Genomic DNA, 71222 nt, shown 5'->3' with positions numbered 1-71222 from the left:
CAGGTCAATAGAGATGAGTGACGTTCAACGCCTGCACTTTGCTGATGTGCAATTCGGCGTAATGTAAATACATGTTTGTTTTCCTTCTGCTCATAACCTCAAAATTGATCGAGTCATCACGATGGTTGCGAAGGAGTCAAAAAATATATGGAAATATACTCATTTTTACCCAAACTTTGCTGAGTAGCTCCATCTAGGAGTGTTTGTTTTCCTTTTATCGCCACTCACACATTCGGACGTGAGAATCTCAATGTTTGAATTTAACTCATAACGGAGCTATAGCGCTAGTAGCAGTAACTTATACTAAATGATAAAAAAATTTCAATCATTTAGTATAAGTTACTGCTACTGGAGCCAGTGTTGTCCTACATTCAGTGCAAAAAATTCTGCTCTTTGATTTTACTCTATCTAAACGATTTTATAGTCTTAACAAAATAACTATTACAGGGATATTTGAATTTTCTAAATGCCATGTCAAACTATTGAAAAAATGCACACCAGAGCCACAGGAGCGCGCGCGCTGAAAATACACTAGAGTGGAGCTATAGCCATTTAGAAAAACTATCAACGATCAATAGAAAGGTACGTCGTTCGAAACAAAAAAATCCGCATGAATTCTGCTGAATGGCCTCAGAGTAGGAATCCATTCAGCCGTATCCTTGTGTGTAGGGATGACTGATGTTTTTATTCATACTTCACAACTTTTTACAAATGACTCAATGTCATCGTTTATACCGAACCTGTATAAACTTCTTCTAGCTTGCTGTTTCATTTTCACGATCCTGATATGATTTGCATGAAGTATTTGTAAAACATCTCGTTGGAAAGAGGTAGGCACAATTACCCTGTCTTGGAAAAGCAAACAACCATCAATTTCCTCTAATTCTTTATTGTAGGATCTCGACCCCCGGGATTTCAATGTAACGCAATAAAACGACCGTTCACGTCCGCTTCGTACAATGCTATATTTCAAAACTGACTCTTTGTTTCAATTTACAGTTTCATTACCAGTATTCCGCTAAACTCATAACTCTCACACTAACACACTCTCTCTCTCTATCTTTATTCACCACACTACATCCCTCTCCTACTCTTCAAAAAAAAAAAATTCACACCTTTTTTTAAAAATATATGTGAATAAAAAATCAAGTGAATCGTTTGGGAATTTTTCTTATTCTCATCGGCCGTTTCTGCTTCGGTGTCGAGTCGACATCTGCTGGTTTTTCTCGCTTCCTTGGATGGCCGGATGGATCGGATATGGCACCATCCTGTAAACCAGGCTGTGAACATTGTTCCTGAAGGGGTTCTTGGAGATCTGTGAAAGAATCAGAGGGATTTGAAGTTATTGCTGTAGAGAGCCTCTTTTTCAAGTGGGCCACGGGACGCCGATATTTCACTCCATCTTTGTTGACTATCGTGGTATCACTTCCAGATCGATCGAGAACGGTAAACTTTTCCATTTTAAAATTTGGTTCCAGCTTGCCTGATTCGCAGCTTCTCATCATTACAATATCGCCGATAGCTATCTCCAATTCTTTTGCATTTCGCCGACGATCTGCATACAGTTTCCCTTGCATCTTCTTTATTACATCGTTTTCCTTGGTGTGTTCATCACGACTGAAATAGGGATCTGTCCGTAGTAATGGTAGCAAATCTTTAACAGGGCGTCCAGTTTCCAAAGGTGCTTTATCGGTCACGGAATGCGGGGTGGTATTATATATGTAAACATACTCTTCGAGATTCTTTCTCCAATCTGACTTTAGAGCCTTAGAAATTCTTAGCGACTTCAGAATCCTCTGATTTTGTCAGCTCTACCAAGCCGTTCATTTAGAGGCCAATATGGTATGGATTTCACTAGATTTATGTTTTGCTAGCACAAAATAAGAAAACTCTTCACTTGTGAAAGGTGGCCCGTTATCTGAACAGAATAAATTCAGGATACGTATGATCTTTGAAAATCTTCTCTAGGGCTTCAACGGTCTTGGAAGCAGTGGTACTCTTCATTTCCACTACATGAAGATATCGACTGTAGTAGTCTACTACGACCAGGAAAGTAGCAAACTCTTTGGCTGATAAAAAATCAATAGCAATCTCCTGCCACGGCTTTTCTGGCATTGCCTTACGGCACATAGGTTCAGGTGGATCTTGATTACTCACAGCTGTACATCCAACACATTGCTTCACGGCACTGCAGACTTCTGTATCCATACATGGCCACCATACATATTGCCGAAGATTTCGACGCATTGCCACTATCCCAGGATGGCCACGGTGAGCGATTTCCAGCGCTCGTTGCCGCAATTTCAGTGGTAATACGATTCTGTCTTCTCTAACAAGGATACCGCGAATCAACCTTAATTCTTTATCGAATGCTTGGTATCGGAAGAAGAGCTCCGTCGGCCATCTCTGTGTCCTCAGGGCTTTCAATAACCTGCTCAGCGTCGAATCATGCAATGTCTCGTTACGTATCTCTTCCAGAGTAATGGCTGCTGGCGATTCACCGATTGCACAGAGGAAGTGCTGTGTATTTTCATCAAATGGCGCATCTTCCTTAGTGCACAAGCGTGACAATACATCTGATATGTTCTTAGTTCCTTCAATATGCTTTATTTGGAAGTCGTTAGGCTGGAGGCGTAAGGCCCAACCTTGCACTCGGGAACAAGCTTGCTTACCGTCTCTGTACTTTCCTTCGAAGATGTATTCGAGCGTTTTATGGTCGGTGAAGATCGTGAAATGAAGGCCGTATAAGTACGAATAACATTTCTCCACTGCCCAGATTACGGCCAGTGCCTCCTGTTGCGTCTGGAGGATACATTCGTTCCAGCATCTGTCAGGCCTTTTGATGCGAAGCTAATGATCCTAGGCCAACCCGCGTCATCGCGTTGGATGAGCACCGCTCCCAAGCCTACAGGAGAGGCATCTACGAAAAGTTCTGTTGAATCCTTAGGATCGAAGAATCCTAGCTTCCTTACTTTGGTTGTCAGCTCTTGTCGAAGGTCGTTGAAGGCAGCTTGCTGTGTTTTTCCGAAAGTCTCAACTTCCCCACGGATAAACTCCGAAGCGGCTCGGTGCGAGTAGAGATAGGTCTGGAATAAAGTGACCTACGAAGTTTACGAGCCCCAAAAAGCTCCGAACTTCCTCTTTTGTTTCCGGCATCCGGAAGTCACGTATAACTGCAATCTTTTCCTCCGATGGGCATATTCCAAGAGCGCTTAACTTTGAATCCCAGTATATTCAGCTCGGTCACTCCAAACACACATTTCTCTAGATTCAATTTCGCATTGTTGCTTTTCAAGACGGCAAGTACTTGCTGTAATCTGAGGTCATGTTCCTCCCTCGTGCTTCCTGCTACTACAACGTCATCTATGTAGACTACGACTTCCATTGATCCCCGAAAACATTTCCGTCATCACATCGTTGAAATATTTCTGGGGCGCAGTTGATCCTAAACATGAGTCGTTTGAACCGCATCAACCCCGATTTGTCATGAATGTTGTAACGTTACGTGAATCTGGATGAAGTTCCAGATGGTAGTAAGCCGAGGTCATGTCCAGTTTCGAAAAATAGGTTGCACCTCGAAGCTCATTCAGAAAACTATCAATCACAGGAATCGGAAATGTTCTCGTTGAATTGCCTCATTCGGGAGCTTCATATTTACGCAGAGCCGAATGTCTCCTCTACCCTTTGGAACGACCACCAATGGTGAAATCCAATCAGGCGCTCCCTAACCGGCTCTATGATATCCTGTCGAAGCATATCCTGAATCTTTTCGTCAACTTTATGTTTCAAGGCTCCGGAATCCTGAGATATGCTATTTTCTTGGGTGGAACAGAAAAGATCAACCGAGAGTTTCACCTGCACATTTGGGAATTTCGGAAAAGGGCTACTGATTCCTCTACCTGGTGAACATCTGCCAACTTTCAAGACATTCAGCTCTTTCAGCAGTTGTTTTGCTCAACAGAGATTTGTTGGCACCGTCTATAACGAAAAAACTCTGCAAAAGTTGTGGGTTTTGATGAGTTAACAGAAATTTTGGACTCGAAGCTGGCAAGAACGCGAAGAGGTTTCTGACTAGCATACGAAGAGAATTGGCGATTACATCGGACGTTCCGTTTAAACACTTCGACTTTGTTCCTCTGAAGATCCAGCCAAACCTCCTTGGAGATTGTGTTGATTGCTGCTCCAGAGTCGATGAGGAATTCGATGGGAAATGTGTTGATGAAACATGTTATGATTCCATTGTTGTAGGAGCATGAAGTAACCTGCTGAATATCCTCTGAAACTGGGCGGCGAGGTAAATCCTCATTCCAGTTTTCGTTCGGAGTGATTATATTTGCTTCTTCCTTTGTAGACTTCCAGTTTTCTCCCCGACCAAACCGCTTCATGGTACCAGTACGACACTTCCTGCCAAAGTGACCGATTTTCCCGCAGCTGTTGCATCGTGCCCGTCGTGCAGGACAACTTGGATCTTCGCTTGAATGACGGTATGATCCGCAACGATTGCACTCGTTTCTTGTTCGCCTAAGACCAAATTGGGACGGTCTTGCACTGAATCTACCACGAGTAGCCATGATCTCCACTCTTGCTTCACCGAAGCAACCACTGCAGATTCTCCAGCCAACGCTTTCGCCTTTTCTTTCTGTTTGAGGAGCATTTCTCTGTTCATAGCATAATTTGTTATTCCGTCAAGGTCCAACGTTCTCTCCAATCCTTTGTCACGCACTCGTTCATCAAACGCCCCATAGTCACTTGCTGCAGAATCTCGATTTCTTCACGCTCTTGAAAATCGCATCGGATAGCCTGTGTACGCAGTCATGTAGCAAAACTGGCTGAAGGGTTCAGATGATGCTTGTTTGAGCGTACGGAATAATTCAAGTTCGATTCGGACATTACGCTTGCCAATAAAAATTTGTTCAACCTTAGCACTGCGTTGTCGTATTCAGGGATTTCTTTTGGTTTGAATGGGACCCGAACTGGTTCCGGATATACCTCCTCTGAAACGGGGCGCAAATCATAAAAAATCCGTTGTAATCCACGCCCTCCGCGAGCAAGCAGTAAGATGAGCTTTTCGTGCTGCGATTCGATACGTTTCATCTTAAGAATGAGCTCGAATGAGCGATGCCATTCCTCCCATTCTCTACGAAGGTCTGAAGAATCGACTGCCTCGTTGAAAGGTTGTAGTGGCCAATCTTTTCATCCATGGTTCTACACAAAAATGAAAAATACATTGAAATGATTTATATTATCATTTCAACTAGATACCTTCAATTGACAATTGCGTATATTGAGTTGCTTGGTATTCTCCATATTTAAGGATAGCAATGATTATTGATATATTTATTTTGTAATCCCAATCATCGAAACAATAACATTTTGATCAGTCAAATCCTTTGTAGGTAATGATTTATCCAATATAAATAGTACTTCCTATTTATTTCTCTGCTAAATAGAGAATAAAATAGCTGTATGGAGTCGAACCACAACATTGAATACTCTTTCATTCGTAATATGGAATCATATTTCTTCTCAACTTCTCGTGCTGTGATGCTTATCAATGCAGACTCATACTTCTACTAAATCACTATATGTTTTGTCTGCTTCTGCAAAATGCTGAGCTCGAAATACTCTGTGCTGGGGAAATAAAGCGTATTCTAGAGTTGTGCACAGTACGTGCCTACACAAGCGGACTTAGAATTCCTCCTACCAAACTGGCAGTCAGGCTGGATTACATAACCATAAACTACTTTGAACATTCGGGCTCCCTCGCTCAGCATTGCTGCTAGACTCGATTTGCTACGCTATATAACGAACTCACACTTATGCCACCCCAATACATCAAATATTTCACACGGCTCTCTTTGCTTTGGTAAATGCCGGGCTCGTGAAACCTTCACGCTACGACATACCAGTCTCACCTATTTTTTTTTTACGTTACTTCATAGTACTCACACAAATTTGCTTACATTTCTCTCCACCAAAGCTGCGACACCAATTGGGCCGGACTCACATTGTCATAAACTACGTTAATCATTCGGTATGCTTCGCTCAGCATTGCTGCTGGACTCGATTTGCTTCGATATTACACAATCACACACTTCTGTAAACCCACTACAACAAAGATTTGGGTCTCTTTGCTATGGTAAATGCCGGACTCGTGAAAGTTCCACGCTGCGACATACCAGTCTCACCTCTTTGAACACGTTACACTTACACAAGTGAACTTTCATTTTCTCTCTACCAAGCTGCGGCACAAATAGAGCCGGACTCACATTATCATAAACTACGTTGAACATTCGGTCTCCCTCGCTCAGCATTGCTGCTGGACTCGATTTGCTACGATATTCAACAATCACACACTTCTGTAAACCCACTACAACAAAAGATTTGGCACAGGTCTCTTTGTAATGGTAAATGCTGGACCCGTGAAAATTCCACGCTGCGACATACCAGTCTCACCTCTTTGAATACGTTACTGCACAGTATGCACGTACACAAGTGAACTTAAATTTTCTCTACCAAGCTGCGGCACAAATAGAGCCGGACTCACATTATCATAAACTACGTTGAACATTCGGTCTCCCTCGCTCAGCATTGCTGCTGGACTCGATTTGCTACGTCGTTCAACGGACTTTTTTCTCTTTTTGCATTTCTCGTACATTTTATTTTTTTTGTAGATATACAAACTCGTGTGTGCTACACACAACGATTGATGCTTGTAAAAAAAAGTAACCCATACTCTCAAATTGTTTAACTACTTTTGTACTTTACGTTGCACAATATTGAATATACTAAAACATTACACGCAGTGGGGGTCAAAGTTCCAAATCATTTAAACGTATATGCTTCGTTTTGAACAAAATATGTATAAAGCTTACCTTGATTCCACAGGTCGCTTTAGTTGGCATGAATAAAACTATCGTTGGAGCTCCACGTTACGGTTTTGATTATTTTTTCCCCGCTCAATTCACTTAATCTGGGCTTATATTCGTTTGTAGATTCACTCACTTCCCCAGTATGTTTGCTAAAGCGGACGTAAAGCTTTCACTATTTAACAAATACACAATAAAACAAAGCCGCGCCTGCAAGCACGTCGTTTGTGTGCAACACCATCTCTCTCAAACTGTTTTCACATATAGGTAGTTCACTCCCCTCAAACAGCCAAACGAATCAATTTCATGAGGCGGCCATTTTACCAGAAAACATGTGGCTCACGCATCATCCAAGCACAAAAGAAAAGAAAATGACTCAATCAATACAATATTACGCAACTTATCAATTTGTTATCACTTGACCAGAATTCAACAATTTATCACAAATTTCACTTTATTTTTTTTTACTTACTGCTTTTAATCCTACCGGTTGCGCCAATTGTAGGATCTCGACCCCCGGGATTTCAATGTAACGCAATAAAACGACCGTTCACGTCCGCTTCGTACAATGCTATATTTCAAAACTGACTCTTTGTTTCAATTTACAGTTTCATTACCAGCTGACATTACCAGTATTCCGCTAAACTCATAACTCTCACACTAACACACTCTCTCTCTCTATCTTTATTCACCACACTACATTTATGATGTGAGTAAATATTTTTGAAACAATGGTCAATTCGTTCTGGCCAACCGTTTCTCATAAATGAAACGATTTGTTGTAAATACCGTCAACTGGGGGGAAGATGATCATTTTTAAGACAAAACGTGCAATAACAATGTGTGTTTACATTTTAAATCGAAACACATATTTTCAAAACATGTACTGCTATACGTTGCAATAATCAACAACTTTAGTTTTCTGAAATGCATTCGCATTTATTAAAATAAATTAAATTATCACACATTTTTTGAGTAATCTGGTTTGGGGTGAAGTTGATCAAGACAGCTCTACTAAAATCATTATGACCTAGTAGTTAAAATACAATAGGTTATTTGTATGAATGTTGAATTCACTACGCAAAGAAGTCTACGAAGTCAATATTTGAAACGAAAATAGCGTCATTTATGACTATCTCTCTCTTTCTTCCACAAAATACATTTTCATGATTATAATCGAAAAACTCGGATTTCTACCTAGCGGTAACATTACTTGAACGGAGAATATTGTTGACTACCGTTTCATAAAAAAAATTGGAACTTTTGACTGACACATCAAATGATCATCTTCACCTCAATGATCATCTTCCCCCCAGTTGACGGTACATATCATTTTTAGTCTCTTTAGCTATTGAAGTGGCATCTAATGGTAATTGCTGAGATAAGTTTAAATAGTTTATGTATTGTTTTTCTAAACATTTAGGTAGGGGGAATGACGGCTTTGGCAGGTTTTGTTCTATTATTGGCAGGGTTTTTTTTATGACTGACTAGGCTGAAATTTGGCCTAAATATTCTTTGCATATCAAAGAATATTGTGGCCAAATTTCATAAAATTTGGTCGACAAAAACCCCCCTGCCAATAATAGAACAAAACCTGCCAAAGCCGTCTTTCCCCCTACTTCAATTTCCAATGGAAAACGGGAACAAAAGTCCGCATTTGCCATCTTATTTGCTGGTCGGTATTCAATGTTGTAGTCGTATGTATTGCCAATTCTATTACATAACGCTGTATTCTGGTTACTGATATTGAATTTCGCCCTTCTTTGCCTAGTATACCTAACAAAGGTTTATGGTCAGTAAAAATGGTGAAGTTTTTATCAAATAAAAATTTATGGAACTTTTTTACTGTTGAAAGCACCGCTAATGCTTCCAAATGCAATATGGGGTAACTTTTCTGAGCTTGATTAAGCGAAACAGATGTGAACCATATGGAATGTTCCTCGCCATCTATGACATGTGAAATTACTCCACCAAGAAATATCAAATATTTGCACCGAAATATCATTTAAATATCAAGATATGCTATGGATAAAATCAAACTAATGTCACTTGTGTCGGGTTTCTCTTTTTATTTAAATAATTGAACACATAATTCAACATCAATTCGTCACTTTTTTATTTATTTTTTTTTCAAATTCATTTTTTTATTTTGTTACACACATCCGTCCACTAATGCGTTCGTCACAAAACTGACTACCCCAACGGACATGCTCGTTCATGTCTTCCGCGAGCGGCCTTCTACCTTTTACGCTCCATAACATAACTCTCTCTCTCTCATGTGGGTCGTCACAATTCAAAGTTTGGCTGGCACTCTAATCATTTGTCTAACAAATTCTACAAACAACGCGATGTTAGTTTTAATTATACAATTGAATAATAATCTATTTCTTTAAATATGATCCTACTTTTCAAATGTATTGATTTTATTATATTCTCAGCATTCTTATATTATTTCCTACAACTTGATATCGATCACTTATTACAAATAACACATCTTGATATCCTCATGATATTTTAGTGCAAAAATTTGATATTGTCGTCTGATCTTTTATCTCTTATATCAATCATGTCTATATCTCATTTTGCTATCTTACCAACATTTGATATTATTGAGCTATTTTCGTCTACTCGGGGAAGCGTCTGTACTAACTACGATGGACGTTAAAATATTTGCTTTTAGTAACTTTTTTTTACACTGCTCAAAAGCTTCGTCACAATTAGAACCCCAGTTAAACCTTGCTTCTTCTCTTAGCAAGTGGTACAAAGGACTTAATGTTGTCGATAAATTTGGTAAAAACTTCCCATAATAATTGACTAGTCCCAGGAATGCTTTTAATTCTGTTGTGTTCTTTGGCTTTTGTGCTGCAACAATGGTTGATACCTTATCAGGATTAGGAAGAAGTCCTTTGTCTGTTATTAAAAGGCCCAAATATGGCAAATTAGTTACGAAAAACTTGCACTTTTTTAGAATAATCTTCACATTCGCCTTCGATAGTTTATCCAGAACCAATATAAGTCTCTTGTAACAGTCCTCAAAGTTTTTTCCTGCAATAAGGACATCGTCAAGGTAAACATAAACGTATTCAATGTCTTGTAACATGGTTTCCATCACCTGTTGAAATATGGCTGCGCTTGATGATGCGCCTTGAGGGAGCCGATTATAGGTGAAGAGACCGTTAATTGTATTAATAACTACAATTTTCCTCGAATTTTTGGACAATTGTAATTGTGTGTATGCTGTTGCTAAATCTAGAGAACAAAACATTTTACATCCTGCCAATGACGCAAATAAGTCTTGGGCAAATGGTAGCGGATAGGTGTTGACCAGGGGTCTGCCAAGCGGCCATGTTTCTGATGCCAGCATAAAAATCATCGTTTAATTTAATACGAAGGCGTAATCATAATCGTTGAAACCTGCCATTGAAAATATATTTTAAATATCACAATATTTTGGCGAAGTAGAGCGCTTGGAGCCGATTGAAATATGAAAATTTATTAAAGACATAAAAAATTCTTGTTGAAATACACCTCGCATTCATACTTTCGCACGGCACGGCAAATGCTGGGTAAAGCGTACCATTGGTACTTCGCGTACCTGAAGGAATAAAATAGACCCCATCTCGCGGTCCTTAGCCTCTTACCCAGCAACTCCTATCCCTACCTCCCCGCGGTGCTGGCGGGATACGAGCAACCTTAGGGAAGATCGGGTAACCAACCCTGGTGGGAACTATGGTCGTATGCTGACAGGGAAGGGGGTTTGCTCCTCTCCGGAGGTGCAAATCTTATTGAGCGTCTGTTCTCCATGTCAGGATCGGCTCACAACAGCGTCTGTTCTCCATGTTAGGGGCGGCTGATCATCGTCCGAGTGCCAGCGAGGGACTCTAAGTGAAACTGTGCACCATGGTCCACCGGAAATAAGGAGGAAAGGTCCTCCGGAAATTTAGGGGGTTTGGTGTCAGGCCCTGCAAGCCAGCCTTTAAAAAATCTTAAGCAACGAACAATCAACAAGAGAGTACGGACCGGAACCATCGGCGAAGACCACTGCGACGAAAAAGGACTAGCGATTGGAAACTCGGTTCGTGGAACTGCAAATCTCTCAACTTCATCGGGAGCACACGCATACTCGCCGATGTGCTCAAGGACCGTGGATTCGGCATCGTAGCGCTGCAGGAGGTTTGTTGGAAGGGATCAATGGTGCGAACGTTTAGAGGTAATCATACCATCTTCCAAAGCTGCGGCAACACACACGAGCTGGGAACAGCTTTCATAGTGATGGGCGATATGCAAAGGCGCGTGATCGGGTGGTGGCCGATCAATGAAAGAATACGCAAGTTGAGGATCAAAGGCCGGTTCTTCAACTTCAGCATAATCAACGTCCATAGCCCACACTCCGGAAGCACTGATGATGATAAGGACGCATTCTACGCGCAGCTGGAACGTGAGTACGACAGCTGCCCAAGCCACGACGTCAAAATCATCATAGGAGATTTGAACGCTCAGGTTGGCCAAGAGGAGGAATTTAGACCGACTATTGGAAAGTTCAGCGCTCACCGGCTGACGAACGAAAACGGCCTACGACTAATTGATTTCGCCGCCTCCAAGAATATGGCCATTCGCAGCACCTACTTCCAACACAGCCTCGTATCGGTACACCTGGAGATCACCACTGCAGACAGAATCACAAATCGACCACGTTCTGATTGATGGACGGCACTTCTCCGACATTATCGACGTCAGGACATATCGTGGCGCTAACATCGACTCTGACCACTATCTGGTGATGGTTAAACTGCGCCCAAAACTATCCGTCATCAACAATGTTCGGTACCGACGACCGCCGCGGTACGACCTAGAGCGACTGAAGCAACCTGATGTCGCCACTGCATACGCGCAGCAGGTGAGCTCGATGGGGCCCTCTTGAGGACTGCTGGAATACAGTCAAAGCAGCCATTAACGACGCAGCGGAGAACAACGTCGGGTATATGGGTCGAAGTCGACGGAACGATTGGTTCGACGAAGAGTGCAGACAGATTCTGGAGGAGAAGGACGCAGCGCGGGCGGTCGCGCTGCAGCAAGGTACCCGGCAGAACGTGGAACGTTATAGACGGAAGCGGAGACAGCAGACCCGCCTTTTTCAGGAGAAGAAACGCCGCCTGGAAGAAGCGGAGTGCGAGGAGATGGAACAGCTGTGCCGTTCTCAAGATACACGCAAGTTCTATCAGAAGCTCAACGCATCCCGCAAAGGCTTCGTGCCGCGCGCCGAAATGTGCCGGGATAAGGATGGGAGCATCTTGACGGACGAACGTGTGGTGATCGAAAGGTGGAAGCAGCACTACGAGGAACATCTGAATGGCGCTGAGAGTACAGGCAGTGAAAGTCAAGGCAGCGGAGGAGATGACTACGTCAGTTCAGCGGACGATGGAAGCCAACCAGCCCCCACCTTGAGGGAAGTTAAGGATGCCTTAAATTTAATTTTATTGGCATATCGGTCTTGATGCTGCTCGTATAGAGGAAGGGAGCAGCGTGTGTGAGAAAGAAGATGGGAAAGAAACGGAGTCTGAATGTTATCGCTAGGCAGCGACAAGTGTGAAAATGGTTTGAAAGGTGTTGAAGTATGCGAGGGCCATTTGAGAATAATTAAATTATCGAAGCGTCCGTCTTTGCCGTACATCCTTTCTGGGGATGGCTCGGGCAGTGAATGAAAGTCACTGTTACCGAGACTAGTAACAGTGACTTTCATTCACTGCCCGAGCCATCCCCAGAAAGGATGTACGGCTGAACAGACCTTCGAACTGAGTATTCTCAAATTCAACAACAACATAAATAAATTAAACAATCACGGTCGTACAGCTTCTGTCTGTTAAGGATGCCATTCAACAGCTAAAGACCAATAAAGCAGCTGGTAAGGATGGTATCGGAGCTGAGCTCATCAAGATGGGCCCGGAAAAGCTGGCCACTTGCCTGCACAAACTGATAGTCAGAATCTGGGAAACCGAACAGCTACCGGAGGAGTGGAAGGAAGGGGTTACATGCCCCATCTACAAGAAAGGCGACAAACTGGAGTGTGAGAACTTTCGAGCGATCACCATCCTTAATGCCGCCTACAAAGTGATATCCCAGATCATCTTCCGTCGTCTGTCACCATTAGTGAACGAGTTCGTGGGAAGTTATCAAGCCGGCTTCGTTGACGGCCGCTCGACAACGGACCAGATCTTTACTGTACGGCAAATCCTTCAAAAATGCCGTGAATACCAGGTCCCAACGCACCATCTGTTCGTTGATTTCAAGGCGGCATACGACAGTATAGACCGCGTAGAGCTATGAAAATTATGGACGAGAACAGCTTCCCTGGGAAGCTTACCAGACTGATCAAAGCAACGGTGGATGGTGTGCAAAACTGTGTGAAGATTTCGGGCGAACACTCCAGTTCGTTCGAATCGCGCCGGGGACTAAGACAAGGTGACGGACTTTCGTGCCTGTTGTTCAACATTGCGCTAGAAGGTGTCATGCGGAGAGCCGGGTGTAACAGCCGGGGTACGATTTTCAACAGATCCAGTCAATTTATTTGCTTCGCGGATGACATGGACATTGTCGGCCGAACATTTGCAAAGGTGGCAGAACTGTACACCCGCCTGAAACGTGAAGCAACAAAAGTTGGACTGGTGGTGAATGCGTCAAAGACAAAGTACATGCTTGTGGGTGGAACCGAGCGCGACAGGGTCCGCCTGGGAAGCAGTGTTACGATAGACGGGGATACCTTCGAGGTGGTCGAACCTCGGATCCTTGCTAACGGCTGACAACAACGTTAGTCGTGAAATACGAAGGCGCATCATCTGTGGAAGTCGGGCCTACTACGGGCTCCAGAAGAAACTGCGGTCGAAAGATTCGCCACCGCACCAAATGTGTCATGTACAAGACGTTAATAAGACCGGTTGTCCTCTACGGACATGAAACATGGACAATGCTCGAGGAGGACTTGCAAGCACTCAGGTATTCGAGAGACGGGTGCTTAGGACCATCTTTGGCGGTGTGCAAGAAGACGGTGTGTGGCGGCGAAGAATGAACCATGAGCTCGACCAACTCTACGGCGAACCCAGTATCCAGAAGGTAGCTAAAGCCGGAAGGGTACGATGGGCAGGACATGTTGCAAGAATGCCGGACAGCAACCCTGCAAAGATGGTGTTCGCTTCCGATCCGGCAGGTACGAGACGGCGTGGAGCGCAGCGAGCGAGATGGGCAGACCAGGTGCAGAACGACTTGGCGAGCGTGGGGCGTATCCGAGGATGGAGAGATGCGGCCTCGAACCGTGTATTGTGGCGTCAAATTGTTGATTCAGTGTTATCTGTTTAGATGTTAACTAAATAAATGAATGAATCATACTTTCGCACAAGATCTTGAAAAATGATGAAAAATAATTTCGTCTATTTGGAAAAAAATCACTTCGGAATAGTGGTTTGTTTACAAAATAGAATTGTCAGTGGGAAACCCAATTACAATAGAACAATGGGAAACTCAAAGATGTTGGCTATTGTCAAACATAGGGGGTAGGATTGGGGTTGCCAGATACCTGGTGTTGACTATTAACTCTTTATTGATTGACGCTTTACAGTCGATAACCAGCCTGACGTCACCATCTTTCTTGATGATAACAACAACCGGAGATGCCCATAGACTGGTTTTAATGGGAGTAATTATTTTGTCCTTCTCAAGTTGATTCATATGGTCTTTATCCTTAAGCCGATAAGGTACGTCATAAGGTTTCCGGAAAATTAGGCGATTCTCCCTTAATACTAGATCAGCTTCGAACCCAACAATTGGAGATGAAAAATCTCTATTGAAAATATCACGATAACTTTGTTTTATGACATGCATTATCTGCTCATGATTGTTTTCTATTCTATTGACAGCCAAGTTTTCTGAATTAGATAATTGCAAAAAAATCGTCTCCATCCATTGTTGAATACATTCAACCAATCCCTTCCAATAAGAGAATTAAATTTTGGTCTCCATTTAAAACAATTAATTCTAATTTAGCCGAAATACCATTTAGACCCATTATTGTTACAAAAGATTTCCCACAAATTTCTAAATTTGATCCGTTGATCACAACCAATTTCCTGTTACTGTTCCTCAATCCAATGCCACTGAATTTTGTTTGGAACTCTGTTCTATTAATTACCGACACAGCCGAACCACTGTCCACCTCCATTACACAAGTTTTTCCTTCAATTTTTACCTCGACCAGACAAGGTTTGCTTATTTTTCTTTTTGCTGAAATCATAAGACACGGATAGTCACCTTCTTACTCGCTTTTGGAACTATGGTCTACTCGAAGCCGTTTGAAATAATCGTGGACTTCCTTTGCTCTTTTTTCCTCGCTTCTGGGTACCGAAAAATATCACCTCTTTCACTTCACACACCGCTTGTTGCAATTGCGTTAATCCCTTTTGCGTCGCTTTACGGCTGGCTTGTGCGAAATACCAACGAAAGTAAGCTCATAAAACTCGGGTGTTGCACCACCGCCGGTAGTTCATCTGTAGGACCGCCAATCCCTATGCTGAACCGCACCGATTCCACTGCAGTACATTCACTATTACCGGTACACCCACCCTATACGACTCTTCGCACGTCATTCGAGCAATCTCACGTCACTCCACTCGTAGAATAAGCCCAAATGTTTCACTTCTACCTTTACCGATTTGTTTTTTCAGAAACATTTTTTTTAATGAAGAATAAATATTATAAAATGAACAAGACTAATTCACAGCTAAACATTTTTTTATTTCAATTTTTGGTTAACAATAAGAAATAATTGTTTCGATTATTGGATATATCAGTTGCTGGATATCCTATTCTAAAGTAATACAGTTATATGAATTTAGAATTTAAAAATCAAATGAGTTTCCTTTTATAACTTATGTCAGTCATACAGACACATCCACAACAGTCCTATCCAGTTCCAGGTCGCTAACAACGAATCTCCACCAATATCGACGGATTGTATGACACTAAAATTCTCTACTTGACGCTTTGGTACCCATTAATAAATTAGACGACGCCTACACAATCCTCAACATGGTTTTGCAGGGTACACAAATCTTTGTAGGCTTTACTACACAAGGGACAATACAAGGCCGGTCTATTGAAGGTTTGCTCCTCCTGTGAAGTTACTCCTGCTGCTTCGTCCACACTCGTACCAGCCCTCGGTGGTGACGGTTCACGTTTATCCAACGATTCGTTGGCAGCACGCGTTGCTTTCTCCTCAGCGGCTCGTCTATATAAAGAATTATACATCATTAGACTCCAATTAAAAAAAACTAAAATCTACGCTTGGCCATTACCCTTTTTGAACTTCTTCGATCAACTGTTGGTTACGCTTTTGAAGCAGCTTCAGATCGCTCAGAATGCGATCCTTCTCGCTGGCCAATTCTGCTCGAGCTGTTCGTTCGGCTTCGAAGTCGGTTTTGTAGATGTCGAGCTGCGCCGTAAGGACATCAGCCTGTTCAGCGAGGGTCTTCAGTTCGCGAAGGTTCTCAGCTAGAGTGACGTCTTTTGTTTCCATTTCCCTTGCCTGGCGTTCCATTTGTACGTGATTTTTTTTGTGCACTTCCTCCGCAGCAGTCAGATTAACGCGCATGCAGTTCAGTTCATCAATGTAAACTTTTTTCTGTGCCGAAAATGTGGAAATGCAGTTAATGAAATTTATTAGTAAATTAGAATGGAATTAGCAAATTAGAATGGATGAGAAATTGTTTGATTTTCGCAGTACACTGGAGTCGGTTTTTACGCGGGGATACGTTCCATGTAAATCCCGAAATTCGCGTAAAACGACTTTTATTAAAAAATGGGTTTTCCGCTATTTTACGTGTAACCAAAGTTCTATCGGCCTGTTTCAAATATGGTGCATACTCCTTGTGGTACATAGAATATAATGTGTACAAAGCATACATTTTGGCCATCCAAAAAATCCAGGAGTAAGGCCTTTAGATCTACAAACGTAAGCAAAGGTCTGTCAATCTGTTTTAAATATATTGCGTGCTTTTTGTGGTACATTACATAGTACAAATTTCGAGATGCGCGTGGAAATAGTCATGTAAATAAGGGTCTTCCACGAAAGGCTGAATCACATAAGGCTGAAAACTCATAAGGCTGAACACGAAAGGCTGAAAAGTAAAAATCTCCCATAAGGCTGAAATAACAAAAGGCTGGAAACTTGTGAGAAAGAATTCACATTTGACGTTAAAAGGGGCACAAACTAAAATGATACGCCACCTTCTTGTGACTTCTTGTTGTCTTCAAATTTTATTCGGAATTATTATTTTTTAGTCTACACAGTTCATAAAATTTTGAGGTACCGTCGTCGGGGGGTGACAATGGTTCAAATGGGGGTGAGAATAAGTCACTGTTTCAACTACTTAGAATGCTTAGAATACATTGAATGTATCTGAGGGCAAGAAGACTAAAATATAAGAGACCTTTTTGAACGATTTTGCTCTACGACCTCCAGACTGCCGTTGAGAGCGATGACCCATTCTCACCCCCAGACCCATTGTCACTCCCGATGGCGGTAACATAGAAGCGAACAAGACTTAATTGTTCTTGGTTCTTGTATTTTCTTTTTTTTTTTAATTTTTTATTCTTTATTCTTCTCTCTTCTTCCTTCTTCTTTTTCATTTCTTATTCTTCCTCATTTTTCAGGCACTTTTCCTTGACCGATTTACTCGCAACAAGTTGCATTCGACGCAGAACACTCTACCATTGTTTTCTATTGAAAATTGGTCAGATCGGACTATGGGCTCAAGAGTAATGGCCAAAATACTATTTTTGTAATGCACGAGAAAGGCACCATCACCGCTAGGTGGATTATTCAGGGTTTATTTCTTTTTTACTTCTTGCTTTTTCAACCCTGCCTAGTTCCTTCTTCCTGTTTCTTTTCTTCCTTCTTCGTTTTACCTTCTTTCATTTTAGTTCTTCCTCCATAGTTCTTCCTTCTTAATGCCTCCTTCCTTGTTCCTATTCCCTTCTTCCTTCTTCTGCCTTCCTTGTTCCTTCTTTTTTCTTCCTACTTCTTTTTTTCTCTTTTCTTTTCTTCTTCCTTCTTCCTTTTCCTTGTTCTTCCTTCCTTCTTTCATATCTTTGTTTTTTCTTCCTTTCTGTCTTCTTTCCTCTATTTTCTTCCTTTTTCCTTATTCCTTTTTCTCTATTCTTTCTCCATTCTACATTCTTCCTTCTTTCAACCTTTTTTCCTTTTTTCAAATCCTTTCATCTTCTTTTTTTCTTCCTTTTGTCTTGTCCCTTGTTTCTTCATCTTTCTTTCTTCTTCCGGCCTGTTTTCTTCTTCCTTCATTTTTCTTCCTTTTCCCTTTATCCTTCTTCTTTCTTTTACCTTTTGTTTTTCTGTTTTTCTTCATTCCTGTCCCTTCTTCTTTCTTCCCTCTTCATTCTTCCATATTTATCCTTCCATCTTCCTTGTTTCTTTTTACTACATCAATATTCCTTCTTTCATCTTTATTTTACTTTTTCCTTCTATGTTCTTTCTTACATCTTTCATCTTTTTTCTTATTCTTTATTCTTTATTCTTTATTCTTTATTCTTCATTCTTTATTCTTTATTCTTTATTCTTTATTCTTTATTGTTTATTCTTTATTTTTTATTTTTTTTCTTCTCCCTTCTCCCGCATCGACGTCGGCGTACTTATCCAGTTTTCACCAACTTCTACTCTGTCCTTAACTTTCTTTGCGGGTTGACTTCCGCTTTGACCTACTGACCAGCTGCCAGGAATTATCGGTCCCTTGTGCCGATGGCATCGGCCGGCTGCTACCCTCTAGCGGCCCGGCGACTTGCGTCTGGTTGGTGCCTTTCGCTTTTTGGGCCGAGAAGTTGTCTTCTCGGGTCAACGCCCTTCTGGCCCCACTACACCCTGATCTACTCCGTCAAGAAGACTTTTAGCCTTTATGGTCGCCTACTGTTTGGTTTTGCTCTGAGCACCTTCGCCGGTTTGGTGCCTGAGCCGTTTTCGGTCTTTTCCTCGTTGGCCGTCAGGGCTACATCAATCGCCTCTTGGGACAAAGGCACTCTTCCAAGGAAGGAAGCGTTCTGTTCTTGTCTTACGACTCGAACATCATGGCGGTGCACCAGCAGGTTCTGTTTCAGTTGCTTACTGATATTCTGCCTTCCGCTTGCGAACTCGATAATGTTATCGAGTTGCTCGACGACCACCCGCATCCCGGGTTGTGGCCTAAATATTGTACCCAAATAGCAAAGTGTGTAGCCAAACGAGCATTACGTCACGATTGCAATCCAAGCAATGGAATGTGCGACGTCAAATTCGCGTGGTACACTTTTCCCTTCTCACTTCTCGCATCTTTATCTCATTTTTCACTTCGTCTAACTTCTCACTATTCACTTCGCGCTTCTCACTTTTCACTTCTCAACTCTTTGTTTCGCACTTCTCACATCACACACCCCACTTCTCCCATCTAACTTCTCTCTTTTTGCTTCTCACTTCTCACATCGCACATGTTGCATTTTATTTCTCATTCATCACTTCTCATATCTCACTTCTCACATCTTACATTGAATAACATCTTGTATTGAATTTCTCCTACAAGTCCCTAACTCACGCTTCCACGGGTCGTCCGATGACAAAAGACCGCCAGCTAAGGGTTGTGTACTTAGCTGGTAGTGTAGCCTAGGCACTGTTGTCCTTTTGATATTAGCTAGAGTGAGAAGGTACGCCTCGAGCGTCTGTTCACCAGGAGGTGCGGCTCAAACAGGGTCTGCCTGGTAGCCAGCAGCTGATTAACGAAATGCTGTATCGCGTCAGCTATACCTAAGGTGGCAGCCCCATCATCACGATGTAGGTAACGCGACCCCGGTAAGGTAGCTTACTGAAGCCTCCCAAATACCACGAAAAATGGAGATAGAAGAAAAAGAGAACGTTATTTTTGGCAACCGACCCGGCAACGAAATAAGGACTATGATTGGAAACTCGGTACCTGGAATGTCAGGACCCTAAATGAACCTGGATGAGTGAGCCTTCTGGCTCGCGAACTGCAGAAGATTGGAGTGAACGTGGCCGCTATTCAAGAAGTCCGATGGCCCAGATCCGGAGAACGTGAATTCCGAGCCGTGGACCCCACGACCAAAACTGCATTCAAGTATAACATCTATCACAGCGGCGGTGAAAAAGCAGAGCATGGAGTTGGTTTCGTAGTGATGGGTAAGCAGATGAAGCTGCTGCCAGAGGGATGGCCATCAGTAGCACCTACTGTGCACGAAAGAACATCCGAAAGCACACCTGGAGACACCCAAATGGTGAAACTTGCAACCTGATAGACCATGTTCTGGTGGATGGGCGCCATTTCTCGGATGTTATCGATGTGACATCGATCGGCAAATAAAACATACACCAAATAGCACAAATGATACAGACTCGATCGAATATTTACAACTATTCGAACAACATAAAACCAACCGTAACATCGTTTCTCACTTCTCAGTTCTCATTTCTCACTATTCACTTTTTACTCCTCCCTTCTCACTTTACACTACTTACTTCACACTTCTCATTTTTCACTTCGTACTTCTTACTTCTCTCTTCTCGCTTCTCACTCCTCACATCTTAAATCTCACTTATCGTATCAAATTTCTCATTTGTTACTTCTCACTTCTCAATCTCATTTCTCACTTATCGCTTCACACTTCTCACTTCCCGCATCTCGACTTACATCTCACATCTCTATTTCATTACTCATTTCTCCCTATTCGCTTCTAGCCTCTCACTTGTCACTTCTCATTTCTCCCTTCTCCCCGCTTCTCACTTCACACTCCTCATTTCTCTATTCTTGCTTCTCAAATCTTACATCTCACATATTACTTCTAATTTCGCACTCATCCCTTCTCACATCTCACATATTTTTTCTCACTTCTCACTTCACATTTCGTAGTTCTCCCTTCTTGCTTCTCACTTCTTACATCTCACATATTACTTCTCATTCGACCCAACGGATGTGGCCAAATGACTTTCGGAACTGAATACTCTAGGTGCTTTCCCTTGAAAAATACGAAATCCGCGTAAAAACCGACGTTTGCAAAAATCGATCCAAAATTTACTTTTTACGATTTTCACGTGATTTTAAGAGTTTTTTTTTAAATAAAAGGATTTTTTTCAAAATCCGCTTGAATCCTAAAAACCGCGTAAAAAAGTCGCTTAAACAGCGACCTGCGTAAAAAGCGACCCCAGTGTACAATAAATTTCATTTGTCAGATAAATTGTGGTTTACAGTTTGTGAATTTGTGTACATTAGTTTGTTATATGTAACATGAGCTACCTAACCGACCCCTAGTTTCACCGTGTTTTCGTGCAAAAAGAATCCTAACGTTGAATATCAGCTCAGAACTCTGTAGCTATGGTGATCTTATTCTAATTTCTCAATAACATTCGCATGGTTTAGTGAATTTGATTAAATTCTAGCGATACACAAAATTATAAGAAATGACATGAAAAATGATTGCAGTTTACTGGAGAAATGTGCACCCTAGGAAATATTTAAACAATATTGTACAAATCAAGATGCTTACCATGTCTTCAAATTCCATATTCTTGGCCACAACAACGGACATCTCACGCTGTAGTACCTTCATCTGTCTGTTGTGCTCCTCTGTGGCCATGAACTGCACCCCGTCTATCGGTTCCGGTTTGTTCGGCTTAACGACAACGAATTCCTGCTTTTCCAATTCAAGGCGTTCGATTTCCCGACTCATATTCTTCAAGATAGCCTCCTTTTCCGACACAACTTTTTGCAGTTCATCTATCTCGGCAAGGGCGGATGCCCGTTCAGCTTGAATCTGCTTCTGCGCTTCGTCCATCGCTTGTTTAAGAGCCATGTACTGTTTAGTGGCTTGCTTATCCTGCTCGGCTGCACGACTTTCAGCTGCGGCCACAACTTGCTTCAGCATTTCATTTTCCGTTTCCAATCTACCAATTGTGGCACACTGTTCATCGATCGTTCGAACCTGATCGGCATATTTTGCCTTGACTTCGTCCTGCCATTTTTGTATGTTGGTGAAGTTCTTTCTCATGGCTACGTTAGCCTTCTGGAGGCTCTCCTTCATTTGACCATGTTCGTCCATCATGTGCTGAAGCACTTGAATCTCATCGATTGGCATTGACGAATTCATCAGGCTAGGGAAGGTATGGAACAGGCTGGATTTGGTCTCACCCATAATAACACTCACCGCCAGGGGGTTCGTTCCGTTTAAACTAGCAACCGGTGTCGATTCTCCCTGCGACGATTTAATCGATACCGGCTGTTTGGCGTCTACACGTCCGAGCTTTGGAAAAAAATTAATTCATAAATAAGTATAGATTTCTTTAAGAATTAGGTCGTATGTGCAAAAAAGAGACTCTCTTTGTTCATACTCTTTTTTCGCGAATGGATATACTAGCTGTGAATATTATTGTAATTAGCCGTAGGTCGATCAAGCATAAGAATCAACTTGTTCGTTTGGGTGTTGAGAACAGAATGAAAAATTCTTTATTATGTCAAACTTTCCTTAATTATTATGGTTACTTAGTTCAACAAGCGCCTACTTTTCTACACTCCTCCTCGATTGCTGAACTCCTATTGCGTCTCGAAATTTTTCTAGCTTCTGCGTTGTTAATGGTTTCGTAAGCATGTCTGCTATCATTTCATTAGTTGGACAGTAGCAAACATCGATTGTTTCATCTTCATATAACTTACGGACAAAATGGTATTTTGTGTCCACATGTTTCGAACGATTGTTAATCTTCGCTGATTCCAACTGCTTAATGCATGATTGATTATCTTCATGTATCATAACTGGGGTTTGCACATCTACGGAAAAATCTTGAAGCAATCGTACGATCCATTTAAATTCTTGACAACATTCAGCTAGCGCTACGAATTCAGCTTCAGTACTACTTAGTGCAATGCAGGTTTGCTTACGTGATGCCCAACATATAGGCCCACCACCGAACAGGAAAACGTATCCAGAATTTGATTTTCGGTTAACTGCATCGCTTGCCCAATCTGCATCGACATAAACTTCTAAACAGGATTGTTCTGATTTCAATACCAGATTGAGATCCAAAGTTGACTTCAGGTAACGAAGAACACGTTTGGCTTCTGTCCAATCAGCTTGTGATGGTGCACTAACTGAGCGTCCCAAAATTGATACAGATACTGCTATGTCTGGTCGAGTATTTACAGCCACGTATAACAGACTTCCTATTAAACTGGCTTATCGATGATTGTTTAATAATGTTCCTTTCTCCTCCTTCTATTTTAGGCGGCCTAGATCTAGGGGATACTTCGATGTTTTGGCTTGTTGCATTCCAAACATTAGTAACAGCTTCTGAATATACGACTTTTGATTAAGCGAAAACGACTTACCATCGTACTGTACTTGAATGCCAAGAAAATGCTTGATGTTGCCCAAAGAAGTAACGGTGAAATGCATATTCAAGTCTTTCATGATGTTCTCGTACTCCTCTTCGTTGTAACACGCAATAACGATGTCATCCACATAAATCACGAGATATATGTTTCCTTTACTGCTGCTTCGCATATAAAGACATGGATCGTTAGTGGACTGTACGAAATTCATCTTCTTGAGAACACTATCAATCTTTTTGTTCCAAATACATCCGGCTTGTCTAAGTCCATACAGACCTTTATGGAGCAAACATACGGCATTAGAATGTGCTGATGTATATCCAGGCGGTTGTTTCATGTAAACTGCTTCTTCCATTTCTCCATGTAGATACGCAGTTTTCACATCAGCGTGTTTCACCAACATGTTCCTCCGGCCTGCAACTGTCAGCAAAGTTCTGAAAGTTACTTGGCGAACTACTGGAGCGAACACTTCGTCGAAATCTGTCCCGTACATTTGAGAAAAACCTTGAGCCACTAAACGGGCCTTGTACCGTACGATGTTCCCATCCTCGTCGAGTTTGCGCTTGAAAATCCATTTACAGCCTACGACTTTACGATTTTCGGGTAAGTTCGTCAGGGTCCAAGTTTGGTTTTCAGTCAGGGATTTCATTTCATCGTTCATTGCTGCCACCCACAGTTCTGCTTCTGGGCTTTCAATCGCTTCCTTGTACGTTCTTGGCTCTGGATCAATTTTCCGCACCATGCCCGTTGTCTCACGAAAACGCTGAGGCAATGTTCCTCTTGTGCTGCGGCTTGATCTTCGTGGCGTTACTATTTCAATTTCGTTTACATCATCTTCTATTTCACAGGTTGAATCATACAAACTTGAATCGGAAGACGTTGAAAATTCCTCCTCCTCAAAAGTATGATCGACATCCTCATTATCTGGATTCGGCTCATTTTCTTCTGGCGTGTCATGATAAATATTCGACTGATACTCTATGACTGTTGGGAATGGTTTACTTTTATGATTATCTGCTTCTGCATTTTCAACGAACCGCGCATCTCTACTAATCACTATGTCATTCGTAGCTTGGTCGATAAAACGGAAAGCCTTGTGATAATCAGAATATCCGACAAATGTTAGCTTGATAGCCTTTGGTTCAAGCTTAGTCCGCTTCACTTTGGGCACGTGGACAAACGCCGGACATCCGAACCTTTGTAGATTTCCATAGTCTGGTTTCTTGTTGAACCATAGCTCGTATGGAGTCTTGTTTACTGAACGTGATGGCAAGATGTTTTGCAAATGTACCGCTGTATTTACTGCTTCGGCCCAAAATCGAAAATCCATCTTCGCATCAAGGATCATACAGCGTGCCATTTCGACGACAGTACGGTTCTTTCGTTCGGCAACTCCATTTTGCTGTGGAGTGTAACTTGCGGTGTATTGTGGAACGATTCCATTTACTTTGTAGAACTGGCCCAAACGTTTCGCTTTATATTCTCCGCCTTGGTCTGAACGAATGATAACTGGGTTTTTCCCAAAACGATTGTGTACCATGCTCACATACTCTTCGATTTTGTCAATGGCTTCTGATTTACGCTTGAGAAAATATACAAAGGTGTATCGTCTGTAATCATCGATCATTGTTAGAAAGTATCTTGAACCTCCAGGTGACGGTGATGTATTCATTGGTCCTTAGATATCTGTATGAACGAGATCCAGTATCTTTGATGATATTCTTGTTGCTTATTTCGAAAACGGTAATCGTGGTAGTTTACGTCGAATACAACATTCGCAAGGTTGCTGAACGTCACATTTGCGAATGGCCATGCCCGTAGCTAAATCTTCACTTACTACTTGCCTAATTGCTTCGGGGTCACGATGCCCTAGCTTCCGGTGCCACATATGGATACAATCATGTGGATGTTCAACTGCTTGCATTCCTTGTTGCTTTGCTAATTCCAGGTAGAACAGTCCACCGGCTTTACGTGCGACGGCTGCAACGCTTCCCCTGCTCTTGATAAGACACCCACTGAACTTCGTAAAATAGACTTCTGCTCCTTTGTCAATTAATCTGCTTACTGATATCAGGTTTGACTCAATTCAGGAACGTAGTATACATCGGACAATTCAATTTCATTTTCTTTGCCTTGATCATTACAGCATAACAGTTTACCGGAACCGATACCCTTCACGTACGTCTCGTTACCGTCGGCCAAAGTGATGGATACTCCCGAACTGTTCTCCAGTTTATCAAAAAATGTACGGTCGGCACACATATGCGATGTCGCTCCTGAATCAACGATCCATGCCTTGGAAAAGTTTTTATCTCCGCCGGCCATAAAAGCGAACGACGTATCTTTGCCGATTCTTGCACTTTTGCCCTTGGATGTAGTTTTTGACTTCTTTCCATTTTGCGGATGATTGGGATAATTTCCGGACTTCAGTAAGGGACATTCGCGCTTCATATGCCCTGGTTTGTTGCAGTTATGACAAATAATGCTTCCTTTTCCTCTATCCCCACCTGCCCGTAAAATGGTTTCTCCATGATGAGATTTTTCAGCTCGCTTCTGAGCTTCATCAAGCAGCTTTCTTTTAACCAAATCCATAGTTAGTTCTTGATCGGATCGGCTTTCGAGTGCTGTAGTGAGAGTATCGAAAGAGTCCGGCATGCTCTTCAGCACCATCGCAACTTTGAGACTTGGTTCCAACTCTTGTCCAGCGTTTGACAGACTTGCGAACAACTCATCCATTCTAAATATGTGACCTTCCATATCGCCATCATCCCTATACTCCGCCTTGCATAGTTTCTTCAGTACAGAGACTCTGGTGCACATTGTGGTCTTCTGGTGGTGGGCTTCAAGTGCTTTCCACGTTTCGCTTGATGTCTTGCAATTTCTGATGAGAGGGTGTTGGCTATCGTCGACAAGTAGAGCAATCGTGGCACGAGTTCTTGCATCTCCTTCCTTCCATGGATCCGTCAGAGGTTCGGGGGCGGCCTCATTGACATACTTCCACAGATTCTCACGGATTAGTAGCATCTCGACCTTGAATCTCCAACTTTCGTAGCCTCCACTTCGTAGCTTCTCAACGCAAAATTTGCTTCCATCCATTTAGAAAGTTTTGAAAAAAGACAAAATGAATCTTGAATCTTCTATTAAAAATGGCCCATAACCTATTGTAATTAGCCGTAGGTCGATCAAGCATAAGAATCAACTTGTTCGTTTGGGTGTTGAGAACAGAATGAAAAATTCTTTATTATGTCAAACTTTCCTTAATTATTATGGTTACTTAGTTCAACAAGCGCCTACTTTTCTACAAATATTTGGTTACTTTTTTACTTCAGCACGCTAGTCTAAGCCTAGGATAGGATGCGTCAATTAGTCATTAAAAATCGTATCGATTTTCTGTCACAATCGTACCGGTTGCTGATTGGTTGGAAATGACAATCGATTACTTCGATTGGCGGCGACGCGTTTTTTGTAGGGCAGCATGTTGTTAGTTTGGCCGTGTTGCTGGTTTGTAAAATTGATATTAGGAATTTACGTGAATGTTTGAGTTCGAGTTTTTCGACACAAAACTAATTTATATTGAGCATATAAATTATTCTCAATGGTTGTATAGATTTAAAACTGTTGGTTGTATGCATTATAATCAACTTTTCTGTCATTTTAGATCTAAAACTCTTTTTTTAATTAGCGAAAACATCTCTCTGTTAGTCTTTCACTTCCCTTACATAAATAATGGATGGAACGGAAAGTAAAACGTCAAGTTTTTATACGTGATGTTTGCAAGATTTTGTACCAAATTGATTTGGCTGCACTGCATACCACCTCGTCAGAGCAACCGACTAAAAAACAACAAGGCAGTCTCAATTGAATTGTCACATCCTGTCCTAGGTCTAAGCTATGGGCGATTTGGCATTGCAAGAAAAAGAAGGAAATGACGAAAATTTTAAAGTACTTCTTAAAAAATCTAGACGTAATTTTATTAAAAACAATTATCAGTACGGGGTTGAAAATTTTTAATACTTTAATACTAATATAAAACGAAACATCCACAAAAAATTTAAACGTTTTTTAATTAAATTAGGGTAACCGTACCCTTAGTGGAGGTAGCACCAATAGTGGAGGTGGTGGAGTTTTAATGAGATTTATCATATTTATACACTTTACGATGGTTTCAGTTGATGCGTCGTGCTTTAAATATCCTGTTAAATGCAACTTATCCTGAGATTTCGCTTGAAAAACTATTGAAAACAATGATTTTCCTTAACAAAATTGACTCCCTTGCACGTATAGTGGTGCAACTGCACCAATAGTGACGAGTCTCTTAAGAAACCAATGGATAGCACCACTATGGGAACCAAAATTAATTTTTACCACCACTAAAGGAACAGTGGTGCGAGCAATATTTTTGGTAATTGTTGATATTAAATGACGTCTATCTCATTTTTGTTAGCAAATTTATTAGTTTATCTATTGACTAAGATATTAAAGCTTTCCCATGCATAATTATCAATTTTAAAAAAATAATTTCTTTTGTGGATCTACTAATACCTCCACTGTTGGTACTGTTTACTAGGTACTAGATTTTTTAAAGAATTGTTTTAATCCTTAAAAGAGCAACGTAAATAACCAGTAAAATCATTTACATTAAACGTATTCGAAGGATGATATTTGAAAAAAAAATGCACTGGAGAGCATACGGGAAGTTTTTTAAACTCTTCTCAAAAATTCTTGGAGCTATTTACCTAAAAACGGTTAGGAGTACGGGGTTGGACTTTCCTTCCTCTGCGTAATAAACGCAATTTTTCGATTTCAAATTTTATTTCGAGTCACACTGTATATCAAAGTCGATGTGCACATCGATACACAGTATAAGAAAAGTCCAACCCCGTACTGTTTTCCGTTTTCAATTAAATAGCTTCTAGAATTTTTGAGAAGAGTTTTTAAAAAATTCTTACCCGTTTATTTTGTTTAATATCATCCTTCGACTTCTTCTTCTTCATGCAACCTTTAATCGCCATGCCGAATATGTACGACTCTAAATAATTTATTTAATATTTAATATTATTGTTTAACATTAAGTAAAACTTACCGAGGAAGTTGCCACTTTTGCCGGCTGCAGTGACTCATCCGCGTGAATCAGACTGAAGGTGTTTGAAATGGGCTGACCTTTGATGGAGGTGACCATTATTTGGCCATCCAGTGACTTTTCGTTGGTGCCATCGCCAGCCAAATACTGTTCCATGGAAGGCGTCGGCGACGATCCCAGGATAGTGAACGATTCCTCGTCTAACATTCTGTATTTTTTTTTTCGGTCCAATTGCGATGTGAACAATATTAATGGTTCTATGCACAGGAGACGGTCACAGGAAGAAAATTGTCGACAGTAGTTAGGTATAGGTAGATCAATAAAAGCAGAGTCTATTATAATATATATAATATACACATATAAGGCTAAATTTAGACAGACTAGTTATTTTTGTTGCAACTTACTCTGGTCGTGGTAAAAAATTAATAAATTATGCCAATTATGCACTTTTATTTGCTATCCGACCTGATCCGAAAATCCCGAAAGTTCTAATGACGTCACGTAAAGTCAAAATAAAAAAAAATTGGGTGTAAACCTAAACATCACAGATGATAACCCTTTTTGCCGAGGTCTCAGCCGAGCGCAGCAAATACACGGGTAGATCAAACAACCCAAATTTTGAGTTGTTTTCAATCTGGCATCTCTTTCATCACTGAAAAAAATCCATGGATTTGCATGGTAAAAACTATACACGGTTAGATCAAACAACCCAAAATGAAGTTCAAACAACTCAAAATTAAGTTCATTTCACTTAGGGTCTGTCTCATTTGGAGAATTAAACTTAAAAGTGACAGTTCGAAAATTAAGAAATCACCCCGTTATAAGAATGGCTGGTGCTACCCAGCAATTCCAACAGGACATCGATGGAAAATGATTCGATATCTGTCAAAAGTAATCTTGCTCTGCGAGCAGGGTTATTTGATAATTATTGAAATGTCACTTTTAAGTTTAATTCCAGTTTAATTATCCAATTGAGACAGACCCTTAATTTGGACCGTTGGTGGGGGAAGCCAATTTTGAGTTGGATTGCCGAACTCGGATTTGAGTAGTTTCCGTTTGATCCCGTGTGAAAAAGTACCTAAATATTAAGTTGTTTCCACCTAATGTTAAGTTCAAATAGGTTTAAACAACCTAAATTTGAGTTCAACCCCTCTAACCTAGCGTTGGCTTCCCCCATCGAACTGCTATCGTTGGGTGGTTTTCTTTCTCTGTTTTTGACATCAAAGGATGGAAAAAAAGAGATGCCAGATCGAAAACAACTCAAAATTTGGGTTGTTTGATCTACCCGTGTAGATAGTGGAATATTCTACTATCTATAAATAGTAAAAACTATATTGTAGCGCGCCCACCAAATCGGAACGCGCGTGTGCGACACGCGACGTGAGACTGACACCCGATTCAATTGTCAAAGTCACAGTTGACATTTTTGTCATTGTTTCATTGTTGAGTCTTGAGAGTGAAATTACTGTTCAAAACATTAGCGGGCTCATCTATTTAAAAAATAGCTTATTTCACGTTAAATGCTGGGAAATTGGAATTTAAAGCATACTCTTCCATTTGTAAAGCAGAGAGTGAAATTGGAATTATTCATTCACGCAACATTTTTTTGAAATTTATCGAATGATTCTGGTGGGAATCGACCACATAAACAAATACACGACAAACTACACGTTATTTAACATGACAGAAAATTATCCCTGTGGTATCCGCGTGTGTTAAGCACGAAGGTGTATACAAGACTAAGTTCTCTTCAATTGCACTGTCCAGCATGCATATGCTGTTGCACTACCACTTAGATAGTGTGGCATACGCGGATGTACTTCATAGATACTACCTAGAGCAGATCAACATGATATGGCGCATATATCAACGAGATACCTGTCACCACATCCCCCTTTCTATAAATTATATATTAACAAATAGCACTAAAATATAATAAAGCATTCATAACACACTAAATGTTCAGCAACTTGTACGTCATTAGTTTGAGTCACGTAAACAATCCATAATAAGGATAAATACTCGAGAGTATCGATATAGTGTTTCCTTAGAACCTTCAAACTTTACATTTCAAGCGTAGCTTACTTATTGGTAAATTACAATCAAGTCAAATTCAAATACATGATAACACCTCCACCATTTCCAAACAGATTGATGTATCCAGAAATATGTGGTATATCGACTAAAAGGATTCGACGCAGGTGTTTCGATGATCAAACTGAAAATAATCAGTTTCGTTTAATATTTATATAGCAACTTAAATTGATTAATAAATTATTTTAATCATTCTACTCCGCTTTAATGCCAAATATCCTTTGAGGTATGGTCAACATACCTTTCTTTGATGTTTATCTTCAATTGGGAGCTACATTTGTCTGATAATGTATATCCAACGCATTACAATTAGTTTATTGTATATCCAAGCCATTCCTCAACATGGATATATTCCATGGTGGTTTTAGTCGCCTCAATTCAGCACGGTCCATGGCTATATACTGTATGTCGTCAGCCACGCAGTCTTCCGAGGGTTCGCAAACTTTTTGTGTCCATCAGATCGCTGTCGAGAACCATTTTTACCTGGTGACATTCCGACATTCTGGCTATGGCTACCGCAGTCCTCCAACCATCGCGGTGTGAACGATGGCTGGTTCTCCCAACTTTGATGCAACTCGTATTTTTTTTTAATATCTTTATTAAGAAGACTTTCAGCCCTAGGCTGGCTCGTCTCCGAACTCGTATTACATATTCGCCCTTCTCAAGCACTGTTCTTTCGAAAACTCCAAATTCTCCTCGATACTCTATGAGCATCGTCCAGGTTCCGTGTCCGTAGATAACCACCGGTCTAACCAGCGTTTTGGAACTAGTCATCTTAGTACGGTATTTATGTCTTTATGCTGTATTTGAATATATATTTATTTTTTTATAATATATATATTACAATTCTGACCGCAGATAATATGTGTGAGCAAGTATTCTAGAATATTAATTGTCTAATACACAGTAGCAAACTCACCCGAATAAAAAAGTCCAATAGAATTACAATAGAAATTATTGTAACAATACGATAAATGTAATTGTAATTACAATAAACTCTATTGCTGCTCACAATATAATAACAATTGAGAATATTGTTTTCCACCATAAATCCTATTGTAAATGGAAGTTTTACAATAGAAAATAGGGGTTGTTAGTAACCGTAACAATAAAAAAATCGTTTATTTCTCGAATAAAATTTTTGCCATTACAATAGAATTTATTGTAATTCTATTGTCAACATTTCTCTGTCAATAGATTTTATTGTACGTTTATTGGAACAACAATAAGGCAATTTAATTGGTACAATAGAAGAACAATAGAAATGAATGTTCATCAATAAAATGTATTGTAATTTTATGATATTTTAATGTAATACTATTGTATTTTCTATTCGGGCAATTCCTAAGTTTGTAGAAGCATATAGTGCCTAATACTCTATAACTTATATGCTGTTTATATTTATCTTATTCTAACTGTTTAAGTTTTGGTGAATATAAACTGATGATTGGTAACAATATCTTGAATATCCTAAGATAGCACATATGCTGTTCACATGAACATGGTAAAGGTAGATGTAACAATGTTTCTACGACTGAGAAATAGTTTATAAAAGATATTAATACCTACTAGACTAGCTAATATCAATAGTAAACCTACAGATGAATTCTCGCATTCCACTCGATAGTACTTGGTATGCTGTCGTAGTACCAGTACAATATTACTATGTTCTAAGCTTCATACAACAGGCTCAACAGATTAGATTCGTCGAAAGATTCAGCAATCTATGATAAATATTGTATGCGTTCGATGCCATAAGAACATGCTACCATTAATATACGCTAGTATTTTAAGTCAACCCGAACTTCTTCTTCAGACGTCACTCATCATTTCTGTGATTGACTGCAACAACAGCTGCAGTGCGGTGTTGCGATAATTAAGTTTTACCTTCACCCGTTCACCGTTGTCGTATATGATCCATGGGTTACCATTGTAAGCAGTGGGGCCCACCACAGTAGCATATATGTGCTACGGGAGTTGACCTATAAGCACACTTAGTTGACCGTGTTAGTATAAAAAGAACCTCAACAGATCCCAGTACCCCCCTAAAGACTAGTTGGAGTATTAGTGGACAAATCTTCAACGTATTCGAAGGTCTACTAAAGCTGTGGAATTCGTGATTTGAGTTTCTCGACCTTTAACATAAGGAGACATAATCAAACAAAATCGAAACATGTATTTCGCAATTAAAGATTTTGACTTGATCTAGGTGACGACATAACAACAATCATGTTCTGGTCACGCACTCTTTAGCACGGTGTATCATATAATCGTTCCATTCCCAAAGCTCTTCAAGAATTGAGGTAGCCACGATTATAAAATCTATTATATTTCAATCAGCCAAATAATAGATCACTTTAATATACTCAAAAACTGTACTCCCTACAAAGATTTGCTATTTCGCTAATGTCGAACTTAAGTACATGCATTACTAACTTTCTTAATGAACGCATATTGCCTCCATTTTTTATTACAAAGCCTCTACTGTGCACATTTTTCATTTTTAGCGTATACCTTTTTTTCATGGACTACAACTACATCATTCACATTTTATATACTGAATTTCAGCCCTCGGTTTAATGGCAATGACCTCTCAGTGACTTTATTCACAGCGCCTTTGCGTTCTTAGTGAACTTAATCACAGTGCGTCTTGCATTTTTTGGTGAATTTAATCAAAGCTCTTGCGCTCTCAGTGAATTTAATCACAGCGCTTTTTCGCTCTCAGTGAATTTAATCACAGTGCATCTTGCACTCTAAGTGAATTTAATCACAGCTCCTTTGCGTTCTCAGTGAATTTAATCACAGTGCATCTTGCACTCCCAGTGAATTTAATCACAGCGCCTTTGCGCTCTCAGTGAATTTAATCACAGCGCCTTTGCGCTTTCAGTGAATTTAATCACAGCGCCTTTGCGCTCTCAGTGAATTTAATCACAGTGCATCTTGCACTCCCAGTGAATTTAATCACAGCGCCTTTGCGCTCTCAGTGAATTTAATCACAGCACTCTCAGTTTCTTTCAGTAGATTTCACACAATAAATAAATTTATTATAATTTAAACCAACACGTGAAATCAATTGTACCACAATATTTTTTTTATAAGTACTTCCCTGAGTTATCTTCCACAGCAATCACAATCTAACAAACCAGTTTTGCATCTAACTTCACACTTATCATTGAATCAACTCACTTCACAATCTAATCACATTTATTAACTGATGAATAAATTAGCGTAACACTATCATTTGTTTTAAATTTTCAACGTTCCACATGTTGTAACACAGCTACATACGATGAAGATTACCATTTCCGACACAGTTATATTTATTCGATTATTGACCACGCCGTTAGTTAAAACGTAAATTAATTTCACTATTATCACAACGACTGATTTCTGAGAAATGACGATGGCTATAACAATAATTATTCTCATCACTAAAAATATTCGTTTTATTTTAGTTTCCAAATTTTTATTGAAACGTAGAAATAAATATCAACCGTGTATTTTAATTTCCTTGAATTCGAATGAATCATTTGAAATAAATGTTTAGAACCACCTTTCTATGCTGAAGAATATGAGAGTGTTTTCCGTGATTTGTACATAACGTTTTACTTTTTGAAACTTCAAATCGTTTAACCCAGAAGAAGTTTAACCATGCACGCAATGTTTAGTGATATAATTATTAGTGGCCTGTTTACAAAATACTTGATTTGTTTCTACAAAACGCCAAAACAAGCAACAATGGAAGTATATACATGTCGTTCATATCTATGCAGAGTAGAAATAACATTACGTTTCATTTATCTTCAACAAAAATGATGAAACCTTAGATATTATATAAACAAAAAAAAGGCGAATATTCAATTGGAATGGAAATTATGCCAACACATATGTTTCTGTCGACATACTTTCATCCAATCATTATTGGGAGATGCTCTCAAAAACGACCCGTTAATGTCACATCATGCATGGCTACAACCATCATCTTCCATGCTTATATAATTACTTGTTATGGTCCCAGCCTGACCCAACAGGCGCAAATGAGAGCAAACATCTATCATTAGAAAAGTGTAACTATTTTTACATTCGCCGACTACTTATGACGCTTTTCTATTCGAGATCAAAAGCAACGGTATCAAATATACTTCATAATGATGAGCTCTAGAAAATTGTGAATCAAATTCTACGTCTATAATCCGTGCATATTGCAGCGCAGAACTGCAAAATAAACACGTCAACTAAGCCACATCTAAACTACATAAAATAATTAATAATCATGAGCTCGACCTTTCTCGATATATATTAATGTTTTATCTGTGCTATAGTTTCGTCATACTCTATTCGTGACTTACTTGATTCCAGAACAAATGATACAACACTTACGGCAGCGGCTGCTAAATACATCATCCTGTAAACACTGAACAAGAAAAGACAATACAGTCACATGTAATTGCGCTTTCAAGTATTTGAGCATCAGACACTAAACACTTCATCACATCCCTATCCGTCTCAATGTCACCATCAATCGATATAGGTAACACTAAACACAAATTAATGCACTCTTCCGCACTTCTCTTCCACCTGTTGCTGCCCATTAGCCACGAACCACGGCCGGCAAAGGCTTTCTTTTCAATTCTATTTTTTTTTCTCACTTTCTTTTGTGCGGACATGATCAACGCCATAGCGAGCACTGCACATCTTGGATCACGCGTTTTCTAGCACTATGAACCACCAAACTAAACAATAGTTTAGGAAATTTCTTAAAATTGTTTCGATATTAAACAATATTATGACAATGATGCTTCTATCCAGCAAAAAAACGTGCGAACAGACGAAATTTTTGTGTTTTTTCTCCTCGTCGCCATTTGTGGTATCCGCGTGTGTTAAGCACGAAGGTGTATACAAGACTAAGTTCTCTTCAATTGCACTGTCCAGCATGCATATGCTGTTGCACTACCACTTAGATAGTGTGGCATACGCGGATGTACTTCATAGATACTACCTAGAGCAGATCAACATGATATGGCGCATATATCAACGAGATACCTGTCACCACAATCCCTTTTTGTTTTATAGAATAAAATTAATTAAACATGTACATGTTTCATGGAGGAAATAATTCTTTTTCTTAAATAAAGAGCTAATTTAATAAAAGAACTTATGTTAAAGAACAGATCAACGATTAATATGGTTTTCTTAAGAGCCCCGCACATAGCATACGTTTGCGTTGCGTTTGACAGTTTTCCCATGGGAAATGTGTCAAACGCAACGCAAACGTATCCTATGTGCGGGACTCTTTAGGATGTTGAAACAATATACATACTTTTCCGTTTTACATTAAATTGGTATATTTTTCTTCAACATGTAGTCGCGTATGAACTAAACCAAGATGACGTCACGCGTCGATTTTCAGCAAGAAGAAAACCTCATCTGAGGGCAAAGTTTACAAAAAATGAACATCAACGTGAACATCCGGTGAACTAAAAGCTCCGAATTCACTCAAATGTTCATCGGCCCGCAGCGGATGTCATTTTTTCGAGCGAAAAGAAGAAGAATCGTGAAAAAAGAAGACACTCGTGGTTAAGTCCATGAGAGAGTTGCTTTCTGAAACGCGCTCTATTTCTGGTTTTCAGTTGAATACCCAATATATACACGGTTAGAAAAAAGTACCTAATTTTAGGTACTTTTTTTTCTCTTGCATCTCCCTCCCTCTTCCTTTTGTTGTCATAAAATGAAGAGCAAAACCACTCAACAAGGACATTAAAGTGTGGGAACCCAACGTTGAGTAATCTCATGTTTACAAAAGTTGAGTGAAATTTACCTAACTTTTGATTAGTTTCTATTTAAAATTAAGTATATTTTACTTAATATTAAGTGAATTTTATTTAATTTCAAGGAAAAACTACTTAATTTTGGGTTCCCACACTGAACCCCCGATTTGAATGAAAAGTACCTAATATTAAGTACTTTTTTCTAACCGTGTAGTACACGGATAAACTCAGAAACTCATTAATGAGTAAAAAAGTACTCACTTTAAGATGTTATATGTAACTGTCAAAAAATGAGGGAAAATTGACAACTTTAAATGGGTGAAAAAACACCCATTTCAAGAATGGGATTCTAGTTCAAAAATGATTATAGTATACACACAAATGGGTGAAAAAACACTTGGGGAGAAATTGCCAGTCCGATTGCCTCGAGGTTTAACAGGGGGGTAATATGCGGTGCATCGCGCCTCCTCTGCATGTAGTATGAAGCAAATGTAAATAAACAATCCCACATTTTTTTCGTTAGTCAGCAGTAGTGTAGGTTAACCAATATCCTACAAGAATCCAGTTCGAAAAATGATACACTTGCCAAGCGGGGTGGCCCAGGGTGGCCCGCCTTTCCCAAGCGGCGAGGCCCGGATAATACATCTTAGGTAGGCTAGATTTGTTCGTGGATGACAGGCTTATCCCCCCCCCTGAGGTTTAAGGTGATTATACAATCAAGCCATGTGGTGAATTTTAAATTCACCACACGGTTTTCTACTTCTATTATCAAAAGTTCATATCTAGCGTAATAATTTTCGTACAATGCTGAAATTAAAGTCGATTGTTTAGCATAAGTATGCAAACGATCTACGGATGTTTCATACCCATGGACGTTGTGGTTCTCTCAATTCGTGCTCTTGAAAAATCACTAGGAAAAGCACGTGGTTTCCAAGATGGCCGATTTGCGGCTTTGTTGTATAACCACCTTAAGTTTTAAAAGTGATTCCTTTTTTCCATTAAATCTTGCTTAAAATAAGGATGACAAAAAGTGTTGTCTTAACATGTAAGTATTTTTAACGTATCAAACATTATTGTCGATTAATATTCGTTTTTTCAGCTACTACAAATGATAGCTTACACACTCAGGTAGATATTCTGAGTTCGGTAATTTTTTTCACCGATTCAGACGGTAATTTGGAAATTTACTATATTTTCGGTAATTTGTGTTTCAGTTATGCATATCTGTAATCAAAATTACCGAATAACTGTGAATTGGTTTCGATTTAACGAGTACGGTAAATATTTTTACCGATATTCTTGTGAAACAGCTTGAGCACCGAAGTCAGTAACATATATCACTGAAGTTCCAGTGATTGGAGCTGTTGAACATCGCATCAAAGCATGTAATGTCAATATCGCCATTTCGATTTTGTGCAGATATCTCGCCAGTTATAAATCACGTTATTTACGGTCGGTCGTGCCGGAATCAAAATTGAAGTATAAATAAGATCTGTTTAGAGCATCTGAGGAATAGAGGAATGAGAAGCTGGCGTTGGAAATCTATTAACCAGGCGCGGTGAACATTGCAGGTAAATTAGGGATTTTATTATACTCTATGTTGCCATTCTGAAGGCATGATTTTACATTCTGCAGCAGGAAAAAAATCCGACAAGCACTTGGAAGTGCCCGACCGTATAGTAGCTAATGGACTATCTGCGCACATTTGCATCTACAGTAATTTTCACCGGAAATGACTTTACGGCGGCATTCACAATCTTGTGCCAATGTTTCAAGTTCTGAACCCTGCGTGAATAGGAAAAAAATATTCCTTTTTAAGGGACCCAATTCCTATTTGCTAACAATAACCGAAGCCAAATTCATCGAAGTGTAACACTAATTAAATTAGATCGAATTTTAATATATCTGTATAAAAAAATGATTAATAAAATGATGCCTTATTATTTAAAGAAAAAAAATAATAAAAAATAGTTTTATTTACAAACTCAATATTGCTTTCGACAAAATTTACTATTTGCAATTTACAGACCTGGGTCAGTTTTTCGGTAAACGTTACCGAACTCTCAGTAAATTTGACAGCATCTGGCTCTATCGCAGTTTACAAACCTGTCGGTAATCTTCATTTTTACCGAAGTCATTACCGAACGTTCAGCTGTTGAGAATTCGGTAATCGAATAACCGAAGTCGGTAACTTTTTCTAAGTGTGTAGATAAAATAGCCGGAGGTCTCAATCAAACTCTATTAAGCGTCTGCCGAACACCACCACTAAAGTTGTGAGAACAGCCCTCGGAACTTCCTATCTGGACCATATTGCGAACATCGTTTCCGGTAATCTCAGACTATTCGGAAATGACGAATGTGTATACGCAGACATATATAGAGTTGAATGAATTTCCAAATTTTTGTAACTTTACAATTGTACCTACCCTATTTTTAATGTTAAGTCGCTCTAAAGTTATTATTTAATTATTAGCATTTTTGTAAATAAAGTATGGTTATTTAACTTTTTCATTTGTTTTCCACGGATTTCTGAAAAATAAGCTACAAATTACGGGTTTTCCAAAAAAAATATTTCCTCAAAGTGGGTATTTTTCACCCATTTCAAGCTATAATCTACTGCATTATAATGGGTAAAAATACCACACTTTTTGACGTATACCGTGTTTACTCATTAATGAGTAAATCAATATTTACTCATTTTATGAGTAGATCCACTTATTCCCCAAAATGAGTGAAATTTTACCCCTTAATGAGTTTCTGAAGTTCTCCGTGTAAGCGTGTATGGAACCTATTCGCTTTGACGCAGCCGCGCTGTTGCCATCTAGCGGCGACGGACGTGTGCGTGAAATCACTGTTTTTCAACATGGTGAAGTATAGGAAGTATATTTTAAAATGCTTTTAAAATGTTATTAACAGTGATATGTTGAAAACTTTTTAATACGTAGGATTAGAATTTTGAAAAACTACATGTTCGGCTCCTTATCTACACATGTTTTTTTAATCAAAATAATTCAACTTTCGTGTTACCTATATAAAAGTAAATTAAATTTCTAACCCAAAAAAGTGAACAATTTTAGGATAAAATGTGTTTTAACGCTTTAATAAGCATTTTAAAATTGACGTCCTATATCCCTTGCTGGGTGAAATAAAAAAGCATCAGCCGGCCCCCATTTTGTTTTCTCGCTTTCGTCAGGGCCAATATAGTGTCTATATAGCACCCAAAAAAATCTGCACGTTGTTTCCACCAGGCGGGTAGACACTTGAATCATTTAATTAATTATTTTTTAGAGTCATTTTGAATTTTTTTTAAATCTTTTGAATTTCTTCTGAATCATTAGCAATCCCGCCAGTTTAATCCCGCTATAATTTGTTTCAGTGTACTTGATATCTGTCAAAAAGAAATCAAAACTTGCCGCCGCTGAACCTGAACCTGTCATCTCCCAAACTCTTCAACGGAACAACGACGTCCAGCATCGGAATAATTCTGGAATATCTTCAAAGGATTCCGCATGCAGTTTGCCAGTGCGATAAATATATACCAGGAATAGTCGAGCCCCAACTTCAGCACAGCAACGGATAGATTCCCTAGATTCCAAAGGCAGGCAGATAACCTGTAGCAGAGAATTCGAAATATGAGTCGCCCGATCTCCGGAGTAAGCTGCTCGGTTTATTTCATACTTCCCTGATGCACCTCCGACTCGTGATTTTTTAACGATGTACAATGCGCAACTAGCTGTGTTATTTTGTTTGATATGTGCCAATGATTCGGAAAGGTTTTCCAGGATATTTGCATTTATATTTTGCATCATGAAGATAATTTTGCATCGTGAAGATATTATTATTTTTATTTATTCAGACTAAGGCCGAAGTGGCCTGTGCGGTATATAAGAGTCTTCTCCATTCGGCTCGGTCCATGGCTACACGTCGCCAATCACGCAGTCTACGGAGGGTCCGCAAGTCATCTTCCACCTGATCGATCCACCTTGCCCGCTGCGCACCTCGCCTTCTTGTGCCCGTCGGATCGTTGTCGAGAACCATTTTCACCGGGTTACTGTCCGACATTCTGGCTACGTGCCCGGCCCATCGCAGTCGTCCGATTTTCGCGGTGTGAACGATGGATGGTTCTCCCAACAGCTGATGCAATTCGTGGTTCATTCGCCTCCTCCACGTACCGTCCGCCATCTGCACCCCACCATAGATGGTACGCAGCACTTTCCTTTCGAAAACTCCCAGTGCGCGTTGGTCCTCCACGAGCATCGTCCAGGTCTCGTGTCCGTAGAGGACTAGCGGTCTAATTAGCGTTTTGTAGATTGTCAGTTTGGTACGGCGGCGAACTCTATTCGATCGGAGCGTCTTGCGGAGTCCAAAGTACGTACGATTTCCAGCCACTATGCGTCTCCGAATTTCTCTGCTGGTGTCATTTTCGGCAGTCACCAGTGAGCCCAAGTACACAAATTCTTCTACCACCTCGATTTCGTCACCACCGATGCAAACTCGCGGTGGGTGGCTCACATTGTCTTCTCTTGAACCTCTTCCTATCATGTACTTCGTCTTCGACGTGTTGATGACTAGTCCGATCCGCTTAGCTTCCCTCTTCAGTCTGATGTAGGCTTCCTCCATCTTCTCAAAGTTACGTGCCATAATATCTATGTCGTCGGCGAAACCAAATAGCTGTACGGACTTATTGAAAATTGTACCACTCGTGTTAATCCCTGCTCTTCGTATTACCCCTTCCAAAGCGATGTTGAATAGCAAACACGAGAGACCATCACCTTGCCGTAACCCTATGCGGGTTTCGAAGGGACTCGAGAATGCCCCTGAAACTCGAACTACGCACATCACCCGATCCATCGTCGCTTTGATCAACCGTGTCAGTTTATCCGGAAAACCGTGTTCGTGCATTAGCTGCCATAGCTGGTTCCGATCGATTGTATCATATGCGGCTTTGAAGTCGATGAATAGATGATGTGTGGGCACGTTGTATTCGCGGCATTTCTGCAGTACTTGGCGAATGGCGAACACCTGGTCCGTGGTGGAGCGTTCGCCCATAAAACCCGCCTGGTACTGCCCCACGAACTCCTTTGCAATTGGTGCTAGTCGACGGCATAAAATTTGGGAGAGTACCTTGTAGGCGGCGTTCAGCAATGTGATTGCGCGGTAGTTGCTACAATCCAGCTTATCGCCCTTTTTGTAGATGGGACACACGACACCTTTCATCCACTCCTGCGGCAAAACTTCCTCCTCCCAAATCTTGGTAATGACCCAGTGCAGCGCTCTAGCCAGTGCCTCACCACCGTGTTTAAATAGCTCTCCTGGTAGTTGGTCAACCCCACGGGCTTTGTTGTTCTTCAGCCGGCCAATCTCCTCCTGGATTTCCTGGAGATCCGGAGCCGGAAGTCGCATGTCCTGCGCGCGTTCTCCCAGGTCCATCACCATACCGCCATCTTCGTCTGCCACATCGCCATTCAGGTGTTCTTCGTAGTGCTGCCGCCACCTTTGGATCACCTCACGCTCGTTCGTAAGAAGGTTCCCGTTTATGTCCTTACACATATCAGGCTGTGGCACGTGGCCCTTACGTGAACGGTTTAACTTCTCATAGAACTTTCGTGTGTTATTAGCGCGGTACAGTTGCTCCGTTTCTTCACGGTCTCGATCTTCCTGCTGGCGCTTTTCCTCCGGAAAATCGAGTTTTGTCTGTTCCGCGCCTGTTTATATCGTGCTTCGTTCGCCCTCGTGCGGTGTTGCAGCAATCTCGCCCATGCTGCATTCTTCTCTTCCACTAACTGCGCACATTCGCCGTCATACCAGTCGTTTCTCTGATCCGAGGGCACCGTGCCAAGTGCAGCGGTTGCGGTGCTACCAATGGCGGATCGAATATCTCCAGCCATCTTCAAGAGACGCTGCGCCTAGCTGCTCTTCCGTTGGAAGTGCCACTTCCAGCTGCTGCGCGTATTCTTGGGCTAGTCTACCATCTTGTAGCCGCCCAATGTTAAGCCGCGGCGTCCGACTTCGACGCGTGTTGTACACCGTCGAGAGTTTTGAGCGCAGGCATACTGCAACGAGGTAGTGGTCGGATTCAATATTCGCACTGCGGTAAGTGCGGACGTTCGTGATGTCGGAGAAGAATTTACCGTCGATTAGAACGTGGTCGATTTGGTTTTCCGTTTCTTGGTTAGGTGATCTCCATGTGGCCTTGTGGATATTTTGCGGGGAAAGAAGGTGCTTCGGACTACCATTCCGCGGGAGGCTGCGAAGTTTATGCATCGTTGGCCGTTGTCATTCGATACGGTGTGCAGACTATCCGGTCCGATGACCGGTCTATACATTTCCTCCCTTCCTACCTGTGCGTTCATGTCACCGATGACGATTTTAACGTCCCGCAGTGGGCATCCATCGTATGTCTGCTCCAGCTGTGCGTAGAACGCTTCTTTCTCGTCGTCGGGTCTCCCTTCGTGTGGGCAGTGCACGTTGATGATGCTATAGTTGAAGAAACGGCCTTTAATCCTCAGCTTGCACATCCTTGCGTTGATTGGCTGCCACCCAATCACGCGTTGGCGCATCTTACCCAGCACTATGAAGCCGGTTCCCAGCTCGTTGGTGGTGCCACAGCTTTGGTAGAAGGTAGCCGCTCGATGCCCGCTTTTCCACACTTTCTGTCCTGTCCAGCAAATCTCCTGCAGCGCCACGACGTCGAAGTTGCGGGGATGTAATTCATCGTAGATCATCCTGTCGCAACCTGCGAAACCTAGCGACTTGCAATTCCATGTTCCAAGCTTCCAATCGTGATCCTGTATTCGTCGCCTAGGTCTTTGCCGATTATATCGAGTCGCATTATCTCTTATATTGTTCGTAATGATTGGTTTTTTAGGCGGCTTATTGGGCCTGCGCAAACCTCCTGTCTCGTCGGAGGGCCGTCGTGTCAGGGCTGTTTAGCGTCCCACCTAACACCAGGACTTGGGCTTGTGTGCTTTGAGCGGCACACGGTCGCTTTGGTGGGGCCTACTTGCGGATACATGCAGCTTTTTATAGAGGTTTAACAGGGCCCACTGTCAAACCCCACCACATCCTAGCCAAGCCCCACAACTCGCAGATGGCCTGGGGATCGAGGGATCGTCAAGCCCTTGGACATAGTCCCTGCTGCCCCCGCATCGTGAAGATAATGCAACTGATAGTTGCGCTTTTACTTTTCAATGTGGCATCTCCCAGGAATGTTTCCAATGGTAAATTTCCTGGAATTTGACCCTCACCCCCAATGAGCAGTTGAAAAGCGAACTAAACCCATTTTGCGATCTTTCGATTATAAACGATTATTATTGCCGTAATTAATTTGTCCAGCTTAATACTTGCCTAGGGGTTCTACTTAGCCTTGTGGTATTAGATGCGTAAAGCAAGACCATGCTGAGGGTGGCGAGAATTAAGATGAAATCTGGGGCCCTCCTTAGCCGTGCGGTAAGACCGCAGCTACAAAGCAAGACCATGCTGAGGGTGGCTGGGTTCGATTCCCGATGTCGGTCTAGAACATTTTCGGTTTGGAAATTGTCTCGACTTCCCTGGGTATACGAATGCAAAATGGAAAATTGAGCTGCGAGGCGGCAATGTTCCAGTGGGGGATGTAATGCCAATCTAGGTAAGGTATAGGTATTAGGTATAATCCGAAGTCTCAAGCATAAAGTTGCTTGATCGAGGAACATACCTCATCTTGAGACGTCGCTTGTGTCCTCCCAGATTACAATTCCATGCTTGCTCACAGATTTCATCTTATTCTTCTTATTGGCGTAACATCCCCACACTGGGACAGAGCCGCCTCGCAGCTTAGTGTTCATTAAGCACTTCCACAGTTATTAACTGCGAGATTTCTAAGCCAAGTTACCATTTTTGCATTCGTATATCATGAGGCTAACACGATGATACTTTTCTTTATACCCAGGGAAGTCGAGACAATTTCCAATCCGAAAATTGTCTAGACCGGCACCGGGAATTGAACCCAGCCACCCTCAGCATGGTCTTGCTTTGTAGCTGCGGTCTTACCGCACGGCTAAGGAGGGCCCCAGATTTCATCTTAATTCTCGCTAATAAATAAACCCAGATTAATCCGCCTAGCGGTAATGATGCCTTTCTCGTCATTTATGAAGTGTATTGAAAATATCACATTAGAAAGGTAAAAAAGCGTTTTAAGGGGAGATCCGGTTATCTATCAATTTTCGTGTGTTTGCATTCATATATGTATATGCATTTAAAAAGCTTCTAAAAAAAATCGTTTTTATTTTTTTTCCAAGCGGGGACTTTTGGGAAAAATCAAGAAAAAAAAAGTTTTTTAATAACTCCGAAACCCAATGGCCGATTGGGCCAATTTTCAATAGCAAAAAACTAGGCCGCGTTGCCCGTCGAATGCAACCTGTTGCAAGCAAATCGGATAATGCTAAGTACAAAAAAACAAGTGTGTCTCAATTTTTTTGTACACACACACATACAGACATCACCCCAAATCGTCGAGCTGAGTCGAGTGGTATATAACAATATGTGTCTTCGAGCCTTCTATAAAAAGTTCGGTTTTGGAGTGGTCCTGTAGCCATTCCGTATACAGTATACGAGTGTGAGTGTGCATTTTTAACGGGTAGAAATAGTATTTGGCCATAACTTCTGAGCCCATTGTTCGATCTGACCAATTTTCAATAGCAAACAATGGGTCCGGTTTCCGGAGACATCACCTCAGTTTGTGGAGCTGAATCGATTGGTATATAACACTATGGATCTCCGAACTTTCTATCAAAAGTTTTGTTTTGGAGCCTTAATGTACATATACTTAGTATACAATAAAGGCCAAAAATATTTAATCTTCGCTCCTTCGCAATATGTGGCCAGACCACCTCTACGCTTTAGAATTTTTATTGCTATTGTATCGATGGCATTGGTATGTATATACTAACTGGTTATCGTTAAAAATTATGAAACATGAAATTATGTCAACATAGATCAGAATTCGCTGATGATACTTCTAGCTTCTGTATCCCTTCTGGTTTTAAATTTGACTAGCGATATTTTTCCAATTTCATCATTGTATAACATACAAAGGCAATACAGGAAAACATTATTTTACCATAACGTATTATTAATTACCAATTTCGTTTAAAGCTTTTTTTCTAGCTCAATTTTATGGTTAAATAATCAAACAAGTATAAAATATACAGTAAACCGCTGAAAAAACGGATTATAGGACAACAATTTGTCTGAATGTTCACGAAAATTTTTGCACCGAAAAATCGGCATTTTTTTATTGTAACATAACTTAACCGCCCTTTACTCATATTGTAAAATGGCAATATACCATCTACCAGACAGTCGAAACAATCAACGGTAGTGTGAGCTTATTGTTTCTATGGGACATTAATGTTATTTTTCATGTATTGTTTTTAATGGTCACGGATAATATAGGATACGGCGGTTGTATGGTCTATAATTATGCGGGAAGTTAAACCTAACTTCGGAAGTGGTGCGTAGAGATGTCGCAAATTAATCGATTACTTCGATTAATCGATTCATCGTTGTGATAATCGATTAATGTTGAATCGATTATTACCCAACGATTAATCGATTCAATAATCGAGAGGAATCGTGAGTAATCGATTAGTTACTAATCGATTAATCAGAATTTTACGACATCATAAGGATGTCGAAAATTAATGATTATTTCGATTAATCGATTCATCGTTGTGATAATCGATTAATGTTGAATCGATTATTACCCAATGATTAATCGATTCAATAATCGACAAGAGTCAAGAGTAATCGATTAGTAACTAATCGATTAATCGGGATTTTACGACATCTCTAGTGGTGCGCTGTTTTCATTTGGTGATGTGCTATACAGCGCACCACTTTCGAAATTAGGTTTAACGTATGGATTGTGAGATAAATCCAATTTCGATTGCGGCTATAATTCGGTTTTCTACTGAATTTATAATACCGATCAAATCGGTTGATTCGTCATTCGTTTAAATTGGTGTGCACGAAATTCCTCTATTTAACAAGCTATTTCGTCGGAATGATATTGAATAGGGTGATTAATTGACCCACGCCTGTGTTAAATTCTCATAAGCGTATAGGTTGCAACAATCGGCCTTTTGTACCCGCACGCTTAGTTTACTCTACCTATTTATGGGTACTTGATTCACCCATATTTGAGTATACCATAGTTATGGGTGAAATATACCAATCCAGCTTTCCACGCTAGCCATAATGGCGGCTGCTATAAAGCAATCTGACAGCAACTGCTTCCGACGCTGAGCTGCTTGCGACGCTTGTAGTAGCTTAGCAACCATTCTACATTGTTTATTTATTCTTACGAAAATAATTACCAAACGAAAAAATCTGGAAGAACAATTTCGTAACAAGAATTTCAGAATAAGAAGCTATTTTTTATAAGAATAATAATGAAATTTTTCTTTATTTTAGGTTAACGTAATATTCCCAGATAACTTTTCCGCTGTCTGACTGAAACAAACAATGTTAAGCTTAAATGTAAGATGATTGAAACGCAATTACCTATCCTATCTGCATAAAGAAACCTAATCCGCAAATATACCAAAGGAACATCACAGTGGTTAAGATTGGTTTCAGTAGTATTTAAGTATTTTCGAGGTGTTCCGGTTTAAAGAACACGGACATATACACCCATCTGTATATTTTCAGCTAATTTATTCACCAAGCGTCTCCGTTGCTAACGGGTTGAAATTATTGCAAGTTTATGTCTCCGAAAGTCAGTCTCGGAGAAGTCCAAGCTGAGATTGCAGTTCTTGAATAAAATCGAAATACGTCATGGATCCTTCGTGCGGCTCACTTGTCCGTGTTAACTCCTTGGTAGTATTCAGAATCATTTAATAAAACTCATCCTAAGAATGGAATGAAGAGTAGAAGTACCAGTGATTGTTCAAATTCAATAGCGCTCGTAACCCATACGATATGTTTCTTGCTAATCAACGTGGTTGAAAGACTCTCAGGAGTTTTTTCAAGTAACAAATTGAATAAGGTTTTACTTACCCAGATATGTTACATTCTAGCACACATTGTATCTAAGCATGAAAAGTTGTGTAGTCGCGTCTAAGAAATAGATTTGCAACCGATTCGTAGGTGTTTTACATTTTTTAATAATAGCGTTTTTTCTAACTTATTGTTCATCATTTTTTGGAATCTCAAAAAGCCACCGATTTAAGCTTAGTTTAGCTTAGAAGACCCGATGTGAAATTGGTAAAGGAAGTTTTGATTTGGCACAAGATGAATAAAGACAGAATGACGACAAACCCCGCTCTTTACTTTACATTTAACTGAGATATAGGACCAGAAGCTGTCATCGTTCATATCCGCTACCTCCACACAAATGCCATCGTCCAACACAAACGCCTTATCAAAAATCTATAATTTCTGAAGTCATCGCTTTCGTCAGCCGTTAGCAATAGTTAAGACAACTAAATTATACTATAACAATACCCAGCAAACAAAATGTGAGTCGTGAGGCATTCGTTAGGGACTAGTGAGTGACTGAAAATAAAAAAAATAAAAAAACAAACGTTTGATTGAAGCGTTTGAACCGTGTTGATCTTATTATTATTTTTTCACCGATGCGCCAGACGTTAGTCTTTGCGAGAAAAAAAAACATGTCGTCGGCGAAATCGGTGTCTGGTTGCAATTTCGTTCTCTTTGTGCAAAATATTAAATAAAACGTCGCGAATTGTGTCGGAAAAGTAAAACGCGAGTGGTTCATAGGCTTGTACATTGAATTTTGTGCTTGTCAATGCGTGCCGGTAACGAAAATATGATCGGAATACTTGGGTTCGCGGTTGCAAAGGACGGGCGATCGTCGTAATGTAAATAATGGAAATCAGTTAGGTGCATGGTGCTGATGATGACAATGGTGCTGTCTATTTGGGCAAGACGGTACCCATTATCCAACGCCGTTGTAATAGTCATTGATAAGAAGATCGCGAGAAAGTGTTACTGTTTAGATATTACCCTGTTGAGGAGTGTTATTGTTTGTAAAATTGTGATAGTGCGTACTCCGGGGAAAGAACGGGGTCAGATTGCAAATATCCCGTGATTCTGAAATGAATGCTTGCGCCCAACGAATTGTGTATTTGGTGTGACCGGAAAATAAAGATCAACCAGACGAAGAAAGATCTGGCCAAGCAGGATAGAAGAAAGTCTGATCGACTGCCAAATAAGTGAAAATGGAAGATCGAAGTAAAATGTGTTTAATTAGAGGGAATGTTTGAGAGTTGACCACTCAATCAAGAGCAATTTCATTCTATACCACTTACCATGTACCGTCCCAAGCTGCTTAACCTTGGAGCATCCTTAAACGATTTACCAAAGGACAAATTCGAATGACACTTCAATGCCCAGCATTTCGGAGTACTTTTGGCATTGCACCCGGAATGCGTGTTTCCCGCAAGGACAAGGTAAGATCCCGTTAAACAGCAAGAGTGACCATTACATGGAAGGTTCTTTTTGACCCTTCCTTCGGAAGTGTCTATAATTTCACTTTGTATGCGTTACGCAGGTGTGTTACGTATTAATCCATCAAGAAATCTCGTGAATTATTAAATAAAATGTATGGTATTTGAAACAAATTCACTTTGACATTGAAAATATAATTATAACAAATGATATGATATGGAATTATGCCTATTTTACTGATTTGTTTCAAAGACACAAATGATTTTAATTGAGGAACATATAGAAGCATGTACAAAAAAATCTTCTCAGAAAAGCAAAAACGTAAAAATTGAAAGGGATTTCAAAAATTTCTTCAGTGGAAGCTAGATAGCAAATGTGAGCGAGACACTAATAGATCACATGTATGCATGTATGTATGCGTATGTGTGCAAATTCTGAAATTTACTACCAGAAAAATCTAGCTCATTTTTAAGGTATTGAACAAGTTTAGTTTTATCAAATTAGACATCCATAAGGCGAAATATATGTTATTATTGAACGCTATTGAGTTTCGTTCAGATCATTGACTGATTTAGTTAGTTCTGAATTAATTGATATCAATGTCTCTGGAAATTACGAGTACATTATATGCAACTAGCGTTACGATAATTACTAACCATGTAAAAATAGTTATTCAATCCGACGAGTGCCTTATAGATAGGCAGCATGAAGTACAGTACGTTATCATTCGTTGAGTATTCACTCAACCCATGACATCCGCCTTTGGGTAGGCAATTATTTTATTACGTTCATGGTAAATCGCCGTGGGAAGCTGAGTAGTTTTATCTTGTTTTAAATGCTGGAGTCTGGAAAGAAATTCCTTATAACTAAGGAAGGGTCAAAATCTCACTGTAGGTGGATTAATCTGGGTTTTTTAACTTTAAATTTAAGCACATTATCGCATATTTGTAACATGTGCATGTAACATACTAAGTAGGTAAGTTGAATTAAACAGTGTGTCGCTTACAAAAGCTGACTTATGCAAGAAATGTGGTGCTGATTTAATTTTGAAGTTCGGCCCCAGCTAGCTGAACAGTTTTTACGCATAAAACCCTCAGGTAGTACGAATATACTTCCTTATGCGCATAGCAGAAAATTGTTTTATGGTACTTGTTGCAAGACCTACCAAGGTGCAGAAAGTTTGTATATGCATCCGTACTCCCAAAGCAGAAAGTTGATTTGAGGTGTTTGCTGTAACTATCAGTGCATTTCCGCGACCTACCAGGGTGCAGAATGTTGTTTTAAGGTGATTGTTGTAAGACATACAAGGCTGCAGGTAGTTTGAATATGCTTCCATATGCGCATAGCAAAATGTTATTTTGCAATGCTTGTTGTAACCATCAGTCCATTACTGGGACCTACCAGAGTGCAGGTAATTTGAGTTGCATCCGTACTCCCAAAGCAGAAAGTAAACTTGAGGTGCTTGTTGTAACTATCAATGCATTGCCGCGACCTACCAGGGTGTAGAATGTTGTTTTGAGGTGCTTGTTATAAGTCCTACCATGGTGCAAGTAGTTTGAGTATCCTCCCGTATGCGCATAGCAAAATGTTGTTTTGAAGTGCTTGTTGAAACTATCAGTGCATTGCTGCGACCAACCAGGGTGCAGGTAGTTTAAGTATGCATCCGTACTCCTATAACAAAGTGAACTTGAGGTGCTTGCTGTAGCTATCAATGCATTGCCACGACCTACCAGGGTGTAGAATGTTGTTTTGAGATGCTTGATATATTATAAATTCAGTAGAAAACCGAATTATAGCCGCTATCGAAATTGGATTTTTATCACAATCCATACCTGTCATAAGACGAGTTTATACAATCCCATTGAATTCCACCACTTAATTGTATCTTGACAGATACGTATTTCGACCTCAAAAGCGAGGGGCGGATCACTCACGCATTTTCGAAGCAGTCATACGTATTGATGAACACATTTGCGTATTTTTGAGCATTTTTTAATGCATTTGAGTATTGATGCAATGGATCACGCATTGGTGCATTTTACAGTGCATTGATGCACTGGTGTACGCATTTGAATATTTTACAATGCATTAATAATCAAATATTTCAATTTTGACGTATATTTGTTGTGCTTTCGATTGGAACTTTGGTTATTTCCCATATAGAAAACATGATTTTTCTTTTCATGGAATACAAATATCTGCTGTAATTGAAAAAATCTCACAAATTGCCCCAAGAGTCACCCGCACTCAAGCCCCCAATGCCAGCAGAACGGCTATGGAAACAGCAAATTTGACAGAAAATATATGGACTAACAAATTTTGCCATTTTCGTTGCCGTTCCGCTGCATTGCATTCCGTTCTAGCTGTCTGAATGGCAAAGTTTAGATGGCGGTTTTTTAATGATGGATAGACATTGACAATTGATAGACAAAAAGATCAAAAGTCGGAAAGGCATACATATGTAAACATTGACTTATCCTTGGACTTATCCCACAATTTCATCATCACCAGGAACTTGTAGAAGGCCTGCTATAGATTTTATATGCCAGGTTTTAGGTTTGATTAAAAAGTGTCCACTTCAATCGGTAAGCCATTCATTTTTGGATGTTACAGAATATGTTCATATGTATCAAATATCCTTAGAATACGTGCCATTTTGCAAAAACATGAAGTTTGACACGTCACATCGCAGGTTTCAAAACTGTTTTAAAGGTGGGCAACAAAGACAACGAACCTATATTCCGGGATATTTCCGCAATCTCCTCATTGAATTGGAATGCTCCCTGCCAGCTACCACCGAGGTAAAGTTTAGCGCCTTATGCAAAATGGCTGGCAACACCATCAGTAGTACCCACTAAGGGTCTGTCTCATTTGGAGAATTAAACTTAAAAGTGACAGTTCGAAAATTAAGAAATCACCCCGTTATAAGAATGGCTGGTGCTACCCAGCAATTCCAACAGGACATCGATGGAAAATGATTCGATATCTGTCAAAAGTAATCTTGCTCTGCGAGCAGGGTTATTTGATAATTATTGAAATGTCACTTTTAAGTTTAATTTCAGTTTAATTATCCAATTGAGACAGACCCTAAAAGCTATTTTCCTGAAATTAGTTGCAAAAGTCAATGTTGACTACCGCTTCGTCAAAATAACATTCTCAAAATATGGCGTCTATATCTGTCAAATCTGTTATACGCACTTTGTACAAAAACGCATTTTATAACGAATTGATGCATTTGTAATGCAATATGTATTTTATACCAGCGATCATTCTTCAACGCACTTAGTATTTAAGCGCATTTTTGAACGCACTAAGCCTTTATTCGCATTTTTCAGCGCATTTGGTATTTTATGCACTTTTTAACGCATTGGTTTAATTCGCACATTTTTGGTGCATTTTTCTCAATACATATTTTCAATTCAGTCAAATTTCAAAGTGATCCGCCCCTCGCTCAAAAGTGACAGGTGACAACATTCCACTAAAAACATTCCACTAAAAAGCTCAAAATAATTTTCTTAACACAATCCATACGTTAAACCTAATTTCGGAAGTAGTGCGCTGTATAGCACATCACCAAATGAGAACAGCGCACCACTTCCGAAGTTAGGTTTAACGTATGGATTGTGAGAAAAATCCAACTTTGATAGCGGCTATAATTCGGTTTTGCACCGAATTGATAATAAGTCCTACCATGGTGCAGGTAGTTTGAGTATCCTCATGTATGCGCATAGCAAAACTTTCGGAGGTACTTCCGGAGGAATTCCAGGAGGAACTTCCGGAGGAATTCCTGGAGGAACTTAGGGTGGAATTCCTGGAGGAACTTCCGGTTGAATTCCTGGATGAACTTCCGCTTGAATTCCTGGAGCAACTTCCGGAGGAATTCCTGGTGGAACTTCTGGAGGAATTCCTGGTGGAACTTCCGGAGGAATTCCTGGAGAAACTTCCGGAGGAATTCCTGGAGGAACTTCCGGAAGAATTCCTGCGGAAGTTCCTACAGGAATTTTCCGTAAATGAATTCCTGGAGTAACTTCCGGAGGATTTGCTTGAGGAAATCCCGGTGGAATTCCTAGAGGAACTTCCGAAGGAATTCCTGGTGGAACTCCCGGTGGAATTCCTGGAGGAACTTCCGGAGGAATTCCTGGAGGAACTTCCGGAGGAATTCTCGGATGAACTTCCGAATGAATTCTTGGAGCAACTTCCGGAGGATCTTCTGGAGGAACTTTCGAAGGTACTTCCGGAGGAATTCCTGGAGAAACTTCCGGAGGAATTCCAGGAGGAACTTCCGGAGGAACTTCTGGAGGAACTTCTGGTAGAATTCCTGGAGGAACTTCCGGTTGAATTCCTGGAGCAACTTCCGGTGGAATTCCTAGAGCAACTTCCGGTGGAATTCCTGGAGAATCTTCGGGAGGAATTCCTGGTGGAACTTCTGGAGGAATTCCTGGTGGAACTTCCGGAGGAATTCCTGGTGGAACTTTCGGAAGAATTCCTGGAGAAACTTCCGGAGGAATTCTTGGACGAACTTCCGAAGTAATTCCTGGAGGAACTTCCGAAGGAATTCCTGGAGGAACTTCCGAAGGAATTCCTGGAAGAACTTCGGAAGGAATTCCTGAAGGAACTTCCGCAGTAACTCTGAAGGAACTTCCGAAGGAATTCCTGGAGGAACTTCCGAAGGAATTTCTGGAGGAACTTCTGAAGGAATTTCTGGAGGAACTTCCGGAAGAATTCCTGCGGAAGTTCCTTCAAGAATTTTCCGTAAATGAATAACTGGATGAACTTCCGAAGGAATTCCTGGAGGAACTTCTACAATATCAGCAATTACTTCCAATATGATTCGCATAATGATAGAAACGGGAGTTGAAACTGTGGAAAGAGTATCAGTGCGTAGGTAAATATAAGTTTTCTTTGTGCAGATGGTAGGACATTCCAGCCGAATTGTGCAAAGCCATCTGGAGAATTGCGTCAATCTAAAATATAGAAATAACGAACATGTTAATCATGTCTAAAAATAGTTTCTAATTCAGGAATGCTCGTCACGATTTTTTTTCCAGATTTTACGTTTCATAACAATTTTCGAAAGAATAAACAAACAATGTGAAACGGTTACTAAGCTACTACAAGCGTCGGAAGCAGGTCAGCGTCGGAAGCAGTTACTGTCAGATTTCTTTATGGCACCCGCCATTATGGCTAGCGTGGAAAGCTGGATAATGTTAGTAAAGTTTATTTATAATGTTGGTAAAGTTGCTTTACCCAAATATGAGTAAATGAGTTTACCCATATTTGGATGAAAAATAAAACATTTTCGTTGCTCAGTCGAGAACATGGATACCGGGTGTCGAGCCGGGTGTGCTCCTCGCAGTCGTGTTATTAATTTCTTCGTTAATTTGGAATGCTTGTATCTTTTTTCATTTACTGGTGAGTATTCAACTGAATAATTAATGACAATGGTCAGGAACATTTTATTTCTAATGTTTACGAATATTTCCTTTCGCATTTTCAGATTTTGATTTCGGCCGGACATCGACCACTTGAAAACCGCAGGCTGCAACAATGGAAGTTACCTTGCAAGAACTTGCGAGTAAATTCATCATACAATGTAAAACAGGAACTTCAGTGGAGTTACTAGCGACTGCCAGGATGAAGCAGCGAAGGATGTGATTTCAATTAAACCATTCTATCTGTACGGTGGGATGCATATTCACATTAGTGCTACCGGTCAATCATCAACTAGTCGTCAACCGTGGAAACATAAGATGGCCAGAATAAGATGCAACATTAGTGATATAACGCAGTAGGTCTCCAGCAACCAGCGAAACAATATACTGCTTTCGGAAATTAACAGTTTCGGCTTCAACAGAAGGTTTACCATCGCAACATTTCCTATGTGTATTACATACGAATAATGCCTTGAACAATGACCCTAATTAGTTCATTCCGAGGTTCATTCTTACATATTAAATTTACATAAATAAAGATGATTTTTGTTACATTATTTTATAAACATTTTCATTTCGTATTAACAAGAAATCGGAACTTACAAAATACAATTTTTTGTCCCTAATAGGAAAGACTCCCTAAGGCCGTGAACCATTCAACCGATCCGTTTAACTTTTAGTTAAAATTTGACAGTTCGATGGTTATTTCGCCGTGGTTAAAAATAACCCTGCTCCGGAGCATGGTTAGATTTGACAGTTCAATAGTTAAACTCAAGACAAAATTTTCAAAACGACTTATCTGCTTTTGTAAACAAAGATTCAAACGTCGATTTGACGAATCTGATAGCACTCCCACGCAAACCAACACTATCAACAGGTAGATGAAGGTTTCGGCTATCTGTTGATGGCGTTGGTTTGCGTCGAAGTGCTATCAGATTCGTCAAATCGACGTTTGAATCTTTGTTTACAAAAGCAGATAAGTCGTTTTGAAAATTTTGTCTTGAACTTTGTTCGCGAGAAATTTGGCGCCAAATCCATTTCGTTCCGAATAACTATCAATCTGTCAAAACTCAAATGGGTCGGCTTCGGAGTAAAATTTTAACCACGATGGGAAAATAACCATCGAAATGTCAAATTTTAACTAAAAGTTAAACGAATCGGTGGAATGGTTCACAGCCTAAGTAAAAGCTCAAGAAAGCACCTAAATTTGGGTAATATTCACCTATAAACTGCTCCTAAAATGAAATACCCAAATATGGGTAAACGGTGATTTACCCATATCTAGGTATGTGCACTTTTTGGGAATTTTAGACTACGTTCAGATTATGAGCTATATCACTTGATATAGAGCATCTTGACATCAGTGTTTGTACATCTAGTTTTCACTGGAAATAATGCATATGGCATCTCATGTCAAGATTCGCTATATCAAATGATATAGCTCATAATCTGAACGTACTATTAGGTACTCTTCACCCATATTTGGGTGAATTGAAGTAAGCGTGGCGATGAAATCGGTCGATTCCAGCTCAAATTTTCTACGGGGCATTTGCGAAAATCAAATATTATAGAATATAGAATTTTGTTTCGATTCTTTACTTTTCCGATTCAGTGAACGGAAATCTCGACGGAAATTAACATGTGATTGAGATAGAAAAAGAAATTTCTTTTGAACACGATACCAACATTTATGGGCCAAACACAATTGATACGTTTGCGTGCGTTTTGACAGTTTTTCCATGGGAAAATTGTCAAAACGCACGCAAACGTATCCATTGTGTTTGGCCCATTAGTCAAATAACATGCAGATGACATTTTACAAGCCTGCATGCTTGTGACCAGCCCTATGCTAAGAGCTCATGTTTAGCGTATGCCAACAGCAACACCAATGCCGAGCAACGTACGTCAAATCTAAAAAAGCTTTATCATAAAACATCCAAATTCAGCTTTCTTCAATATTCAACTTTAATCGGGAATATTAATTAAATATGACTAATGAGTTTAATTGATTCAAAACTTATCTACATGATTGTCGTGACCCGGACGAGCGTGCCAGACTCGACCGTCCGTCTTAACAATACTCAGCAAACTGACTTTTTTTGGTATTTCGTTTTGTTACGATCCTTCTCCGAAAATTGATCGGGCTAAGTCGTCCGTCACTGAATTTAAGTTAGCCCTCTACACGTTTACTAAAAACACGCCAAAACAGAGCATAACATTTCCGCAAATTATAAAACTGCTATGAATAATTAAATGACAATAATCATTTCTGGGCAAGTATTTTAAATTTGTTCTTGTACCCATCTCATTCTCCACATTCTTCCTCTTCTCTACTTCTATAGCATGTATCATCTAAAGGAGATTTTATTGTTCAGGCCAAATCAAATTCTAATGAATTTCACATTTAATAACAAATGCTATAAATTCGACGAAAATCAAATTCAAACCAAATGCTAAACAGAATCGAACCCACACTAATCTCAATACAGTCGTTGTCCAAACCAAATGAAATATAAAACAACTCAAAATCTAATCCAAGCACAATTCGAATTCACATTGAAACTAATTCTAATCTTTACAAACCCACATCACATAGTAATCAAATTCATTTCAATCGAAATCAATACCAATCTGAAGTAAATTCAATCCAAACTGAATCAAAACAAATTTCTTTTTCTACCGATCCAAATACAATTCAGTTTCAATTTAAGAACAATCAAATCAAACTCCAAATCCAATCCAAATCCAATTCAATCCCAATCCAAATCCAAATTCAATCCAAACCCAAATCGAATCCAAATCCAAATTCAATCTAAATTAAATCCAAATCCAAATCCAATCCAATTCAATCCAAATCCAATCCGAATTCAACCATCCAATCCAAATCCAATTTAATCCAAATCCCATCTAAATCCAATCCAAATTCAATCCAAATGCAATCCGAATTCAATCCAAATCCGAATTCAATCCAAATCCAAATTCATTTCAAATCCAATTCAAATTCAATCCAAACTCAATCCTAATCCAAGTCCAATGCAAATCCAATCCGTATTCAATCCAAATCCAATCCAAATTGAATCCAAATCCGAATCCAATCCAATCCAAATCCAATCCGAATTTAATCCAAATCCAAATTCAATTCAAATCCAATCCAAATCTTCAAATATATTTGTGTCATTATTACTGGACTTCTTCTAGACGTATACTACTATATCGCATGTGGAAATAATAAGCGACTCCCGTTTTTTTTTTTACTTTTCGCCATTTGCATTTTCCATCGCTCTGACATTTCATTTTCAAGTTGCCTTGGCTGTTCTTTTCATTTTTACTTCTTCCTCAGCTCCACTGCCCTTCGCATCCAATTCAAATCCAATCGGAATTCAATCCAAATCCAATGCAAATCCAAATCCAATCCGAATCCAAATCCAATCTGAATCCAAATCCAATCTGAATCCAAATCCAATCCAAATCCAAATCCAATCCAAATTTAATCCAAATTTAATCCAAATCCAAATTCAATCTAAATTAATTCCAAATCCGAATCCAATTCAAATCCAATCCAAATTCAACCATCCAATCCAAATCCAAATCCCATCTAAATCCAATCCAAATCCAAATCCAATCCAATTCCAATCCGAATTCAATTCAAATCCAATCTAATTCAATTCAAATCCAATCTAATTCAATCCAAATCCAATCCGAATTTAATCCAAATCCAAATTCAAGCCAAATCCAAACTCAATCCTAATCCAAATCCAATCCGTATTCAATCCAAATCCAATCCAAATTCAAATTCATACCAAATTGAATCCAAATCCGAATCCAATCCAATCCTAATTAAATCCAAATCCAATCCGAATTTAATCCAAATCTAAATTCAATCCAATCCAAATCCAATCCGAATTCAATCCAAATTCAATCTGAATTAAATTAAAATCCGAATCCAATCAAAATCCAGTCCAAGTCGAAATCCAAATCCAATCCAAATCCAATCCGAATTCAAACATCCAATCCAAATCCAAATTCAATCCAAATGCCATCTAAATCCAATCCAAATTTTATCCAAATCCAATCCGAATTCAATCCAAATCCAATCCAATTCAATCCAAATCCAAGCCGAGTTCAATCCAATCCAAATCCAAATTCATTTCAAATACCATTCAAATTTAATCCAAACTCAATCCTAATCCAAATCCAATCCGTATTCAATCCAAATCCAATCCAAATTCAAAAATAATTGAATCCAAATCCAAATCCAATCCAAATGCCATCTAAATCCAATCCAAATTTTATCCAAATCCAATCCGAATTCCAATCTAAATCCAATCCAATTAAATCCAAATCCAAGCCGAATTCAATCCAATCCAAATCCAAATTCATTTCAAATACAATCCAAATTCAATCCAAACTCAATCCTAATCCAAATCTTGTAATATATATGTGCCATTATTACTGGACTTCTTATGGACGTATACTTCTATATAGCTTGTGGAAATAATAAGCGACTCTTGTTTTTTTTTTTACTTTTCGCCATTTGCATTTTCCATCGCTCTGACATTTTATTTTCCATTCCGGCCTACTCTTCTGCCCTTCCGTCAGAGAGTCTACCGGAAACTTTATTCCTCCACCGCCCTTCCGTCGGGGAGCCGCTTATTTTTCATCTATTCAAGTTGCCTTTGCTGTTCTTTTCATTTCAACTTCTTCTTCAACTCCACTGCCCTTCCGTCAGGGAGCATTCTCTCTATTTATCTACACCGACAAGTAGCGTTTCTTAACTTACCAGATGAAAACCGACACTAAAAACAAGGGAGCAGAAAGTAAAAACTAAAAATTTTACTTTGGACAAAATTTTCGCGTCTACCGGCTGCGTCATTGTCGTGACCCGGACGAGCGTGCCAGACTCGACCGTCCGTCTTAACAATACTCAGCAAACTGACTTTTTTTGGTATTTCGTTTTGTTACGATCCTTCTCCGAAAATTGATCGGGCTAAGTCGTCCGTCACTGAATTCAAGTTAGCCCTCTACACGTTTACTAATAACACGCCAAAACAGAGCATAACATTTCCGCAAATTATAAAACTGCTATGGACGTGACCCGGACGAGCGTGCCAGACTCGACCGTCCGTCTTAACAATACTCAGCAAACTGACTTTTTTTGGTATTTCGTTTTGTTATAAACGTACTTCGTTCCAGTTACGTATGTTGCTTGTAGGATTTTCGGTAAAGACTTGTGCAATGTTCCAAAGTTGTAAACCAGCTAATTTTGAGCAACTTTGCCTTAGAAACCATTTTCTATCACTTATGGTTCACGTTATTTTTCAATAAATACGTTAGGGGGTCGCTTAAAATCAGTATTCTTCACATAACTTTTTCTTTTCATTTCTCGCCTAAACTTTGTTCGAACCTTTCAGCGTTTAAGGGGGAAAACTGAGGTTATTTGTTTAAAGCGTTTTATTTCATTTTGAAAAATATTTTTAATCGAAAAACGGCTATAGATAAATAAACGGATAGGTCATGGGTTCAACAAAATGTCTCTTAGAAGTTCTAAGTAGCCAGATCATACAAAGTAACCCTCAAAATCGAATAAAAAATTTAAAAAAACGGTTTTCGTAAAGAAATAAACGTTAGATCTATTACCATTAACAGGGTTCATATTCTCACTCAATCTCAGACACAGAATGCTCCCTCACGAAAATTTTCGGGAGAAATCGCTTTTCGGAAAGAAAACAGCCTGAGAGTGATAACCATTTTCGCTCACTTCGATTGCCGCCAAACGTTTTGCTCTTTTTCTTTCATATTCGAGTCTTTTCGTGGCACCGTCAACTGGGAAGATGATCATTGGGGTGAAGATGATCATTTGATGTTATGATCAAAAGTGCAAATTTTTGTAAACGGTAATCAACAATACCTCGTTTAAATGTTTACGCTAGAGTAGAAATCGAGTTTTCGTTAAAATCATGAAAATGTATTTTGTGGAAGAAAGCAGAGATATCATAAATGACTATTTTCGTTTCAAATATTCTTAGACTTTCTTTACGTAGTAAATTCAACATTCATACAAATAAACTAGTGTATTTTGATACTAGGTCATAATGGTTTAATAGAGCTGTCTTGATCAACTTCAACCCAAAACAGATTGTTCAAAAAATGTGTGATAATTTAATTTATTTTAATAGATGCGAACGCATTTCAGAAAACTAAAGTTGTTGATTATTGCAACGTATAGCAGTACATGTTTTGAAAATATTTGTTTCGATTTAAAATGAAACATACTGTGTTTTGTCTTAAAATGATCATCTTCCCCAGTTGACGGCACCATAAATGCAAATGGTAGTAGCTTGTTGGAACAAATAACAACGCTTTCATACAGATAGCGTGGTGGTGTAGGTGATAGCGCATCCCCATAGCTATTATTGTTACTATTCTGAGGTTCGAGTCGCATGCGCCATACATTTTAATTGCTCTTGATAATTCTCGCGAAAAAGTGAATGAGAGGTAAAAGGATGAAACGAAAAGGATTTTCATCTAATTAGCAAGATTTTCGTTTATCTTTCCAGGCTAATTCAAGAAAAGATTGATGGGTGAGAGATGCTCCTCACCATAAACAACGAAAAAGATTCTCCCTGCCGAAAAACGCTTGGTCTCATTAAAATGAAAGTCGAAACCCTGACCATTAATATGCATGCATTAGCCTGATTTTCTGTTTGATGTTTAGCATGGCACACAAAAGACATGGCAGTCTCAACGCGTATGTAACTCATTCAGTATGAATGAACCGGTGAACTGAGAAAATGCGCTCTAGTTCAGCCTACTTTGATCGATCTAACGTTTATTTCCTTACGAAAACCGTTTTTAAAATATATTTTTTATTTATTGATTTTTGAGGATACTTTGTATGACCAATTTAGAACTTCTAAAGACACATCTTTTTGTATGACGCCATGGACCTATCTCGTTTATTTATCAAGATTATAGCCATTTTCGATTAAAAACATATTTTTTTCAAAATGAAATAAAACGCTTTAAACAAAAACGCTCTATCAGATTTCCACCATTAACGCAGAAAAGTGTGAGCTTTTCGAATAGAACCAATAGATTGAAAATCGGTTTGCTCATTTTGAAATATACGCATATGAGATAAAACATGTTTTCGTACAAAACTGAATACACTTTTGTATAACAGATAGATCATGTTCTTAACAAAAATGTGCGTCTTCAAAAGTCCTAAAAGTGCTCGGAACAAAGTTTATGCGAGAAAATGAATGTATAAAAAGTTATGGAAGAATACCGATTTTTAGGACTGCCCTAACGTATTTATTGAAAAAGCTCAACATGAACTCATAAGTGATAGAAAAATGGTTTCTTCCAACAAGATTACTCAAATAATTAGTCTACAATTTTGGGAATTGCCCTAATCTTTACTCAAAATTAAAAAGTTATTATATGAACTTCTGAAATATGAGTACCACCTAATTTCACTACATGGAAAAAATCGTCAAAAATTGATTTTTTCCAAAGACACTATATATCTAAAACTAATAGCTTTGGCGCAAAAAAAATTGTCTTACTGAATTCGACTCTGGGACCATTACATTGGTCAGGAGGAGAACAAGGTTAATAAGTTTTTCAAGCCAAAAATAGTCAGAGATAAAAAACTTTGTTCTACAAAAGTTGTTCCCCTAAGTTAAGGGCTTATTGAGGTTTTCATAAAAATTAGGGTGGGCTACATTTGAAAAAATGAAAAATAAACTTTTTTCATTTGCAGAGATACGCAATAACAATGTTCCAGGAAGTTGTAGTTCAGCTAGATTCAACAATTTTGTCAAAAATTATTTCTGTAGCTCTCAATTGTCTGATTTAGAGCATTTCCAAGTTTACTTAGGTGACCCTTGAAAAAACAGTTTTTTGCTCTAACTTTTTTTCAAATTTCTAGCAATGATGTTCAGATCACTTTTGTGCTTTGCAGGGCGCAACTTTTCATGGTAACGTTGTCATATCTTTTGCGGATCAAAAAGTTATTGAGTTTTTCTCGAAAACGTTTTCTTCTAACTGTTTACGCAAACATTTTTTCAATCTGTTTTCTCGATCTTATTCTACTACTTCAGGCTTCATTTCATTTAAATCGAGGGGTATGGAAAATAACCCATATTAGTGCAATGAAAAAATTACTTTTCCATTTTCAAGCACTAATTTGCTATTTTTTACTTTTTTTTTGCTTCATGCTTATTATGATATGGCAAACGCCACACCATTTTGTTATAGAGCCTGAGCAGAGCTAATATCTTGAAAACAGACGTTTTTATAGACTTGATATGAATAAGAGGTAACATGATAAAAATATTAAATTAATACCGTCGTGCAGAGCTTTTTTGATTCCAGGGCTACTTTGATTTTTGATTTTTGAAAAATATAAACGGAAAAATACAAATTTGAAACAGAAATACCATTCAACTATCAACAAGACACCCGATTGTGATAATGCAATTTTATAGTAATTTTCGTTATAATTCTTTTTAAAATGTCCAGGTAGCCCTGATTTATCAAAAGATCCCCGACGGTATCCAAAATAAATACTTCAGGCATAACATTATCAGATATTTTAATACAAAACGCAAAATAATTATGTTTTGCCGTTGATATTGTTATAACAACATATGTCATGCCTTGAATATTTTGTATATTACTTTTTATTTCATATCTTATACAACGTGAATAATTCTCGCAGAGACCGGGCCACTATTTGCACAGGGGTCGTTGAAAATGCATGTATATTAATTCGAATGCTCGGCGGGTTTGTAGGGATCCGAGTAAAATTTTTCAGAAGATGGATCCTCGTTAGTTATAGACGAAATCACTTTTATGGACCCCTCGATTATTGTCAATTCTTGATTCACCAAAAATGTCATAACTCCAACATTTCTCAACCGATCTTAGGGATCAGTATATCGTTGGAAAGAAAAGAGTGTATCCTAAATTTGCAATAATAAAAATGGGGCAGCCATGTTTGATTTAGCTGCCACATTGGTTTATTTTAAAACTATTTTTTGCTGGGTTTTCAAGCCTTTTTGCTAGGTTGTGCGCCCGCAAAGCACAAAAGTGGTCGGAACATCATTGCTGAAATTTGAAACAAAAAGTTGAGCAAAAAAACTGTTTTTTTTAGGTCACCCTAAGTAAACTTGGGAAAATTGTAAATCAGTCAATTTAAGAGCTACAGAAATAATTTTTGAGCAGGATTCTTGGAATCTGGCTGAACTACAACTTCGGGAACATTGTATACCCGTACTCTGCAAATGAGAAAGTTTTATTTTTCATTTTTTTCAAATGTGGCCCACTAATTTTATGAAAACTCAATAAGCCCTTTACCGTTAGAACAACTTTGTAGAACAAAGTTTTTCTGTCTCTCTTATTTTCGGCGAACAACTCATTACCGCTTTGTATGCTACCTGGACCACTGTGCATTGTGCAAGGCTCTTGGAAGAAGAATTTCTTCCTCTTGGAGGGAAGCTTGAGCCTCTTTAAAAAACCCATGTCCTTTTGAAAGGGCCTTCAGTGCTATCTTGAAAGACGGCTTCCAGAGCACTTAATAGAACTAGGAGAGCTTTGGGCGTCTCTAAGGTAGACTTTACTTCTCATTGTTAACTTTCTTTGCTCACTTCTCTCTTTTTATTTGTCATTCGTCCTATTGGCCATTCCACCTAATGATCGTTCGGCACAATGACCATTCGGCCTAATTGGTTTCCAAGGCTTTTGAAATCAAGGCCCGCAACGCCGCAATACAGAGACAAGCAGTGCTGAATCCGTTGAAGCACATGTGTTTATCCGCGAACTGTAAGCAGAATCTTATCTACCTAATCGTCAGCAGAATGGTTTGGTACAACTTGTGATCTTCGATTGCTCAACCATATTCCCATTGTTGAATGATCAGTTTCATTTTGATCATAGTTTAATCAACTTCAGTTACATAGATGTCGAATCTCTTTATTCAAATTATTCATCACTCATTTTAATATTATACTCATTATACTAGAATAGTCAGTTCAAGGACGGCATCATCCAGATTCAGCTAAGTTTGTGTGTATCAATTCGCAGTACTTATGTGCGTTAAAAAATGGTACGACTCGTTTAAGTGCAAACAATCAAAACAATTCAGGACTTTATAGTGCAGATCTAAATAAAACGGTCGGTAATAAATATTTCGAAACAGAGATATTGATCAAATAACTATCGCTCGGTGGTTCACAGTAAAAGTCAAAAGAAGTCCAGTGAACAATGGTAGCAGAACAATAGTACCTACTTAGAACATGACCAGCATGTAGTTTTTGTGCACTGTTGGCGCACTGAATCAAAGCTTCAAATTTTCAGCATTGACCGTCAATCGTTTAACGTCACATGAAAGGCATCAACCTCTACTACAGCCGCGTAACGATAGTGGTAAGTGCAGCACGTTCTCACCACTGGAGGCGGAGACCAGATACGATGTGCTGCTGTTGATCAGTTCATTCTGACGTGATAGTGGTGGCTATGATTCTGCTTAGCCTTGCAAATAACCCAGCACGATTAATTAGCGGTGCCAGACGAATCAGGACGAAACTAGTTTGGACGGATCGGTGCTTAAGCTAGTGCTGAGGAGATAAACACCTCACGGTGATAGATTTGCCGTGGTATTGTCGCGAGAGGGATGCATTTGTTTGTGTTTGATATGTGATAAACTATTCTATACTTAAAAATGATTACCTTTGTAAGTTACTTATGATGAGAATAAAAAGTACAGCAGTAACAACGATGCAATAATTCGGATTCATCATTTAAATGAGAAAGAGTTCAATTTTACCTCGCTGCGCACCTCGCTTGCTTCTGGGCCGTCGGATCGTTCGAGATTCAATTCACCGGGTTATTGTCAACATTCTGGCTACGTGCCGCCATGCAGTCGTCCGATTTCGTGTGAACGATGATGTTCTCAACTGCTGATGCAATTTGTGGTTCTTCGCTCCTCCACGTACCGTCCGCCATCTGACCCCACTCCTGGTACGCAGCACTTTCCTTTCGAAAACCTCAAGTGGCGTTGGTTCTTCACGCGCATCTCCAGGTCTAGGTCCGTACATAATACCGGTCCAATGAGCGTTTTTGTAGTCAGTTTGGTAAGGCAGAGCTTCCATCGAGGAGGTTACAGAATACACGAATTCTATACATATAGGATCACGTTATACTATGTAAATAAAATTACAATTGCGAATACACGAATTCTTCTAACACCTTGATTTTGTCATCACCTATACAAAATCCAAGAAGGACAATTACAAGGAAGAAATATACGAACACTTTTCCTTAAAAAATCTACATATTCGGAAATCCGAGACAAAAAGTGGACACACTTGACACGCTTCTAAAACCTGATTTATCCTAAGGTGATAATCTATGATTAATCCGGTTCTGATGCATTGTATTAGCAATACTACACTCCAAATAATATAATCGTTGTCTCCATCTGAATTTTCAGCTACATTTTACATGTACACGTTGTTGAAGAAGGTGAACAGGTACACAGTGGGATTGCGTCAGAACGCGGAAAAATAACTCGGGAAATTCGGAAAAAACTCACGGGAGAAAACCACGAATGTGCCGAACACAAATATCTATTGTCGTATACTAAAAGAGATGGTTGCTATATCCTACTCTGCAATGTTTAGATAACAAGAGAATTGAATATGCGCATAGGTGTCACTAACTGTCGAATGTATTTGGTTGAGCTACCGTTGTTTTGCTAACACTCAACGATGTTATCCTCAACCTTTTATGAACCCCAATAGCTCGGTAAAACGGTCATGCTTCAATGTTCCAAGCGCCTTCGTTAAGATGTCTGCCTTCATTTCATCTGTGGGGTAATACCGCAAACTTATTAGCCCACGATTGCTGAGATCCCTGATAACACTCCTTAGTCTCGATATGCTAGTCCTCTTACTGGCTCTTTCTGACTTGACGAAGCATAAGCAGCCTTGGTTATCTTCGTGCACTGTTTAGCACTCTTTGCTCCTCTCCCATGTCACTCAACAATCTCCGCAGCCATAGCACATCTTGACAAGTTTCTCCAAGCGCTACATATTCGGCCTCCTTAGAAGAAAGACTCACGCAACTCTGCCTTCGCTTGCCCTTTTTTTTTTTTTTTTTTGTCGGGTGAAGATCACTGCGTCCAGATTTTAGGACTATTGTGATATACCCTTTTGCGATGAAATACGCAAGTTTCTCAGTAACATGTTTGTCACTGAGATACCTTGGTATCGACTGAACTCAAGACCATCTATTATTGATGGATGAGATCCTGAGTTACAGATGTTGACTCCCATTCTGGAGACAGCTTTATGAAGCCAACCACGTCCTTGGGGGATAAGATCCATATGTCAGCAGGCCCTAAAAGGGCTTGCTGAGAACTTGAACCTACGTTGGGTGAGTGCACTGCAATAGCAGAGGATGTGTTCTGATGTTTCTCTCCTCGTCACAGAAGCGGCAATTTGAGGTTTGGATTGCTCCGATCTTTTAGATGGTATCTGCAGGGCAGTGTCCAGTTATTGAACCGGTGTAGATGTTGAGATCCCTTTTATTGAGACCTAATAGTTGTTGGGTTTTCTTGGGTTAATCGTTACGAGCCTTTTGGATTGGCTCGTATGGGAAATGCATTCCAGTTTGATGTGATTTGACTGCATATATTTGTTCAGTTCCATTTTACAGAGCAGTCTGAGATCCCAGAAGGGCTCGGGCCAATGAACCTTCATTAGATCCATTCCTGGCTAATCATCAATCTCGTTTCCTCTAGACCCGTATGTCCTGGGATCCAATATAGGTGACTCGATTGCGTATGGATAAGTTTTTCAAAGCCAGAATGCATTCCCACACTAGCTTTGAGTTAATTGTAGTTATTAAGCGACTTAGTGCCTTGGCTGTCAGAAAATACATTTTTGCAATCTATACTTTCTCCTCAGGCATATCACGCATTCTAATATTGCATATATTTCCGCCTGAAATACTGTGGCCACTTTCTAAGTGGACAGAAATTTTTGTTGTAGGGCCATAGATTCCGGATCCTGTCAGATATTCATTTTCGAACCATCTGTGAAGAAATTTATGAACCTGTTGGAACGTGGGTCCACCTCCTTCCCTCCTGGCGAAGGAATGAACACTATCGTAAGGTAAGTCATAATTGACTACCGTTTCCATCCAGTCACTACAAATTCCTTGCGGATTTATGGCAAATTCATTTAATATGCTGAGGTGACCCGTAAGGTCTCCCGACAAGATGTTTTTATTCTCTTTAACCTTAGAGCACTTTTTCCGCTTCAGCTTTATGAATTGATCTAACCGGGGCAGGTGAAGCATTGCGTCTGGGGCCAAAGTGGGTGTACTACGAACTGCACCATGATGGCTTGCAAGCGGTGCGTTGGATTTTGTTGAGCTTAGCCTTGCAGCAGCCTCATTGTTTTAGGCCACCAGACAAGGGAAGCGTAAGTTGTCCTGGACGGACAATGGTTTTATATATCCACATGATCATACTTGGTTTTAGGCCCCATCTTTTACCAAGGGTATTTGAACAAACCCAAAGTGTATTGAGACCTTTCTGCACAACACTGATTGGAATGAGAGTTCCAATTAAGCTTTGCATCGAGTATACACCTAGATATTTTACTTCACTTGAATAAACTAATTGTGTTTGATTCAAGAAAAGGGGTTTCAGTTGTACCTTTCTCCGTTTGGTAGAAGGATAATGGAAGTTTTTAAGGATTTATGCCTAGTTGATCCTTTTGACACCCGGAAAAAGTGTGATTTAGGCAGATTGCATTCTTCACGATAACTTTCAATTTGCCTCGTACAATATGACAACGTCATCAGCGCATATCCAACCACTTCGAGCCTCTTCTCTCTAAGCTGCTAGGCTCATCCACCACCAGTGACCACAACAAAGGAGAAAGCACTCGCCTTGCGGACACCTTGTTGCTTTAACGTGATGTATGAACCCTAAGCTCAGAGGAGATTTTCCGATTAGCTAGCATACTGTGTACCCAGGTAACAATGCATGGGTCGAATTTTCTCCTCAACATTGCTGACCCTATAGACGAATAAGAAGCGTTATCGAATGCGCCCTCAATATCAAAAATGCTGCTTCTAACGCGTCTCCGGATTACCTGCCCAGTCAGAATCTGAATACGCCTCCGAAACTTCCATCGGTGTCACCCAACTACTGATCTTTAGTCGCCTTGAGGTAGCGTACGATGTTTCGCGCCTTCCTCTCTATTTCCGTGGGAGCATAGAACTTTCGCCCAATATAGAGGCAGCCGTCGCAATATCCGGACGTGCTGTGACCGCAATGTACATTAATGCACCAACAATACTTCAATTGCATGTACCGAAGTGTGCACTGACTTGGGCCTTAAGCAAATATACACTGCAAATAAATGTTGCAGTAATCATAACCGTGAAATGATTTTTCACATTACTATTTTAAGAATAAGTTGAAAAAAATATATACATTATTGATATAACTCTATTGTGCTTAATATAACCATGCGCATAGTTAAATCAATAACTATCCATCAATGAAAAATATCCACAACCAACATTAAAGCCGCCATGTTGAAGCGACACATTTGTTGTCAGGAATTGAGTGAGTTTGTTAAGCCCGTAATAAACAGAAGAATCTGGATCTAAAGTAAGTATTTTTCATATATAGACTAAAGTAATTCTAAGATATTAAAAAAACACTTTTCTAAGTCACACCCTTTATTACAGCCAGAAGATGTTATAATCTATATTTTGGCGATGCAGATCCCCGTTCCAGATAAAACTCCGAATTCATGATGTCGGAGCGGCTACAATTCGTGGACGAGTTCGATGAGATTGGTATACAGGAGGATCAGAAGCGTCGGCTGCTGGATAATAGCGAACGTTGGAACGGACGGTAACTACCTGAGATAGCTACGGGTGGTGCTGGAGACGGAACAGATCAGTCAGGTACAGCGGGATTTGGGCGAACAGCGGGAGACCTTCAGCGAGCGAGAGGACGGTTAGTTCAGTTTAAATAGGGTTGGACAATCCGTGATATTGATTCTTTTTTTTCAGTTGCGTGGAACCGATGCTGAGTTGATTCGTTCCTCGAGATTGCTAAATTCTTTAATGGCGCGGGCGTTGAGAGAGAAGATTGTACTTGTAGCTGTGGCTGTCGAGCATTACCGGCATCAAGTACCAGGTTTCTTTAGATCCTGTGTTGATTTCTGTCGCAATGCTGGCTCAGATGAAGTTCTCGCTGGATGTTCGTCATTCCCCTCAAGATGTTGCGGATAGAGGACATGGTTTATCGGTTTATCCTGTTATTTTTAACCGAACATTTTGCATAATTTACATTTCGATTTCTATCAAATCAATAATGTAAAAAGTGAAACCAAGAGTGTAATATAATTTAATTAAACATATGTGTAGTAATCTAAATGTTTAGAAAAATAAACAAAAATAAATAAATGAGCTCAATTTTTTATTGAATTTTAAAAATACGATTCCCAATTAGGTTAATTGCAGTAAATTCATTTTATTTTAAGCGCCGCATAGTAAATTTTATTACTGGATTGTAGTTAAAACAAACATAAACGTGATAATTTTGACTGCTCTATTTTGGTTTTAGGCCATGTGTAAAAATAAACGCTTATTAGGCTTGGTACAAACGCAACATATAGTCTGCACGAAATCTAGTGGCGTTGTGTTTTAATTTAACCCTACAATATAGTAATTTTAACATAAGCTGCTCTCAGTGATTATATGGTCACGCTCTTCATATGAGACAACTTAAGTGAATACAAGCACCATCTGTTATCTGAAATGGTCGATAAACTTGTTTTGGCCATTATCTTCTAAGCGTGTAGATGTGACGTTTCTCCTGAAAATCAATACCAAATTTTCAAAAAGACTCATCTGCTTTTGTAAACAAAGATTCAAACGTCAATCTGACGAATCTGATTGCACTCCCACACGAACAAACACCACCAACAGGTTGTTTTGCATGGGAGTGCTATCAGATTCGTCAAATCGTCGTTTTAATCCCTGTTTTTTTTTCTAATGGTAAGACATTGAGAGATAAACCCTTTTTACTGACGGTATTTCATCCATTGAACGCAGTAAGAATGGCTTCCATCAAGTATTTCACTATTCTTACCTTATTTTTACTGCATTCGATAAAAAAGGAGAGATTTTCATCGAGAAGCATGTTGTTAAATCCGAAAATAATAAATTTCAATTTACCCAGATTTTAGTACAAATGGCACAAATTCATTTTGACGCTTACTCAGATTTTTACAACTCTCTAGATGACGCAGAATTCGGATAAATCTATCCTGTCCCTGGGTAATCTCAGAATAGCGTGTACCTGGGAGGGAAAAACAGACTCGAAAAATGTGTGTGTCAAGCCGCCGAAATCTGCTGTCGTGGGAGCCGAACAAAACACATGGCATGATTTTTTTGCAGGCGTGAGGTCGGGTTCAGCCAAATCACACCAAGCGCCTGAAAAATTACGATTTTTCTGCTCAAACTTTCGTTTATCAGATTCAATTGATCGCAAATCGCTTCGAACATCCCTCAACCCCATAACTGAGGATATTCTACTGCAAATGTGTGCTTAAATTGATATGAAACTATTTCCGTTGTCCTTGTACGAACAAAATATCACAAGTCAGTCGAAAAGCCGCTTTCGTTCTTAAGGAAGAAACTGCAAAGAAATCATCTGCTTGTCACTTTAATTCAAAAGAGAGGAAGTCGGCGAAGAGAATTCTCTCTTACGACATTTGCCCTTATTCTAGATATTTAGATAGAGCTTGAATTTATTTCATAAAATTGCTTTAGGTATTAAATGCCACATGGTGTATTGTTATGATCCGCAATAAACCCGCAGGAAGAATCGCAGTGGTACACCCAACAAAAATAAAAAAAGGTTCTGCTGGATGGAAGCAGAGATGCCGAGATTTGAAGCATGTCTTCAATTTGAAGACATTTGAATCTCCGTGAAGACATTTATTTTGTAGAAGACATTTTGAAGACTTTCAAAATATGTGAAGACTTGTATCTTATTTGAAGATACT

General features: G+C 39.6%; 1 protein-coding gene across 2 annotated transcripts; it reads right to left on the bottom strand.

The window, feature by feature from the left end:
* Window positions 1-15629: 15629 nt before the first annotated feature.
* LOC134209212 (NF-kappa-B essential modulator-like) lies at window positions 15630-59002 on the bottom strand. Of its 2 annotated transcripts, XM_062685202.1 has the most exons (6): window positions 58976-59002; window positions 58895-58910; window positions 28374-28627; window positions 21453-22205; window positions 16211-16536; window positions 15630-16143 (listed from the first exon to the last, which is right to left on the bottom strand). In XM_062685202.1, the coding sequence occupies exons 1-6, from the start codon at window positions 58985-58987 to the stop codon at window positions 15918-15920; spliced, it is 1587 nt and encodes a 528-aa protein (XP_062541186.1). In that variant the 5' UTR covers window positions 58988-59002; the 3' UTR covers window positions 15630-15917. The 2 variants fall into 2 exon arrangements, with proteins under 2 accessions (XP_062541186.1, XP_062541187.1); XM_062685203.1 differs by lacking the exons at window positions 58895-58910; window positions 58976-59002 and adding an exon at window positions 28775-28929.
* Between the last annotated feature and the right edge of the window lie 12220 nt (window positions 59003-71222).

This window comes from Armigeres subalbatus, chromosome 2 (genome assembly GCF_024139115.2).
Source record: "Armigeres subalbatus isolate Guangzhou_Male chromosome 2, GZ_Asu_2, whole genome shotgun sequence".
Lineage (NCBI taxonomy): Eukaryota > Metazoa > Arthropoda > Insecta > Diptera > Culicidae > Armigeres > Armigeres subalbatus.
The sequence above is the reverse complement of the archived record's forward strand: the minus strand, read 5'-3'. Positions and strand labels throughout refer to the sequence as shown.

Coding starts and splice junctions, on each gene's coding strand:
- LOC134209212 (XM_062685202.1), bottom strand. Junction 22,206..28,373: donor CAAAAGTGGCAACTTCCTCG/GTAAGTTTTACT, acceptor TTTTTTCCAAAG/CTCGGACGTGTAGACGCCAA. Junction 16,537..21,452: donor ATATGGAATTTGAAGACATG/GTAAGCATCTTG, acceptor TTTTCGGCACAG/AAAAAAGTTTACATTGATGA.